The 67,086-nt window shown below is 35.0% G+C and overlaps 3 protein-coding genes across 4 annotated transcripts; 2 read left to right on the forward strand and 1 right to left on the reverse strand.

Moving 5' to 3' along the window:
- Positions 1–248: 248 nt before the first annotated feature.
- LOC121410614 (4-galactosyl-N-acetylglucosaminide 3-alpha-L-fucosyltransferase FUT6-like) lies at positions 249–21,296 on the forward strand. Its single transcript, XM_041602828.1, has 2 exons — positions 249–421; positions 18,333–21,296. Exon 2 carries the CDS (start codon positions 18,500–18,502, stop codon positions 19,874–19,876), a length of 1,377 nt encoding a protein of 458 aa, XP_041458762.1. The 5' UTR covers positions 249–421; positions 18,333–18,499; the 3' UTR covers positions 19,877–21,296.
- Positions 21,297–35,832: 14,536 nt separating this feature from the next.
- LOC121410615 (serine/threonine-protein phosphatase 4 regulatory subunit 2-A-like) lies at positions 35,833–66,324 on the reverse strand. 2 transcript variants are annotated; one of them, XR_005969359.1, is made up of 8 exons: positions 66,130–66,324; positions 65,958–66,039; positions 45,746–45,916; positions 45,387–45,480; positions 43,664–44,414; positions 41,584–41,877; positions 37,475–40,367; positions 35,833–37,216 (listed from the first exon to the last, which is right to left on the reverse strand). XR_005969359.1 is itself a non-coding variant. In XM_041602829.1 (7 exons), exons 1-7 carry the CDS (start codon positions 66,182–66,184, stop codon positions 40,066–40,068), a joined length of 1,749 nt encoding a protein of 582 aa, XP_041458763.1. In that variant the 5' UTR covers positions 66,185–66,324; the 3' UTR covers positions 35,833–40,065. The 2 variants fall into 2 exon arrangements, 1 of the variants encoding a protein (XP_041458763.1); XM_041602829.1 differs by having other exon boundaries at positions 35,833–40,367.
- LOC121410616 lies at positions 45,932–49,024 on the forward strand. Its single transcript, XM_041602830.1, has 4 exons — positions 45,932–46,977; positions 47,106–47,248; positions 48,312–48,354; positions 48,623–49,024. The coding sequence occupies exons 1-3, from the start codon at positions 46,740–46,742 to the stop codon at positions 48,330–48,332; spliced, it is 402 nt and encodes a 133-aa protein (XP_041458764.1). The 5' UTR covers positions 45,932–46,739; the 3' UTR covers positions 48,333–48,354; positions 48,623–49,024.
- Positions 66,325–67,086: the final 762 nt, after the last annotated feature.

Here is a 67,086-nt window from a genome sequence, read left to right on the forward strand (position 1 = left end):
TATTAGTCCATATACTATTTTGTCTATGGACTATAAGCTGTTAAATTGTGCAAACTAAATGAAAATGAAATGGATATTAGACCAACTGGTTATGAGACGAAATGGGCATGGAGGAAATGGTATTAGACGAAGTGATGATTGGACCAAATATTTAATGGACCAAATGGTTGTTAGACGAAATGATGATGGACGGAAAGTCATTAGACTAAATGAAAGTACCGTAGACCATGTGGTGATCGTGAGTAGACGAGTTGGCAGTAGACCAATTGGCAATTTACGGTCCCGAGAGTCTTCTACTTCTCCACTCCTTGTAAACCGACCTAAAGTCGTAAAGAGATGATTTACTTTTCTCATCGAACTCGACTCTTGTCGAAGGCGAAGCTACCACCTTACCTCCGGCTTTCTAAAGGAATAATTCTTGGTAAATATGTCATGTTTGAAACGTATCGTAAAGAATCTAACGTTAGAGGCGGGAGGTATTTAGCTAAGACAAGTCTAACGCTAATTTTAAGACTCCGCACGACGCAAACCATAGCCATTGCATTACATTTTGAGGCGCATGCAATTCGTATGCACACATGTCCAATCGGGTTTTCACGGTTCCGTGACTTATTAATTCGAATTGCATGGGAGCTAAATCCCTGATCCTGGTATGGTAGTGGATCGTATTACCGAACATTTGATCATATGAATTTTATCATATCAAACACATAATTCCAATAAAATTCACCAAACTTTCACCATAAATGCCCAAATACCTAATATATAAGGTCGCATTTCATAAGTTGGGTATGCAAAAAGGGTGGCGTATGAACAATTTTCCACACAGTGCCATGGATAATCGATAAATTGTTGCTACATCACACTTTCACAGCATCTTGACCAAATTTATTCAGTATACCCAGTTGTTGTGTATCCGGACGGGTTGTGTGTCCGGACGATCAATTTTAGAAAGTCATTTGGAAAAATTTACCAGCGAAGTTTCATCAATTTTTAGTACAAAGTGTTAGGAAATATTACAAAGAACAAAATAGAAAATGATTACAAGAAATGAATTTATATTTTTAGTGTAATCCACAGACAAAAAAGAAGGCTTCAAAAAGATAAAGTGTCCGGACACCCGACCCCCCATCCTAATATCTCATTTTGAAGCTAGAACTATAGGCTAAATATATTACTATATTACTATCAGGAACAAAAACTATAGCACATTAAGTTTGAAGTAACAGGGGTGGCGGAGCCGGTGGATGTGGTAAATGATAAAATATTAATTAAACCTAATTAACAACTTACTATAATATGTAATATGACTGTTATCCTCATATTTCTGGGTGTTTTACAGCAGGGAACAACTAAATGTCATAAAAATCTAACAATTTTGAAAATATGCAGCAATGGAATACATGTGTATGTCAGCTCTGATCTGCAACCTAATCAATTAGTAAACCGGAGAGAATTGGTTAATCATCTAATTTGTAATCTTAGTTTTTAGTACAAATGTTGTGTATCATTGCAACAAACATTTCTACCCATGATATTGTCATTTTGCCAAGCATATAAATACGGTGACAGGTATTTTTAGGGCAAAAATGTGAAAGTAAATACTGTTAATTAATTAGTATAATTAATATGCATACAATAATAGATAATTATTTAATTTTTGGTACAGATTTAATTATTGATGTTTAAAGATTATAACTGCAAAATACTAGGGTGATCCAACGTTGCATTAACTTTTGACACCTTTTTATGTGCAGCAGGTCCAATTTGAGAAAAACAAATTTCAAAATTCACATTTACATTGACGTCTATGTAATAATTAGCTGTTAATTAGTCATTTTAAGGAAAAATAAAGGTATTCGAGACTTAAAACTTTTTCATTATTTAGAGATTGGTAATAGCTATAACATATCAAAAAATAATCTTTTTGACAATTTTTACCATGTTCTCGAAATTGGACCACCTTGTGACATGCGACCATAAATGTGTAGAAATTTTGCCGAAATTGTTTTTCATTTTTACGACATCAGCTTCCAATTGGACCTCTCTTCGGAAGTGAAATATTTTTGGTCACTTGAAAAAGGTAGGCCTATGGCAGTGTATCCTATTGTGGGACGCCATTATTTCAGTGCTTTAAAAATGACAACTAGAGGAAATACAATGAAGAAAAATTATAACTTGCTATTCCAAATATTCTGAAAATAATGAATATGATGAAATTATTTTACATTTTCCAACCGTTTTCTTTGCACCGCACTTGCCGCGTACCCCTCCGCGAAAAACAATTATATTCGTGCGTGACAAATTACATCATAATTCCGGAAGCGCGCCGCACGGGTAAAAATATTCTTGATTATAATGATGTAAGAAAGAGTTGATGTGATTTTTTCATGATATATCATCTCATGAGTAAATTCTAAGTTTTTGTTTGCTTTCTTATATCGATTTTGAGCAGATCTTTGTAATAAATTGGTGTTTGCTAACTAATTTCATTTAAAATTATTATTTTTTTGATTGCGTGTTCGATATGGCACTTTCCAATTCCAGTATTAATGCTCGTTCATATCGTGACTCTCAGTCAAGTTTTATCGATGCGCAGACGATCGTTGACGGCTCTCTACCTCGCGCACGGACGGCCGGGGTACATACCTTGAGAACTAGCCGTCTACAATCTGATCGATGGAGCGGACGAGATTGAAATTCGGCGAATCAGGCCCGAAATTAGGTCCGTATCACTCTAGGCGACACCCCAATACTTACCCGTGTTAAAAAACTGAGACTCCACTCACGCGCGTTTGGGCCGCCCTAGCTTAGAAATAAGTGATTTTTGCGATTTTTTTTTAATGGTACACATTTGAGAGATAGGTATGAATAGTATAATAATGTTTAATCGGTACTCACCGGTTCTTTTGTTGCATTTCCAGACCACTTCTCACAATTCTTGGCAAATAGTAGCGGTAAATTCTGTCGCCATAGACATGCTAGTCATCCATCTTTATTTATAAATGGAGCGCCCTTTACGATAGTTGTTAATGCCGCGGAGAAATCGTTAGGCATTTTGGCCTGTGTTCAAGGCGTACTTTCTGTTCTATTTTTTATATTGGAGATTGTGCATTTGTTGAATAGCGCCGTCTACGTCAGGTATGAGATCGAGCGTATACATCTCTATGAGTGTATTACACTCTTCCAAAATAATTATGATTCCGACCTAGAATCACGGCCGTCACTAAAATGAAGGGAGGTACAAGTAATCCCCCCGTAGCGGACCGTGACCCGGACGAGACAAAGCGTTGGGGGAGGGGGACTGCAATGTCTGTGAAATGCTGTGCCCCCCCATGCTTTCTCTCCTCCGGGTCACGGTTCGCCACTGAATCCCCCCTCCATGGCCTAAATGCCCAAGGAGATGCGTCTCTTTATAAAAATTGTAGGGGGTACAATATGAAATATCCCCTACTATTTTTGGTATTTTATTATTGAAAGAAATACATAAATCTAAATTTGAATGAAACATGTATTTTGCACCAGACGACCTGACTATGGGGTGATAAACCTTTTTCTAGCCTCTGGCCCCCCTTTGGGCAGAGTTTTCTGCCCTTTCGCCCTTTTTCTCCCACTATTCTGGATTTTGTCGGTTAATTTGCGCGGCCGTCGGGGGCTGGGGATTAGGAAAAGCGATGAGACGAGAAAAAAAATCGAAGAGAAAATAGGACAGAAAGGAGGTAGAGAAAGAAGAAAAGAGAGTAAAGAGAGCAAGCAAATAAAAAATTGAATGAAAATTTAAGGGAGGAGAAAATAGTGAGAAAAGTATTGGGGTTGGTGAGATTGTATGTATCCGTGTAAAAGAAATACTGAGTTTGAGATGTTGTCCGTTTCAGCAAATTAATGTCTGCCTGTTTTACAAGAGCGGGGTTTGTTGGACTGTTTGCAAAAAATGACAAGCTGATGGAATCGGAAAATGTTCCAATTGCTTCATGTTACCGATAGTGATAGCGGTTGAAGGTAAGTCGCACTCTGACGCTCTAAAACCAGCGGGGGTGGGGTGGGGGACCTGCCCCCTAAATTTGATTGGGGACGATCGCGCTAATTTTTTTTATTGATAACATTTTGTTGTTGCTTGTCAAAAATTATCGGTCCCAACCCCCTGTAAAGCCTTCTTTTGCTTGTACAAAATTTTTGGTGGTCCCCTAATTTTGCTGGCTTCGTCCGAAAATAAATTGTGTTCTTTATTGTCTTTTATATTCATTTTAGGAAAAGAATCCCAAATTTTCAATTAATAAATTGTCTATGTAGTTATCCTGTTTATAAAAAAATACTTAGAATCTGCGTTTCTCTTTATATGACTTAAGACATTGTATATTATAAAGGTTATAGGATAGACCCTGTCTAAATTGTATGCTCGCATAAGTCGGTTAATTTCATATCCATTTTGTTATTGATATAAAAAAAAGTCGGAAAACGTAATTTTTTTAGCTCGCGCGTCGAGCTGGTATAATTTTATCTGTGATATATATTTTAAATGATATTCATTCTATTTTACGCTTCACAGCAATATATTAAACGTTGCAGCACGCGCTGCGCGCCCGCATGAATTAATGATACTTATCTTGTTTATTGGATAGTTCTGGTTATCAGGTGAATGATTTAAATTACCGTTACACACTGAAACTGTTTTACAAGTGAAAGGGGATTTTTTACCCTGATAATTTTTTTTTTTACTAAGAAAAATCATTAAAAAATCAGAGGTTTTATTTGAACAAAATTAGAGTTAATAAATTTTCGTATGCTTGATTTCTGTCGTCATAAACGAGCTAATGCTCTATATTTTCCAATTTTAATGATCTCTAATGACTCACCTTTTTCTTTTTGGAACGGATATGAAGTTCTATTGATATATTGAAGGTACAGTGAATGTCATTAGCATGTATTTATAGAAAATGACATTTCCTTTATTTTTTTAAACATTAATTGTTTCCGATTTGAAGGAAAAGTGCTCGCATATATAGGCCTACGTCATCACTCAATTATCACTTTTTTTATTTTCTTTTGGTCAGGAATGGATTTTCCTTAATGCATACCAATTTCTTATACCATTGTTTATGCTATTTTCATAATAAAGTTTTAATGAATTCCAATTTACACTACTTATTTTATTAAAAGACAAAATAACAAAACAACATCTAGTCATCATCATCATCAACGTCATTATCATGGCCATTACAACCATCATTATCCCGCCACCATCACCATCATCACCATAACCACCATCATCATCATTGTAATCAATCAACTTAATACAAACAATAAAAACACGTTAGTCAATTTCATGTGCTTCTTTCGTTGCAGTGGTCTGCTGTTATGGCTTGCGTTCGAGCAACAATGCTTTTCTGCAATTCACTATTTTTAATCCAATTTTATTTATGAAAACAAAGTTTTCAATTCAAATTGTGCTCTCTTTAATGATTTGCAAAAATAATACAGACCTTTAAACTATTACTCAGCATTTTTAAAAGTATTTTGTACATTAGAAATACATGGAAAAAAATCGCAGACATAACAACGAACGACACAGTGTTGCTTGGATCAAAAAATAATATGCATCAACATGATTACACACTTTTTTTTCCTCATTATGCAAATAAAACACCTTTTCTTTAAATTGGGTTGAGAAGAATAATTGCTCTTTTAATATGAGTACATTAGGCAAAATTTCATAACATAAGATCCTCTTGAAAACTAATCTGAACCCTTACAAAAATATAATTTTTATTTAGACTTTTCATCCAGTGTCGATGATATACGTGCTAGGTAATCCAAATTGTGACAGTAACAACACATTGTACGAAATTGAAAGAAATACGGGGAGGCAAAATAATTATGTGCATAAAAAAATGATTAACCCAAATGACGCATGAATATAAAATTCAAAAGAGAAATCACAGCACAAAATATATTTACTTCATAATTATGTCCACATCAGAGTTCATTTAAATCTTTGTGTTCGTGTCAATGTACTCTAAAATATAATTCACCTACATATGCTTTAATATTAATCTGTTAGGGCCTATATGAAGTAGGAAATAAATGTGAATAGAATAACAGCATATCCACGAAATTGGAATTAATTATTAAAAACATTTTTATTTCAGAAACACCATAGAATAATGTTTTATTATTAAAAGGTCAAGTCCACCTCAGAAAAATGTTGATTTTAATCAAATAGAGAAAGTCAGTCAGGCAAAATGCTGAAAATTTCATCAATATCGGATTTGAAATAAAAAGTTATGACATTTCAAAGTTTCCCTTATTTTTAACAAAATAGTTATATAAACATGCTAAATGAGAGAGTCGATGATGTCACTCTCTCACTATCTCTGTACTTTTTTATTGTTGGAATTATACAATATTTCAATTAACGATTAGGACCTCCTTGCCTGAACCACAAAATGTTAAAATAATGGAATTTCACGTGTTCAGGGATAAATGAAACTTCATTTCACATGACAATGTCGAGAAAACAAAAATATTTCATCTTTTATAAAATTAGATACAAAAGAAATAGTGAGTGAGTGATGTCATCAGTTCCTCATTTGCACACCGACCGAGATGTTCATATAACTGTTTTGTGAAATGAAACGAACTGTTAAAATGCCATAACTTTCTTATTTTACATTCGATGTTGATGAAATTTTAAGTGTTATGCTTGTTGAATTTTTCTCTTTTTATTCTTTTATACTTGTCCTTTAAGGGGGATACTCTAATCGAAACTCTTAACACTTTATCTTAAAATCGCATTTTTTGTAAACTTTGTGAACAACGCAAAATTCATAATTATCTCACTTTATAAAGACAAAATGTAACAGCCCATGCAATTTTAAGCATATACATAAGGCATTTTTATATACATGAAGCATAAAAGTAGCACCCATAAAATGTTTCACCGTATTATGCACAATGAAAAATTGTGGGCTAATCATATTCCAGGTGCTAAGGCAGTGCTTCACACAAAAGAAAAGTCTGCGTTCACCATTTTCAATCCTTAAAGGGGTAGTACGTTTCACATACTCTAGCAGGGACGATATAACACAAACTTTCCTATCATGTGGATATGAATTAAATTCAACAGTCTGGTTAATTAAACTGTTTTTGGTAGAAGTTGTCCTTTGTAACTCTGTCAAGTAGAATACCGCATGATTATTTGATATAGAAGAGGAAATATCTAAACATAATAACGTCTGAACCCGCTGGGCGGAAACAAGGGCCATCAAGGCCAGAAGTTTTTTACTTAACAGTGTTAGGGTTAATTGTTCATTATCGGGTAAAGACTTAATGTAGTTCAAAACAATTGACACATCCCACATACTACTGTACCTAGGCTTAGGGGGATTTTCATTGAATATCCCTTCCATTAAACGTACGACTAAAGGGTGTTGACCCACTGAATGCATCCCAATGGGTGGAATGGCAGAAGATAAAGCAGATCTGTAAGAATTAATTGTGGAATAAGCTTTGCCTGAAGAATGTTCATGGGCAAGGAAGTTAAGTGAACAGGGATCAATTTGTTGTTTACAACACCAATCACACCATTGATTCCATGCAGATTGATATTGTTTAGACGTTCCTTGTCTCCAAGATCGGGCGAGTAAGTTGGCAGCTGATTTGGAAATGCCTGCTGCATTCCATTGTCTGCCGAGAGTATCCAAGCGGCTAGGTGCAGACTTACTGGATAGTTGTTGGGGCGACGTAGTTTATTGGGAGAAGAAGGGGTGGGGCAACCAGCATGTGGAGAAGAGAAGGGAACCAGGGTTGTGCTCTCCACATCGGGGCTATGACGAGGGCCAGTCTTGTTTGGTCTGCTCGAAGTTTGAGAAGGATTCTAGGGATAAGGCAAAAGGATGGAAAAATGTAAGGAGAAAAGAATTCCCACGAAATGGAAAAAGCATCAATAATATATGCAAATGGGTCGTACTTCCAAGAAGCATATTTTGGAAGTTGTTTATTTTCAGATGATGCAAACAAAGCAATGTCAGGGGCAAACGTGGTATTGATAATGCTATTAAAAATACAGGGGAGTAGGCTTAATTCCTTGTTCATGTCCCTCCTTGAAAGGACATCAGCAAATGAATTATCTTTCCCTGCCACGTGAGAGGCGGAAATCCAAATTCCTTATTTAATGCACCAAAACCAAATGCGTAACGCTATGTCATTTAAAAAGGGTACATTACCTCCCATCTTATTAACATAAGCGACCGAAGTGCTATTGTCAGAGAAAATACGAATATGGATATCCTGACATTGGCTACATAAGGTATGTAGTGCTTGTTCTATTGCTAGCAATTCAAGAGCATTGATATGCAAATCTTGTAACCCAGAAGACCAAAAACCTTGAGAGAAAGAATTATCTGAATGACGCACAGCTCCCCAACCTGATGTGCTTGCATCAGTGGATATTGTTATGGAAATCATAAGTCTCACGGGCCGGATTGAAAAGCTCCAAGGGCCGGATCCGGCCCGCGGGCCGTAGTTTGAGAACTCCTGTCCTATACACAGTCGAGCACTATTAGATATTGCAGTATATCACTACCTACTTGCTTACCTATATATATATATATATATATATATATTCATATATGGTCGCATTTCATAAGTTGGGTATGCAAAAAGGGTGGCGTATGAACAATTTTCCACATGGTGCCATGGATAAATTGTTGCTACATCACAGCATCTTGACCAAATTTATTGAGTAAGATCTCATTTTGAAGCTAGAACTATAGGCTAAATATATTACTATGAATTAGATCAATACAATATCAGGAACAAAAACTATAGCACATTAAGTTCGAAGTAACAGGGGTGGCGGAGCCGGTGGATGCGGAGCCGGTGGATGTGGTGAATGATAGAATATTAATTAAACTTAATTAACTTACTATAATATGTAATATGACTGTTATCCTCATATTTCTGGGTGTTTTAAAGCAGGGAACAACTAAATGTCATAAAAATTTGACAATTTTGAAAATATGCAGCAATGAAATACATGTGTATGTCAGCTCTGATCTGCAACCTAATCAATTAGTAAACTGAAGAAATTTGGTTAATCATCTAATTTGTAATCTTAATTTTTAGTAAAACTGTTGTGTATCATTGCAACAAACATTCCTACCCATGATGTTGTCATTTTGCCAAGCATATAAATACAGTGACAGGTATTTTGGGGGCAAAAATGTGAAATGAAATACTGTTAATCAATTAGTTTAATTAATATGCATACAATAAAAGATAACTATTCGATTTTCAGTACAGATTTAATTATTGACGTTTCAAGATTATAACTGCAAAATAATAGGGTAATCCAATGTTGCATTAACTTTTGACACCATTTTATGTGCAACAGGTTCAATTTTAGAAATACACATTTCAAAATTCACATTTACATTGACGTCTATGTAATAATTAGCTGTTAATTAGTAATTTTAAGGAAAAGTAAAGGTATTTGAGACTTCAAACTTTTTAATTTTTTAGAGAATGGTAATAGCTATAACATATCAAAAAATAAAATTTTTGACAATTTTTACCCTGTTCGCGAAATTGGACCACCTTATGACATGCGACCACATATTCTATTTCAATCTGATAAGCGGATATTTTGAGCAGGATTAAAGAACGAGTTATGTATCGCTATCATGCTTGCTGATTTTTGTGTGTCATTGCAATCATATTTTATTTTTGCACATGCTGAATTATGGGGGGGGGGGGCAAAAGATATCCCCCCAATATTGCTAGGGCGATCGCCCCTGCCGCCCCCATGATCGACACCTCTGAATATTCTATTGTATATCACCATGAATGACGAACACATAGACCCCAACCAAATTATGTTTGATAAACATTCAACCTCTAACCTTAAATTAGTAATCCCTGTCAGCAGGTTCAAAGTTATATAGCAGGGTGAAAACATTTAGTGCGAGATGCCATGGTGAAGTAATTTAAGATTTCATATATATAAGTGGGTGGGCACCATGCAAGTAAAAAGTAAAGTTTCATAAATTATGACAAATATTTTCTTATGTAATAATTATGTGACACAAATTTTTCTTATCCCAATATGTTTCTCTCCCTCTTTTTCTCATTTCCCCTGGTGTTTTTTTGACACCCAATTCTTTCTAATTTTTTAATAAAAAGGGTGAAAAAAAAACACGAGCAAGACGAAATTTGGGGGAATTGGCGAGGACAAGTAGCTGAGGGACCCCCCTCTCTCCCTCTCTGTAGTATGACACTCGCATACACAATGTTTCCACTCTTCCCGAAATTCAGAAAATTTCAAGTTCATGAAATTTTTGCTTTTTCCAGGAAAGGTTCGGGAAACGAAAAAATTCCAGGAAATTTCGGGAAATCAGAAAATTACAACCAAACAACAATTAAACGTAGAAACTATCAATTTCAGGTAACATTTACGTAGCTCAAAATTTTCCGCTCGCGCTCCGCGTTGGCATTTGTTATAGATGATTTTTAAAGAGGACGTGAACAAAAAATAATGCTAAATAACTTGATTTGGGCAACCTAGGCCGAAATTATTAGTACTGTATTATTGCCCGATTTTTGTTTAAAATCAAACTTGAAAATTCCAGGAAATATTTATGAACATGAGCAAATTTGGGCTTAAGTTTCGGGAAATTTATATTGGAGTTGTGGAAATACTGCATATACAAGAGAAGAATCTTACTCATCAAAATATTGCGTGCTCAAAGCGCAAGCTGACATTGTTTAATAAAAAAAGAGACACGAATTAATTAATCTTATTAATCATTCATGACCTTACCAATCAAATCATAGTGGGAATTCATTAACAGCATAAAATGCTATCTCAGCATTATAAAATAAGGCGAGCGCAGCGCACCGAGCTAAAACTTTGTTTATCCCGATAAAAAACTTGAACATTTTAAACCATTTTCGGTAATCATGAAAAACATTGAAATTTCATGGGAGTTCAACCGGGGAGCTAAAATCCAGACAATGAATATTTTTTTATTAATAGACTTTAAAAAAATGTAAACCCCATTTGATATTCGATTGAAATTCGCGTTAAACAGCTAGTAAAAGCGGGAAAATAAAGTACTTTATTTTCTCTACCATCATAATTCTCTTTCTCTTTAGATCTTCCTTTTTGGGGAGAGTATTTTGGTAAAAGAAAAAGATAATTGCTGGCTAGTGGGTGGCGAAATTTGAAACGTTGTTAGTCGAAAAATTCAAGCTGGCGCTGTTTAACTTCAATTTCTTTCACCTAAATTCGCGATGAATACTAGCACTATCAAATATATAATTATTAACGTCTGGCGAAAAGAATAACAAACCGATCAGGTGACGAGAACGCGTAGCACTTGATCTATATTCAGCTGCGATCGTGCGTCAGAAGTGAAGAGCACCTGCCAAGAAAATCAGGAAAAAGTCGTCAAAATGTAAGTTTCCCTTAATATCTTTAATTTCATTGTTGTTGGGAACAAAGTATTAACGATCCTTAATTATAATTTCAAAGAAAATTATATAAAGAGCGCGTACTTGTCAAATAATATCGAAATATCCTGTGAGTCAAAGATTTCTAACCCCGCATTTCCACTGATGTCGCCTATGAGGTCCATACATGTAATGTTGGACCTCATTGGTACTAGGAGTGGTCCGTATTGCCATCAGAAAATAGATCAATTGGGATCGATTGTTAATGCAGAACTATGTTATATGATATGTTAAGCATTTTCTGTCATTTTAGAGAAAAATAAGGTAAAAGTTGGATTTTTTCGCCTTGTTTTTGCAAACTTGTTCTTTGAATTGATCTGTGAAATTGAACTGCGGAAGTCTTACAGTACGAAATTGATTTTGTACGCTGTAATATGCGCGTCCGGAAATATGATAGTGTCCGGTAATACAATACGTGACTATATCGTATTACCGAACGTGTGTTTTCTATGGGAAAAGTTGGGAAAACAAAGTCACCGATGAGCTATTTTGACCATATTTTATTGTTTTGAGGATATAAAGACTTCGAAATTGTGTTTTCGATCATTTTTCATCATTTTTCTATTCAAGTTCCCTTTGGAAGGATGTTGCAAAGGTTTGAGCGTATTTCATTATTTTCTGACGCATATGATGCGCGCGTTCGGTAATACAAGGCCGGTCGGTAATACAATCACTCACTATACGTATAGCTCATTAGTTATGGCAGTTAGTCCAAACTTCGCTCATGTCATTGTCCATACATCGCGGACGGTCATCTAGAAAACTGGCCAATATCCTTAAAATCTGACATCATCAACGTGAAAAGCGACCTAAAATTACCCATTGGTGTAAGTATCTTCAGGATGAGTTCAGTATTCATGAAAATATTCCCGGGGGGGGGGCACTTCTTGACGAGTGGATACCTAGCGTCAGAGATGCCAAGTTCAAAGACCAGCTACGCGTGAGATTTTCTGTGAATCTGATCACAGACATTGTGTATGGTAGTGGATCGTATTACCGAACACTTTTCATGAATTTGATCATATCAAACACATTATTCCAATAAAATTCACCAAACTTTCACCATAAATACACAAATACCTACAAAATATAAATATGCAGAAATTCTGCAGAAATTGTTTTTCATTTTTACGACATCAGCTTCCAATCGGACCCCTCTTCGCAAGTGAAATATTTCGGTCACTTGAAAAAGGTATTGTATTACGGAACGTGTGTTTTCTATGGGAAAAGTTGGGAAAATAAAAAAGTGACTGATGAGCTATTTTGACCATACACTGTATTTGTTTGTTTTGAGGATATAAAGACTTCAAAATTGTGTTTTTGATCATTTCTCTCTTCAAGTTCCATTTGGAAGGATGTTGCAAAGGTTTGAGCTTATTAGATTATTTTTTGACGCATAATGATGCGCACGTTCGGTAATACAAAGCCGGTCGGTAATACGATCACTCACTATACAATGTATATGGGGAAAGGCTGTTATAGTTGTGTGAGACAGAGATTTGAGGGGATGAACAAAAGTCCAAAATGCTTGAGTCTCACTCATAATGCGTGAGACTTGGTAGCTCTGCTAGACTGGAGGCCTCTGGGGAGTAAAAGTCATCTGCTCTACGTAGGCTTACTCTAGCCTAGAGGACTCAGTGATCATATTTTTTAAGATTTTGATATTGTCATGTCATGTGATCACTGAGCCTAGACAAAGCAGGCTAAGCCAGTGTGGGAAGATGGTAGTCCATATTATGGGAATTCCTTTCATATTTAACATTAGAACTAGACTAGTGGTCCATAGGACCATACATAGACCAAAATTTTATTAATTTGCATACCTTTATACACCTAATGCGTATAAAGGTATGATAGTTTCCCCGAAATAATAAGAAAAATTAGACATTTCTTACCAGACCGATGTCATGTATCCATATTGTAAACACTGCAAGTCAATAGGCTTGACCCTTGAACCCACTCCGATATGACATACACGTACGTAGCTGGTATGTAGCTTCGATCAGCTGGATTTCCAAGAGCCAAAATCAAAAAGTAATTTCCCATAGAGATTGCACACAAAATGAGCGAAAATGACATAACTCTTTAACTTGGATTTTTTTAGGATGATCCATTCCTTTAAATGTTAATATAGCCATCACAATAGAAAGATTATGTCCTCAGCTACAACATATTGAAAACTGAGCAAAAATTGACCAATATTAACAGAGTTAAAGTCAAATTGGAATAATTATGATGACATCATAAGTAGCAAAATGGAAATTTGAGTTCAGACGTCATTTTCATGACGTTATGATATAATTTCGGGTCAAATGTGACATGAAATCATATCCCCCATCCATACTCTATTCGAATATGAAAAAAAAATTGGGGGTCAACGGACTACCTGAAGAGCTATAATGAATTTTGTATAGGCATGTTTTTGCACATATATTGCCTATGGTTAGTGTGCGCGCGCGTACTGTAAACTTTGATGGCTAATTACGTTATTACTTGTTGTAGAAAATTGATCAAGGTATCAAATTACTCAGAATTATATTACGGATGCATTGATATGAAAAAATGGTGATCCTATGTTGTATAGTGCCGTTACGCGCGGAAACGCGTGCGCAAATTTTTGAAATGCTTAAAATGAACTGATTTATACTTTACTTTGGTCAAAAAGTGATTTTGAGCATTTTAAAATTTTGACGCGCGTGTACGCGCACGTCGTGATCTTTACATGACCTTTGATGACATGGACAGTTTAACCTTGACCTGAAGTTAATGTGATGTAAATATTGTTAATTTTGATAATTGATAATGAAGATATGATTGATAATGTGATTTTACGTCTAGATGACGTCATGATGACCTTTTGACCTTGAACTTGCTTTATACACATCACATGATAAGTCCCCATATCTGATGATATTTTGAAGATAATTGATGATGTAGATTTGGAGATTTTATGGTAACAAGAAAAGGGTGGAAAAATAAAAATTAAGAAATAAATAAATAAATAAAAAAGAAAATTCTTACGAAATTAATAGTTGATATGTCGATTGACAGATCACCTAATAAAACATTCTTAGCAGTTTTTGCAATCATTAAGATGTGCATCTAAATGTAGAATTAACACGAGTGGAAGTGCGAACTGAAAATAATATACTGACCAGATAAGGAACCTGTTAAGGACTGCATTTAGTGACTCGTGAATAGGATACATTGAATAATGTGAGTGCGAAGCTAGCTCATCATGCTCATGTTTATCTCTCATTGCCCTAGACCTGCAAATATTTAATTTATTATTTATTTTATTTATCCGGTTACACGTATATAAATGTACACATGATACAAAGGTACAGGACCAAACTCAAAATGTTTACAATAATTACAATGCATTCAAAAAGAAAAGTACTATTTACAAAATATAAGGGCAGAATTATTATCATAGAAATTATCAAATCAAATATTGCTAGGTGCGTGTTGATGCTTTTTAAAATTGTTTTGTTGATTAAATGTTTACCACTTTTAAACCTTAAAAAATGCTCAGCTCGGGGGTGGGGGGTGGGTTGGGGTGATTGTTTGGACCTCAAGCACACCTTTTTTGGCTAGGGTGGGGCCAAAATGTCATCTGCAGCCATCTTAGTCAGCTTTTCAGAAAGGGGGGGGGCACACTTATTTCTCATTAAGGTTATGTGGGTATACATATAATATACACATTTAATTATACAGATGTGGATCAAGCTTTCGCCAATGGGGGGGGGTCATTCACAGTTCCCCCTATCAGCTGCACAAAGCTGTATTTTTTTTCTATTTGAAAGGGTTGTCCGAACAGTGACTTCTTACCTTTTTTCTTATAAACAAGACAAATGTATCTCATAATCCTGATTGAATAATGCGAACGCAAGGAGAGAGCTAAAAGTTCTAGAAATATCAGGAATTTTGTCCTGAAACTTTAACATTCTGAGCAATGTTTGTGATTAATTATGAACAACACGCATATGGTACTGACTAGTTAGTTCGAGTGGGAAGTGCAAGCTGAAATTTTTGATAAACTGTCATAAAGAGAAATTTTAAGATTGTTATAAATATAGAAATAGGCCTATACATACTAATGAAAATGCAAGCATACAGCGCCAGCTGATAAGTTTTGTCGATCTGACCTGAAAATGAATATTTTGAGAACTTCATTGAGTGCATAAAAAGAACAAGTTCTTCAACAAACCATTTTTCATTTTTGGATTAACAAACCTTATTTTATTTTCGGATTAACGAACCTAATTTCATTTTCAGACTAACGAACTTTCGGATAAACAAACCTTATTTCGTTTTCATATATATTTATATATTATTTAGATAAAAATATTTTCAGCCAGGAGTATCCCTTTTAATAATCAACACTCCCACAAAGTTAGGATATTAAATCAGTAAGAATAAAGGAAATTTTATGAGTAATATAAATAGGTCCAGGCAATTAGATTGAGGTTAGTAAAGAGTTAATTAAAGGCCAGCTGAAAGAATGATTACGATTTCTGGTCTAGTGCATCCCATCAAGTGCCCCATCTGTTCCTATAAAACCTGAGTGTGATGAAGCATAAAGTGTGTGTGTTTTGCTTAGAGATACTGTATATACATGTAGGAATAAGATAGAATATATACTTGATTATGGTATTGAGTGAAATAAGCTCAACTGGATATGTGCTTCATATCAACTTTTGAGAGTTTCCTGTGGTTAGCAGCTCCCTGTCTCTCTTTGTAATTAAGCGCATCAATATTCGCGTAGTTGCACGATGCCAGCAAGTGTATTGTGGAAACGCCCTATATACATGTATATATACCTATCACGGGGCCTTCCTATTGGCTAGAAGGACTCCCACTGGGAACTAACAATGATTATGATTGGTTTGCTTCCGAAAAGATGGGCGGGAACTTTGAGAGATATGACAGGGAAAAGACAACGTTCAGAATACCGATTTGTGACAATCGTAGTGGTGTCACATCTCAGAGAAAAATTATGAAATTTATGACAAAAATTATGACGGTGTTCCAGAATACCACCCCTGCACACTAAACCTACAAAACGGCACATAAACTCATACACCCACAAGCACTCATTGCAATGCAAGAATACATGTAGTGGTGAAGAAAGTGTGAATGAAAGAGAGAGAGAGAAGGGGGGGGGGAATAAGAGTATATACTGAATAAATTGATTTAACAACATACTAGTTGGTAGTGGCAAACTAAACTGGTTGAATGGCACTAGGAAATACCCAAAAGTAAAATTACTTGTAGTGTAAATTGTGTAATGCAAATCAGCAAATTAAAAAAAAAACAACTGTAAACACTGTCTTGATGGTTACTTACATGTAGGATAGATAATGTGCATTGTTGAGGGTTGTTCTTATATGGAAGCTAGTGAAGCTTTTTTTTTCCAGTATACAGTTCGTCAAGATGTACATGTAGTTTTAAGGTAAGGTTTGTCTCAGTTAACCCTAAAAAGACTGGGGGGGCTGATTCAGCCCCCCCTCGACATTTTTCGCGATAAATCCGCCGTGCGAAATTTTTTGACCGCGTCGCTCGCTGACCTTTTACTTTCAAGTCTCGCGCAACTTTTGAGACCAAAATTGTGACCCCCGGGTACGCGGTTCCAAAATTACGCAACGTTTCGTAAGTGCGTGCAGACCCAAAATTACTCAAAAACGTGAATTTGTGTACAAATCCAATGCAAATAGTGGTCTTAGCCAAAATTCATAAATGTATCATTATTTTTCTTTTTACTGCTTAAAATCAATTAATTTTATCTTTTTTATGGTAGAAATAAAGTCCCCAACAATTTCCATTGAAAAAACAATAAAAAACAAAAAGTCGAAAAACAAAGAAATACATAAGAAATTTAGAAAACAATAGAATACATAAGAAAATAAATGTGATTTTGAAATTTTTTAAAGATCAATTCGATCAGATGCCTATCTAGAGTATGTGAAACAAAAGTTAGCATTTCAGGGGCATTATTTCATTAATTAGAGCAAACTTATGATTTTACGCATAAATTAACATAATTATTGAGACATGAGATTTTTTGCAGAATTTGATGTTATAGTTTTGTAGATAATGCCATGGGTAACGCATGAGCCAATTTTCGTCGCGATCGCGCAATCTATGGCCGAGATCATAAGGGGGGACTGAATCAGCCCCCCCCCCCCCCGTCTTCTTAGGCGTCGAAATAGCCCAGTCTATTTAGGGTTAACCTGTGTTTGAACTTACAACATATTTTTAAGTAAGTAATCTGAAATAGTTAAAACATGGTAGTTTTTAGAATGTCAGAATTGTGATCATATGTGATTGTGATTTGATGTCTGCTTATGAGAACAAATAATCTTGCAGGTTCCAGATATACATGTATTTGTGTCCTGTGTTGGAGAGGGTCAAGTGCTCTCAAAGTTGATTGAAGTTGCTGGCATTAAGCTCATTTCATGACTGAGGTTGAACTTCTATTCTGATAGGCCTTTCTTGTGTGATTCAGATTGGAAGTTAAGGCTTTGCTCTGAAATGAGCTCATTTCTTGAAGTAAGAATGTGTACTTATACTATGTAAATTTACTTCTTGAGCTTATAATTCAAATGACATTGATGAGTCAAATGAAATTGTTACCACAATGCAGTGAATACAAAAATGTAACTGCCCATTTGTAGAATGTTTTTATTAATTGATTATAAGGGGAAATCTGATACAGGATTTTTGTTTTATCTTAAATAACTATAAGGAAAATATGTGATTCTTTATAATAATGATGATACAAACATCTAATTTTCACTCTTTTTTCATTTTGATATGTACAGGTCTACAGGAGATTAACTGTTCAAGGTGATCATGCATATGGCCCAGAAAAGATTTTCACCCCAAACTACCTCCTACCTAGGACAAAGGGGGTAGTAGTATAATGCTATAACAACTAGACACTCCATTGGCTTCTATTGGCTAAATTGGTTCCGTTGTGAGATAGAGCATGACTGGTCATTTGTTTTCCAAAATGGGACGGAAATATCAGGGTGGTTTTTTTTCCGTACTCGTTCCTCTAGCATTGATGAGTTTGATAGTCTTCAATGCACATGAATTCAAAAGAGCAGGAAGAAATATTTACGTGTATATTCATCCTCGCAGTAGATCAGCGGTGAACTCAAATACTGTGTATGGAGGTAATGATCAACCACCTGTGCATGTGAAGAGGCTTCTAGCAAATGAAGAGATTACAGTCTCTTTAAATTATACCCCACAGGACATGAACACGGCCATAAATGGGGTCACTTACCACGAGAACCGTGTGCTTTATAAGTTTTATAAAGCTACGCAAGAACCGTCATATGACTGTGTAATCAGAATCCTCAAGTATCGCAGACCAAAAGCTGAAGAAGTGTACATGAATAATAAAAAATGGATGAGGACCAAATGTGAAGGTATGCCTTGCAGTGTAGAAACAAGATATAGTCTGAATTTAGAGGATTTCTTGGATGCAGATGTTGTGGTTATAATGCCCGGACCATTTGCCAAATTTGAGTGGAGGTCTCTCCTAAAAGCAAGGCCCCCAGGCCAATTATGGGCACTATATTCCAGAGAAAGTCCTGTGCATGAGCCTCAGTTCACTCCCCCATCCGCGCTTTTCACAGGTAACCCGTACAACCTCAGTATGACATTTAGATCAGGGTCTGACATTGATTTGTCTTATGGGCATTTTGTGAGGAATGTTCCCAGCAATGTGAAAGGAGGAACAAAATCCAGGCTAATGATGTGGATGGCTTCAAGATGCGAACCGTTAGGATGGGAGAGAACCAAGTTTGTCCATGCTCTGCAGAAGCATCTTCAAGTAGATATTTATGGAAAGTGTGGCACATTTGAGTGTCCAAAGGATGACTGGGACAGCTGCTTGGCAGTGATGCAGAAATACAAGTTCTACCTGTCTTTTGAGAACAGTGAATGTGTGGAGTACATCACTGAGAAGTTCTGGAGCAATGCTTTTGCTACAGGCATGGTTCCCATTGTATATGGTGCAAGGAAAGAGGACTATGTAAGAACAGCACCACCTAATTCCTTCATTCATCTCAATGACTTTGCTACAATGGAAGAGTTTGTGGGATACATTAATTTATTAGATAGGAATGAAACACTTTATAATAAGTATTTTGAATGGAGGAAGTTGGGGAGAACTTATATGGGAACAGGGTTCAGAACTGCATTGAGTCCTCCAAACCTCTGTAACTTGACCAAAAAGCTAGTGGAGATTACTTTGTATCCAGAAAATTCATGGAGAGGGAGAGTTCCTGATTTTGCAAAGTGGTGGAATCCTACATGTAAGCACCAGACTGAATTATTGGGTGTGAGTATATAGATTGGGATAAAGGTGCAGAGTTTATAGACAGTATTATGAGAAGTCAATGAAATCGGAGTTTAACCCTATCTATTCACGCAATATTTTTGCAGCGTGAATTTTTTTTACTGCGCCACTCGCCGACTTTTGACTTTCAAGTCTTGCGCATCCTTTGATACCAAAGTTGCGACGCCCGGGTACATGATTTAATGATTTCGAAATTATGCAACATTTTGTAAGTGCATGTCAGTCCAAAAATTACTCAAAAGGTGATTTTATGTTCAAAGTCTACGCAAATTGTGTTTTCAACCAAAAATAAAAACTGTATGATTATTTTAAGTTTTTCTGGTCTAAATGAATTTATTTTATGCTGTTCATGATTATAAAATAGTCCCCAACAAAGTTCATCGAAAAACAATGAAAAACAAAAGGTAAAAAAACAACAATGTAATACGTAAGAAATTGATCTGATTTTTTTACATTCATTTGCCAAGAACACCCCAAAGAGTTTCTAAGCCAAGTTGGATCATTTGTAGCTCTGGTATGATTTTGCATTATTTATGCATAATTTAGCATCATTCGTGATTTGCATGAAATAAATTGATACAGAATTTTGTAGATTATGTCCCAGGCAACCTGCATGCCAATTTTTGGTGTGATCAACGGCCAAGATTCAGATTCAAGTTTACAGACAGTATTATGAGAAGTCAATGAAATGGGAGTTAAGATGAAACTGGTGCACTGTTCATACTTTAAAACCATTATAAAAAAAAGTTGTCAATTTCTTTGATGGGTATTTTTGAGTTTGAATGAGAGGTAAATTGATGCGAATCAGTAAAACATGAATTATATTTGTAAGTCTAAGAATTTATAAATGCCCATGCCTACAAGTAATATTGTGCCAAATGCTCAAAGTAGGAAATGAAAAGAATTACTGATTTATTGGTTACTATCGCAAAAAATAGATACAAATGCAACTCTGAACTGAACTCTGTATAGAATGTTTGTTAGCTGCCATTGTACGAATACTAACCAAAATTTGCAAATGACTGCCAGTGAACATCTCATCAGTAGAAAAATCTAGTGTAGAATCTGTGACTGCAATATCATTTTGTGTTTTGATATTGGAAATCATAATCAAGGATTATGAATTATTTAAAGGGTACCTCAGGCAGAATATCTTAATTTGAAATTTTGAATAAATAAAGTAAAATTTGACAAGCATAATTATGAAAATTTTATGAATATATAAATAGAAATGATTGATTCAAACAAACATCTTTCGATTTTGATAGAAATTATTGTTTGCTTTTTGTCGTAAATTATGATTGAGCATCCTAAAAAAATCCAACCTGTGGAATGTTGAATTAAATGGAAAAAAAATAGAGAAACAGATACATGTACATTATAGTTTGAACAAAATTGAATTAAAAAAAATTGTGAATTTAAAAAATTGTAACAATTACATGTATGTGTATGTACATGTAGATCTCAATCACTCTGATGATAATAATTTCTTTTCCATTCCTTTCTGTTCAGTCATGAGGATTTTATTTTCCATACTATTTTCAATACCAAATCACTTGTACATGTAGCATTAACAATACTCTCCTTACCGTACATGTATTTGAGTGTGCAAAGTAAATGCATGTGTATCAAACAGTCAATCCATACCCATTCAAACTACTTGATATCCTCAATGAAATAAACAATACAAAATTGAACAACAACATTGTGTGTTTCAATCTTCTTTGTGATAGAAGAAATCATTAATTTGATAAATGTTTGCCCCCTCCCTTTCACCAATACATGTTATTTTCTTGATAATGTAGATATAACTGCCAAGAAAACAAATGCTCTTACCGGTACTTTGAAGTTTTGAAGCAAACACTTCTGTACATATTGTATGTATACCAGATGAATTGGCCCCTTTGGATCAGCCCCTGTCTTGGGCATTTGAATTCAAATTAAATGTTCTTATAGTATAAAGAATGAATTCAGATTTTTTTAAAGCTACATGTAGCATTTATGGCAATGTTTGTCAAATGGACCATTAATTTATTTTCTTATAATTTGATATATTCAATAATTGTATAATGATATAATCCAGTATGATGCCTCATAATCCTTGGTTAAATGACAAGTCCACCCCAACCGAAAGTTGATTTGAATAAAAAGAGGAAAATCCAACAAGCATAACACTGAAAATTTCATCAAAATCGGATGTAAAAAAATAAAGTTATGACAATTCAAAATTTCGCTTAATTTCATAAAACAGTTATATGCACATTATGGTCAGTATGCAAATGAGGAGACTGATGACATCATCCACTTAATTTTTTTTTCGTATTTCATTACATGAAATATGAAATGCATGTATATCAACTATTCCAATTTTCTCCTCATTGTCAAGTGAAACAACGATTAATTCCTCCCTGAACATGTGGAATTAGCATTGTTTTATACTATGTGGTTCAGTCAAGTTGGTCCTTATTGTCAAATCTGTATAAATTGAAATATTGTATAATTCAAACAATAAAAACCAAAAATAGTGAGAGAGGGGCATCATCGACTGTCTCATAATTTGCATGTCACTGAGATGTGCATATCCCTTTTTTATGAAAAATAAGCGAAATTTTAAAATGCCATAACTTTCTTATTTTACATCTGATTTTGATGGAATTTTCATTGTGATGCTAGTTTGATTTTTCTCTATTTATTCAAATCAACATTTTTCTGAGGTGGAATTGGCCTTTGCCTGTAAGTATAGAGTATATTTATTGCTAACACAGTATTTAAATTCTTTGCTGTCCAATGTAACCATGTTTAAGTTATGTACATGTAATTGTATTGATATTCAGCTCAAACTAGCAGTATTAAAATGATGTGTATTATTTTGAAGTTACAGCTTTTGTAACAGTAAAGAAGATCTGTGTATCTCTGTTGCACTATAAAGATTCAATTAGTATATCTATCAACCAAGAAAACAAATTTGGAAGGTGATCTAGTGATTACTGATGCTGATTGCTACTCCCTCTCCCTGAATCAGGTACAAACTATTGTATTTGTATATTTCATGTTGTTATCAAGAAAACTTGTATGTAAATGTGTTTCTGATTGTGATTTTTAAATCTTATTCCTTGCTGTTCCTTTTCAATAAAATGTATTTTTAAGATTGATCTAATAGAGGATACATTTATAAATGCGGGTATGTAAATGTAGTGTTTCATATTTCTAGAAGTAGACTGAGATCACTGTTCAGATTTTTTAATCACTAAACTTTGAGTAAAAGGGTTTCTAATTCAACGATCATAGTTTTGTTTTACTTCTCTAGAAATATTCTTTTCTTAATCTGTGATTGATTATCAGACTTATGCTACATTTATGGAAACTATTTTCATCAATATCAAGAGATTAGTCATGATAAATATCTTTTTTAACTCATAACCAGTCACTCTTTATTTGATAACAAAGAAAGAAAGTATGTACAGTATGTGTGCTAGCTGTTTGTTGTATATGGAAGACAGTTTAACTGCAATTTATCTTTGTGTTCACTGCTAGCCAAATCCCCCAAAGAAAAAGAGAAAACATTGTAAGTTGGGCAAAAATACTATTGAAAGAAGCATATTTCATTAGTGCATTTGAAGATAGACTGGCACCTGTAATATATATTACACACACTTGCCATCAAAATCTTGTAGTTGTGTATTCAAATTATTTATGAATAAGATTCTTTTAATTATGACTTTGAATGTTGCTATACTTCAGCAGTATTATTTATATCTTAAAAAAACAGATGTATTTACAGTCATAGGTGGTGGCAACACTGTTACTAGTTCAAGGGAAATTCAAGATGGATACCATACTTGATAAAAAGATTTGTTTCAAATAAACTTGTTTTGAAAAAGAATGGGGTTCACTTGTAGAGTGAAAAGGGTATTGCAAAATACATCAATCTGGAAAAAAAAGAATATCCTGGATACATGTTAAGGGTAGTCCTTTATGAAATCTATTATGTTTCACTATCATGAAAAATAATATTTGTGGCATTATCTATCTCCGGTAGGGTACTAACACAATGGATACAGCATGACTTGAAATGGAGCATTATACATGGTTATTAATTGAAATGCAATACAAATTTAACTCTAGATGTAGAAAAAAGATCATGCCTTTCATTTATCAGCAGCCAGTGGCCATGAAAATGTAACTAAACCATGTATTGACATTAAAGCCTCTAGCTTTACTTGGGTAGTAGTAACTTTTCACATTTTCGTTTGCAGCACTGTTATTTTGATGATTCCAGCAAATGCATTGTTAAAGGATAGTATAAGTATATTGCCAAGAAGTATGTTGCCACAATATGTTATAGAAACAAAAGGCCTACAGATATTATTTAACATTTGATTTGTACATGTTTCAGGTGATAATATGACAAAATGCAGGTATTCTTAGATTAAAGGATGGTTACATCTTTCTGGACTATATTTAAAATCCATGTTAATCCATGAGTACCAGTGCAGCCCTACAACCTGGAAATGTTAGGATACACTGTAATTATAACTATAAGGGTTCATTTTTTCAATGTTTGCACTTCATACATGTGGGTTTGAGATGCCAAGTAAAAAAAAGTGTTAAACGTTTGTTGAAAATTGATTTGAAATGATTCAGTGTTATGTTGTGTATGCCCGTTATTTTGACCTGGTATTCAAGAATATCAACTAATCAAATATTTAATAGTACATCGTTTAGTCTGTATTTACACTTTAATATTGTGGGTGTGGTGTTGTCATCTGATGACATTTGACACAAAACATGACATTACCTGATTCTTCCACCATCATAGTGGTATGAGGAGATGTTGCCCTCCATCTGACGATGTAAATTGAACCTCACCAAATATCCTACATTGTGTAAAATCCTTACACCGAACATGAAAATTTGGCACTCACACAAATTGAAATTGCTGATTAATGATGAGTGAATTCAATCCTGGCATCTGATGATACTGGCTTTATTTATTAAACAGTTTGTTTCAATACATTTTTCTGGATTAATGAAGCAAACATTATATTTACTTATATCTTTTTAATGGAAAATTTTTTTTGCAAAAGCCAGATATATTAATTGAAATAATGCAGTACTTCCATCAATAGAGTGTAATGCTTCTCATGGATAATTTGATATGCCAATGTTTGATTTGTCTTGCTGAAATGTCTTAATATTTTTGTACCAAAGCACGATCATATGGGGTTGAGATATAGTCGCTAACAAAATAAACTCTTCAGTCGATTGAAAGCTTTGATGTGATTTTGTACACGTACCTTTAGTGTTTTATGGTATTACATGTGATACAGGGATGACACTTGTCTAATGTGCTTTTCACTCTACATTTCCTTTACCCCATATTATCTTTTTTATCCACACTGTCTTTCTTAACCCCATACTATCTGCTCAACCCTGGTTAATGCCTTAACCCCGGACTATCCCTCAGCTCATGAATATTAATGATTTTACCATTCAGAGTGCGATTAACGTGCAATTTCAACTTCTGTGATTAGCTAATGCTTAGCCCCACTTTTCCTTAGCCCAGTTTTGTTGTCTCACCTGCGAAGCAAAGTGAGACTATAGGCGCCGCTTTTCCGACGGCGGCGGCGGCGTCAACATCAAATCTTAACCTGAGGTTAAGTTTTTGAAATGACGTCATAACTAAGAAAGTATATGGACCTAGTTAATAAAACTTGGCCATAAGGTTAATCAAGTATTACTGAACATCCTATTAGAGTTTCATGTCACATGACCAAGGTCAAAGGTCATTTAGGGTAAATGAACTTAGACCATGTTGGAGGATTCAACATCGAAATCTTAACCTGAGGTTAAGTTTTTGAAATGTCATCATAACTTAGAAAATATATGGACCTAGTTCATGAAACTTAGACATAAGGTTAATCAAGTATCACTGAACATCCTGCATGAGTTTCACGTCACATGACCAAGGTCAAAGGTCATTTAGGGTCAATGAACTTTGGCCGAATTGGGGATATCTGTTGAATTCCCATCATAACTTTGAAAGTTTATGGATCTGATTCATGAAATTTGAACATAATAGTAATCAAGCATCACTGAAAATTTTGTGCAAGTTTCAGGTCTCATGATTAAGGTCAAAGGTCATTTAGGGTCAATGAACTTTGGCCGAATCGGGGTATCTGTTGAATTACCATCATAACTTTGAAAGTTTATTGGTCTAGTTCATTAAACTTGGACATTAGAGTAATCAAGTATCACTGAACATCCTGTTTGAGTTTCAGGTCACATGACCAAGGTCAAAGGTCAATGAATTTTGGCCGAATTGGGTGTATCTGTTGAATTACCATCATAACTTTGAAAGTTTATGGATCTGATTCATGAAACTTGTACATAAGAGTAATCAAGTATCACTGAACATCCTGTGCGAGTTTCAGGTCACATCATCATCATCATCATCATATCAGCCATGTTCAGCCCACTGCAGGGCGAAGGCCTCCTCAAGTTGGTGCCAAAGGTGCTTGTCTTGTGCTGACGCAATCCAATTTATACCAATGAATTTTGTGAGCTCGTCACTCCATCTCAATTTCTGTCTACCCCGATTTCGTGATCCTAGCCATGGTCTCCATTCTGTGATGCGTTTGGTCCACCTATTATCATGTGATCTTGCAAGGTGGCCAGCCCATCTCCATTTCATTGATTTAATTGCTTTGATTATGTCTATTACTTTAGTCTGGTTCCTAATCCATTGTATGGTTTTCCTATTGCGTTTTGATATCCCTAGCATTATACGTTCCATACTGTGTTGAGTGGTTTTTAATTTCTGTTCCATTTTCTTTGTTACAGACCAGGTTTCGGAACCATAGGTCATTGCCGGTATAACACATTGATTAAAGACTTTTCTTTTAAGGCAAATTGGCATATTGCTCTTCATAATGTCATTGAAATTCCCAAAAGCGATCCATCCAGCTCTTGTCCTCCTTTTAACTTCTTCCAGTTGTTCATGATCCATTCTGACATGTTGCCCAAGGTAGATATAATGATCTACTCTCTCGATTTCAGAATTATCCATTATGATTCTTTGCTCCATAGCAAATTTGTTGAACATTACTTTTGTCTTTTTCATGTTGATCTTCAGCCCTACTTTGTTACTTTCAGTGTTGAGATCGTTAAGCATATTTTCCAGCTTGAGGCCATCATCAGTGATTAGAATGATATCATCGGCAAACCTTAGGTGATGGAGACACTTGCCATCAATGTTTAGCCCTGTACTTTCCCAGTCTATTTTACGTATTATTTCCTCCAGTGCAGCGTTGAACAGTTTGGGTGAAATGGTATCTCCCTGTCGCACTCCTCTGTTAATGGGGAATTCATCACTGTCTTTGTGCAGGTGAATGGTTGCAGTTGCTTGGCTATACATTTCCTGAATTAGTTTAATGTAGCTATGGTGCACACCTTGTACCTGTAAGGCTGTTATTACTGCCTGAAATTCTACACTATCAAAAGCTTGTGCAAAGTCTACAAATGCCACACACAAGGGTTGTCTGTATTCACAAGTCTTCTCTAATAATTGGTTTAGTGTGTGGAGATGGTCTGTAGTAGAGAAACCACTTCTGAATCCGGCTTGTTCCCTCGGTTGATTAAAATCTAGAGTTCCAGTGATTCTGTTTGTTAGAACTTTTGTAAATAATTTGTAGGTGTTTGAAAGTAAGCTAATTGGCCTATAGTTTTTGTCTCACCTGCGAAGCAAAGTGAGACTATAGGCGCCGCTTTTCCGACGGCGGCGGCGGCGACGGCGGCGGCGACGGCGGCGGCGTCAACATCAAATCTTAACCTGAGGTTAAGTTTTTGAAATGACATCATAACTTAGAAAGTATATGGACCTAGTTCATGAAACTTGGCCATAAGGTTAATCAAGTATTACTGAACATCCTATTAGAGTTTCATGTCACATGACCAAGGTCAAAGGTCATTTAGGGTCAATGAACTTAGACCATGTTGGAGGAATCAACATCGAAATCTTAACCTGTGGTTAAGTTTTTGAAATGTCATCATAACTTAGAAAATATATGGACCTAGTTCATGAAACTTGGACATAAGGTTAATCAAGTATCACTGAACATCCTGCATGAGTCTCACGTCACATGACCAAGGTCAAAGGTCATTTAGGGTCAATGAACTTTGGCCGAATTGGGGATATCTGTTGAATTCCCATCATAACTTTGAAAGTTTATGGATCTGATTCATGAAACTTGGACATAATAGTAATCAAGCATCACTGAAAATTTTGTGCAAGTTTCAGGTCTCATGATTAAGGTCAAAGGTCATTAGGGTCAATGAACTTTGGCCGAATCGGGGGTATCTGTTGAATTACCATCATAACTTTGGAAGTTTATTGGGCTAGTTCATTAAACTTGGACATTAGAGTAATCAAGTATCACTGAACATCCTGTGCACGTTTCAGGTCACATGACCAAGGTCAAAGGTCAATGAACTTTGGCCGAATTGGGTGTATCTGTTGAATTACCATCATAACTTTGAAAGTTTATGGATCTGATTCATGAAACTTGTACATAAGAGTAATCAAGTATCACTGAATATCCTGTTTGAGTTTCAGGTCACATGATCATGGTCAAAGGTCATGTAAGGTCAATGAACTTTGGCCATGTTGGGGTTTTTTGGTGAATAACCATCATATCTCTGTAAGTTTATTGGTCTAGTTCATAAAAAGTGGACATAAGAGTAACCATGTATCACTGAACATCTTGTGCGAGTTAGAGTAGTATTCAAAGTCAGCATTGCTGCTATATTGAACCGCGTGATGCAGGTGAGACGGCCAGAGGCATTCCACTTGTTAATATCCTTTATGTCCCCTTTCTTATGGATGAGGATTATGCATTGTTCCAGCTGTCTGGTGTTTGTGTTTTTACTAAACAGAGTGTAAACAGCTTGGCCAGCTGTTCTAAGATGACATCGCCTCCATCTTTAAGGACATCCACCAGCACCTCATCGCTGCCTGGTGCTTTACCACGCTTCATTTCTTGTAAGGCTTTAGCAACCTCATCTACTCCTACTGGAGTTATGTCCTCATCTGCATCTCGAGCAATGATTGGTGCATCAACATGGACCTTGCTGGAGTACAAGTGTTGAAAGAAAATCTTCACATGATTAATTATCTGGTCTCTGTCATGAATAACACTTCCATCCTCCCCTTTAATAGCTATCAGTTGTGATTTCCCACTGGAGAGTTTACGTTTGGTTGCTTTATAGCTGCTATTATTTGTTATGGTCTCTTGGACTTTCTTTATGTTGAAGCTGCGAATTTCACTTTTCATACGTTTTCTTATTGTTTTACACAATTCTGTATACTCTATGCTATCCTTCTGTGTTGATACCTTCATCTGTCTCCTTTTTCCCATCAGATCGAGTGTCTCCTTTGTGATCTTGTCAGTTGTTTGATTTTTCCTTTTACCTGCTATCTCAAGAGCACAAGTTTGGACAGTGTGAGAAAATTCATTGTAGATATCATTTATATCTTCCTGGTTTACTTCATCCTGAAGCACTTGGAATCTGTTCCTTAGCTGTAGTTGAAACTCATCCTTACGTTGTTTAAGTTTGTCCACATTTAGGCTGGCATTCTTCTTCCTTATTAGTTTACTTCTTTCTAGCTTGAAATTGACATGCATTTTAGCTCTCACAAGCCTGTGGTCACTTCCAGTATTGAAACGATTTAGCACGGAAACGTCTGTGATGATGTCCGGTCTGTTTGTTAGAATAAAATCGATTTCGTTCCTGGTAGTGCCATTTGGGCTTTGCCAAGTCCATTTTCGATGTTCCTTTTTCTTGAAGAAAGAGTTCATTACCTTAAGACCTCTGCTTGAAGCAAATTCCAGTAGACGATCTCCCCTATCATTTCTAGTGCCTATTCCAAATTTACCTAGCATCATCTCACTATTATCTTCCCTTTTACCAACTTTAGCATTGAAATCTCCCATAACTATAGTAAAATTTGCTTTGTCTTCATCAAGTAGTTTAGCAATTTCCTCATACACCATATCAACCTCTTCGTCCGCATGGCTAGAAGTTGGAAGGTATACTTGGATGATTTTCATGGTTTGTTTCTTGGAGATTTTTAGGATAATCTGGGATACTCTGTCTGAAGTGCTCTTGTAGCTAATGACATTGGATGCTATGGTCTTGTGAATAAGGAAACCCACCCCTCCTATGCTACTTTCCTCCTTTCCCCTTGTGTACAGCAAATGTCCACTTTTTAGTTGTTGTAGATGTTCCCCACGGCGTCTAACCTCACAGAATCCAACTATGTCTCATGTGATGTTGCCTAGTTCTTTTTCCAGATCATATAGCCTATCCTCTCCTAAAAGGGAACGTACATTATATGTACAGATGGTCACATCCTTTAAGGAGCCTGTCCTAGCCCAGAGATTCTTAGCACCCTCTGCTCCTTACCACAGCCGCTCCCGTAGCTGGGCAATCCAGAGCTGCTGGGGACTGAGGGCCATTTCTTTCTTTGTGCTGCCATAGTCTTGAGGGGGTGTGGCCTTGACTAACCATGCTGGCCATAGTTGCATGTTGGTGAGTTGCGGATGCCGTTGATCAATTATGATTCCTCCACCTCAGGTCACATGATCAAGGTCAAAGGTCATGTAAGGTCAATGAACTTTGGCCATGTTGGGGTTTTTTGTTGAATAACCATCATATCTCTGTAAGTTTATTGGTCTAGTTCATAAAAAGTGGACATAGAGTAACCATGTATCACTGAACATCTTGTGCAAGTTAGAGTAGTATTCAAAGTCAGCACTGCTGCTATATTGAACCACGTGATGCAGGTGAGATGGCCAGAGGCATTCCACTTGTTTCACACTGCATCTCTTAGCACCACAATAAGCCTGCTAATCCTGCTTTTTTGCAGGGCCAGATAGTACCATACTATTTACCCCCACTTTGCTAAAATGTAGTGTGAAAATGAAGTGGGCTAAGCTTAACCCCTGGAAATTGATGGGGCTATTAAGACCCCTCCTCCCCTTAGCCCCACCAATTTCCTGGGGTTAAGGAAAAAAAGTGCAGTGTGAAAAGCATATAAGTGAATTCAACTCGAATGATTCCTTAAATTCACACACAAAAAATATTGTATTAAAAGTAGTACTCGATTTAGGCAGTCTCATGAAATCGCTATTTTGATGAGATGTAGTGAATTGGAAATCTGTGAAGCTCTCTTTATTATTATTATGTACTGCACTTTTCCCAAAATGGCCCAAAGCACTTGCAACAACAAAAAGAACACGAAGTATAAATGAAATTTGCTATCCTAAAGCTCTGAACTGGAAAAAAAAGAAGAGAGGTGGTGAAAGGTAAGTTATTCCCATATTTGGAAGCAGTTTCGCTTAAAGTCTTATCCCCAGCCAGTTTCTGTGTAATTTTGTATGTTAGCCGAAATGGGTCACTGGAGGTTTGTATATTCTTGTGAGGGGTGTACAAGGTCAAACAATCATCTAGATATTGAGGTGACTGTTTATTAACAGATTTGGAAATTAACAAATTTAACTTAAAAAGTATTTGATGTCTAAGAGCAAGCCAATGTAATAAGTCATGGAGTGGTTTGGGGGAGTGGGATCTTGTTACCTGATAAATTAGGCAAGCAGCCCAATTCTGAAGACGAATACAATAATTAACAGGTATGTTGTAGAGAAGGCCCGTAATCTGAATTCTGGTTTAATATAAACTCTAGCCTTAAGTTGTGGTTTAACTATGGATAGCCAATTGTCACATAAATCTCAAACAGTACAGGTTCAATCTACTACTGCATTTGACTCTTTAATTTGATTAACTGTCTGGGGAGGATAATTAAGATAGTTGTTTTCACCATTAAAGCATTGGGAAAGAGCACAGTAAACATTGAACAAATATAATATGACAATATTTTGAAATTTTGGCTTCTCATAATTTTAGCACAGGGTTAGACCATGGTCTAAGTTTAATCCAAATTCAGAATGTGGGCCATAGAGTGTGGGAAGAGGCTGCTATAAAGAATTCTGTTTTGGGGTCATTCAATTTCAATTTATTGACTGTTGTCCAATTTCTAATATCTGAAATGCATTTGTGGATTCTAAACAAAGCAACAGCTAAATTCGGTATTAAAGGGTTGAATTAAAAAGTTTCCAAATGATCTTGAAAATTCTATATATTGAGCTGTATAAGCTTTGTTATGTTGACACCATAATCATGGTCAAAGAACTTTGACTATGTTTTTCTGATGGCCTTTTCCACTGCTTTTCTGACTTTGTTGTCATCAACGTCAAATATTAACCAAAGTTAAGTTTTTGAAATCATTACTTGGAAAGTATTATGACTCATTTCATGGAACTTGAATTTAAGGGTAATCAAGTATCTCTGATCTTTTGGTATGAATTTCAGGTCACATGATTAAGGTCAAAGGTCATTTAGGGTCAATGAACTTTCACTATGTAACTTATGTGGTGCTTATTGGCTATCACAGATGATTGAAAATTAAAAAGTCCATGTCAAGGTGAAAGGTCATTCAAGATCAACAAAGTTGGGATTTTGTCATCAAATTGACAGATCTTTCCCCTCCCTTTTTGAAAAATTATTCATCTTGTGTTTTCAAAGTCAACAACGCTGCTATATCAATAGTGTGATGCAGGATAGATTGCCAAAGGCATTCCACTTGTTTAACATTTTGTTTGTTCAAATTAAATTGGTCTGAATTCATAAGAGGTACAAAATTTAGACATTACTATACAAGCTGCACACTGCATCTACACCTGACCATCGACCCATTGTTCTGAATATACAGTGCATCCAAGAAAAAATAAAACCCAGAATCATCAATGATTTGTGATCAAATATAATAAAAAAATGACCTATCATTAAAAAAGTCTTTTTGTTAGTCTTGAAAAACTTACACGATTCTTCATTTATGAATGGGTGAAAACTATGGATACCCCAAAATCATTTGGCAGATGGCATCTTGGCCTAGCAAAGAAAATCCTCTTTCAAAAGTTCCATATCTGCTCTCAAACAAAATGATCAAGGAGTAACACAGTTCTATTGCGTTTTTTTTTTATAATGCATGAATTTCAATAAGTTCATCAAATTAAATTCATTTTAACTGGCACTCACGTTTTGTTGATCATCCATACTAAAAATCTTTCGTTAAGCAAACAGACCTTTCTTATTCCTTGGTTATTTTTGATATGAGGTATCAAATGAAGAGCAGATGTGGAACATATTAGAAATTTGATTTTTTTTTAACCTAGCACAAATACAGTGCACAGCCTGGTTTATCCAAGGATGTCAGACTAAATTAAAAAAACATACATACCGGTAGACAATAAAATGTGAAAGTTTTCTGAGAACCCATCTGCTGCTTCAAGTACTCCATACACTAACTATAAAACAACAGTGCAAACACAAACTTCACATTTGTCAAATGTTTCTTTATTATTGTATTTTCTCAGTTTGTTTATCACAAACATTTGAAATCAAAATAAAGACATTCGTTAATATATATTGTGTCTTTATCAAGGAGAGACTTGTCATTAACATGTACTTGTATTACACACACAGATAAGACAAAATGAATATCAGATATGTACAATTGTTTTTCAATCTTCTGTTTAATATGAACAAGTCCTGACATTTAAAAGTCTCTTCTATTCTGTTAAGAGTCACATTTCATATATTATACACACATTCTTTACAAATAGTAATGCAGGGAAAACAGATCCGAATTGAAATAACAAAACAGAGATTTTTCACAATCTTTAAAAAAGCACTGGAAATGAAATGAAAAATTGAAGAAAATTTGTTGTATCAGTTCATTACCAAAGGTTCAAGTCAGCAAGATAAATACCACATATTGGAAATCAAAGTTCACAAGGTTTAACAATTTTGCCAAATGCCCCATTTTAATGTGGAAAGAAATTACAAATAGAATAGTTGTAATGTATTGAACATTTGAAATAAGATTAATGAATGTCATGATTTGCATAGATACCTGCAATTTCCTTCAGTAATTAAAAATAATATAAATAGGTGAAAAGATTGTGTAACTAGACTTTAGGGTCACGAGGGCGGCAAAGCTACAAGACAGACAAAATTACTAAGAACAAGAGCAAACTATGATATCAAAACGATACCACATTATTCATTGACCCTTTTGGAAATTGTTTCAAGATGTCATTTATTTACTCATGTTACATTAATCATAAAAGTCATTGAAAGTAACAAGTCCAAAAATATACATATGTACACTTACAACATACAACGAATCTGTGAATCCATACAGTGTATCTTTGAAGAATCCAGTACAATTTCATGCTTTCATATGTTTGTGTATATATGCAACATGTACATTAAGATTTAGATCCATTTTGATCAGTTATTCAATAGAGAAAAGTATTTCAGAAAAATCAGAAGTCATTTTATGAATGAAAAATTTACTAGTGACAGAATTAAACAAGAATTTTCAGATTAAAAAAAAAAAAGATTCACATACTGAGATCAATAAAAATATATATGAAAGAAACAAATTGAATCATTTAGAGCCAAGTTCATAAAAAAACAATTTAATTTGAATAGAGAAAATTTAAACAAGCAAAACATTGAAAAAAATGTAAATACAAATGTTTTAGAGTTTTGCTATTCTCACAAAAGTTATCACATCCTTGCTTGTATGCAAATGAAGGAGCTGATGTTACAATAAAAGATCTTATAACTACTCAAAGTTTGTTGCATAGAGCTACTGTATATTCATCCTTACTTGGATTGTATTTTGTAATAACTTTTATGTTTACCTACATGACCTTTGTTCCAAATGACCAATGTATCAGACTGTGCCTTGCCACATACATGTACTATTACTACAATGTACAGTTGAGGCCAAAAGTTTACACACACCCAGGAAATTCAAAGAAAATTTGACACTTGCTTAAGCCCCTTTTACACCTTCACGGAAGCAACACGGATCATCCCGGATTGTCAATCCGGGGTCATCCGTGTACAGTCCGGGACTACCGTGTACACTCCGGCTACTCATCCGGCGCCATCCTTGATGTACCGGCATGTCCGGGAGAAAAATTGAACATGTTCAATTTTTCATCCCGGAGTACACGGACTGATAATCATCCGTGTTCATCCTTGTACATCCGTGTAGCTACCGAATGCATCCGGGAGGCTCCTTGTAAGAACCGGGTGATCCTTGTTGATACTGGCTTTATCCGAGGTCAAATGTTTGTATTGTTTGCGTACATGAACAATAGTCCGTATTCATAACCAAGCACAAGCATGCTCAAGATGCTGCAAAAAGGGACGAAACTTCATTCTAGCAAGATGCCGGCGACAAGAAGTGGTAAGGTAAAGACCCAGTAACATCCGTGATCATCTGGGTATTCCGTGTTGGCTCCGGGAGCATATCAAACAGGATCCCTATTGCTACCTTGCCTATCCCTGTAGACTCCGTACTTTTCCGTACATATCCGTGTTAATAACCAGTTAAATCCGTACTCACTCCGGGAATGCTAGGAAAATACAAATTCGGCACCCCGGATCATCATGGACTGAGATCCGTGATGATCCGTGTTGCATCCGTGAAGGTGTAAAAGGGGCTTTAACATCATAAAATTTGCTGTATCTTTAATATTTGTGCTATCATGACAAATTTGATATCAAACAAATGAATATGTTATACCCCTTCATCACATTGTTTTGTCATCAGGAGCAGAGAAATATTTAGGTGTCATTTTCCCTCCCAAATCTTCATATTTTAGAAAAATAAAAAATAAAGACTGTTTGTTCCTTCTCAACACAAACATTTCAGATTACACTTTTTTGTTCAGTGGTGACATATCACAATAGAAAATGTGATATGAATCACAGATTTGATATTTATATATTTCTATGAAGCGATTTTTGAAAATATAATAAACAATAGAATACAATAGGCACAAATATTACTTTTTTTCTTCAAAGAAAATTCCACCTGAAATATACTTTAATCCTAATGGCATCCCAATAAAGTGAAAGAGAATAATGCACTTTTTCATTTGATACCAAATTCGCCATGGTAGTATTTATATTTCTGAAGATATAGTAAGTTTTACAATAGAATACAATAGGCACAAATATTACTTTTTTTCTTCAAAGAAAATTCCACCTGAAATATACTTTAATCCTAATGGCATCCCAATCAAGTGAAAGAGAATAATGCACTTTTTCATTTGATACCAAATTCGCCATGGTAGTATTTATATTTCTGAAGATATAGTAAGTTTTACAATAGAATACAATAGGCACAAATATTACTTTTTTTCTTCAAAGAAAATTCCACCTGAAATATACTTTAATCCTAATGGCATTCAAATCAAGTGAAAGAGAATAATGCACTTTTTCAATTGATACCAAATTCGCCATGGTAGTATTTATATTTCTGAAGATATAGTAAGTTTTACAATGTTTGGTAAGTGAAAAAAACTTCACTGAATTCCGTGGGTGTATGTAAACTTTTGGCCTCAATTGTAGCTCATTCAAAAAGGGTAGAGATAATAAGCACAGAAGTATAAGGAGCAGGGTATGCATGCATCTTCTTTAGTGTCTGGCACAGAGAACGTTGAATATCCTCTTTACTGGTTCAGAAAGGATTATTAGATTACGCACAACCTTTCAAATCTATATAATACTATTCAATCTGCTTTGTCATAAAGTTTGACATTCTAAAGGCATCTTTTGTCATTCACCAGCAATTCTTCACAATCAATAAAGCCAGTAAGGCATATGCAACTGCAAGGGAAATCATAGGTCATGAAGTCACTGATCACATCTAATTGCCATTTTGCATGACATATCAATATCATTAACTATTCTTTTTTCTGTGAATGTGAAAAGAAAACTTCTGGACATTTAGGTAATCAGTACCATAGCAGAGAAAGCAAAGATTTCATAGAATTTTATCAAATGGCACTTCCTACATTAGCTGGAAGGCTAATGATTGGTGTTTGTGTAATTAGCTTTTCTCAATTCACATACAGGTAATATTCATATGGAGAGGCAATAATAGAATAATAGGCTAGCCGATATATGTATTATATATAAAATATTAGTCCTTTCAGCTCTTTACAACAAGAAAGGCCCATATTCTGAAGTCCAATTTAACTTAGGCCATGGTTTTACTCTGCGCTAAAATGATGGCAAGCCAAAGCCAAAGATTTTGACATTTTGTTTACAATGTATGCTTCATATGTTCACTGTACTCAAATATCAATGCTTTATGGTGAAGAAAAATGTTTTATTTTTCCAAGACAGCTATAAATTATTTGAGGGTCAATGAGCTGATAGATTGAACATGTACTGTAGGAATGAGTGTGAAAATTTGGTATCTGTAGTTAAACCAGAACTTAGATCAGAGTTTGAATTAAAAATGAATGTCGAATAGGCCCCATACTAGTGTTTACTTTATATAGTAGAGTGGGAAAAAATTGCTTGGAGTACCTACATGTTAATATACTAAAATATTAATTAAAAATCATTGTTATATTTGCTGTATACTAATATTCACTGTACATGTACAGCAATTTTCAGATTCTGTGTTATTTTGTACAAGTACAAAACTTGCTATGACATTGGCAGTTATCTTGATGTACACAAATACTTGTATAAAAATGGTCATGCATGAAAATATCAGCATTGCAACCAGCAATTCAAAGGAGTACTCCGGGATGAAAATATTTATATCTAAATAAAAAGAGTAAAATTCACAGAGCCAAATGCTGAAAATTTCATCATAAAATCTTCACTTTAAAATGAATTAAACCAATTCTAACAATTGTGTCAGGATTATGAGTGTCTCAGGACTTCCTAAAAAAAACTTTTGCTATGCAAGCAAGTATTTTCTGGAACTCATTTCATGACATGGCCATACATCTATTTGGAAAATTTGCAATAGACAGACATGCGTTTCAATATGAAATGATATAAAGTATTGATGTCCCGGTAAGAGGGGGATAATCTGAAGATGGTGTTTATCTGTGTGTGGCTGAAAGAAATACAGACACACACCGTGTTCTGATTATCCCCTGCTTAACGTGACTTCACCAGCAGGTTTGTGTGTGGCTGTGTGATTGTTCCAAACATTCAAAATTTTGATGTTAATTTCCTGTAGCTTCTTTAAAATTGAGCAAATCACTAAAACATGCCCATGAAGGGCATGTTTTATAAACTTGGAAGTTTGTTTTATCTCATCTCATTTTCACTCGTCTTTCTTTTGCAATTTTGTGACTTTGGATTCAGAAGCCAATTGATGTGAGGAGCTGTAGCCTCTCTGTGATTGAATCAACCTCTCAATTATTGACATGTGATTTAATAGTAAAGATTATTGAAACTAGCATGTGTCAAAATATTGTTGATTTTGACTGAGTGGAATTTGTGCAGTGCCCTTAAAAATTTGATAAGTTTCTTTTGGAACCCAGTAGCTTTTTTGTATTCGATACTTAATGTGAAGTGGTTTAGTTAAGGGAGCTCAATTTAAATTCATTACATGATAAACAAAATACAAAGTTATGGCATAAACAATGGAACACTACACACAGCTAAACATGTATAGAAAAGATACATGCACACAACAAAGAAAACAGAAAACAAATTCATAGACTACATAAAAGAAAAACTACATTCATGTACATGGAATAACATAACAAAAAGATGAGGAAATTACAAGCTTGATGATCACCAGAGGAATGGAACTGGACTTCAATTAATTATGATGGCACAACGAAAATTCTCCATACCTCTTCATCAATTCACCCATAGAATTATGTAGCTATGTATGTAAAATATCTCAATACACAACCTTAGATTACTTTATCTAGAACCATACATGTCAAATTTTAAGATCCCTTTGGGAGAGACATTCATATTTCCTGTGTTTAGTCATATCAACTTTAAAGATAAAGACTATGCACTTTTGTCTAACTGTAAATTCCACAATGTAAGTCAAGCTTGAATATCATTTTTAATAGAGCATTTATGAAACTACTTCGGATGACATTTTTTTAACACACTAGTTTTATGATATCTTGTTGAGAATCATTACATGGATCAAATCTGTATTCTGTGAATGATGAAAAAACAACTCTCAAGTCAGAATATTCAAATGATCTTGAGGTCAAATAAATAATATGAAGTTAATGCTTACATGGAAAAGATCAGCTTCCCAGTCCCAGCCATGTCTATCAATGTGAGTCTGTCGTCGACAGATAACATTTTAAATTATATCCGAAGCATATGCCACAAGGAAGCAGCTTGTGACAACCAGAGGAAGCAAGTAGTTCTAGATTTGGGACAGTGTAAAATGACAGCTTTCATGTTCCAGAATCTGACAGTAGATAAGGGAGAGAGCATTGCCTCGAGATTAATTATTACGCAAGAGTCCACTTTGTCGATGTGCACACTTAAAACTCCCTAATTAAAAATTCACTTTGCTTCAGTGTCAAAAAAAAATGTTAAACAATTTGTTTTATCATAAAATCTGAAAGAAAGCTTTTTCAATTTATATTTAGAGACACTGTACACATGTTCATGAGATTGTCAACTTAACAAAATATGAGACAAAAAAGAACTAATAACAATACGTGAGTAATAAGAAGTCTATATATCAATAAAGATGGACGGTTTCCCCTTTATTTTGTTTTCTTGATACTGTCGTTGAAGGAAAATATGATGACTGTTATCACTTTTATCCATGAGTACAAAAACATATTTACTAAAAAGGTTACATGTTGGCAAGTCAACAAAACATTTAGGGACTTTTGGAATTCATAAATTTGCATCAATGACAGGTAATTGTACACATTTGAATTATAGTTACAAACAAAATTCAAACTAAAGAAATAATTCAGTAGAGATGTAACTACATAATACATATAATGGCTCCAAATAATTTAAAATTCACAAATTTGTTATTCAATAACTGCTGATATTGCATTTACAATTTCCTCAACAGCATGGAATTTTTTCTGCAGTAAAGGGCTTTTTATGCTTATCATCAGACAAAAAAACCCCTTAACGACGCGTAAACCTTGGTCTCAGTCAAGTCATACGAATTCTGTTCTACGTCATAATCTCAAATAAAAGTGAGGTAAAATTAAATGATTTCATCAACTTTGTGTTGACTCGCTTTCTGCACTTTGGGGTTGCTCTTCACACACTTCACTATTTGCTACATCTCCACTACTAGCAGCATCACCATCGCCACTGGCAACAGGAGATCCTCTACTCTGATTGTCTGATGAAGATGTAGAGTCTGTAGGAGTAGAATCTGTGACATCGTCAGTTGAAGGTTCGTTTGATGGGGTCAAAGAGGCAGCATCTGCAGAAGATTCCACTGCTTCTACTGGATCAGAAGTAGGTAAAGTTTCTAAAGATGCAGGAGTTTCAGGTGAACTTGCCTTGGAGTCAGCTGAATATTGCATAAAATTGAAACAATTAGTGATCACAAATAGTGTTTGTTGAAGATGTATGTGAAGATTTTACTTTTGCCTTCTTTTATTAAAAAAAATCAAAATGAATGTAGAATTTTTATTCACCTCACAAAATTGTGGTTTTGTTAGTTTTTTTAAGTTCTATTCACTATACAGAAAAATGTCAGTTGTAAAAATTTCAAAACGACTACCCAAGTGTCTGTTTTCAAGTTCTATTCACTATACAGATAAATGCCAGTTGTAAAAATTTCAAAATGACTACCCAAGTGTCTGTATTTATTACTATAAAATATATGCCAAAGGATTCTGGAAGAAATTTGGTAATTGCTGAGAAAACAGAATACACAACATGCAACTCCATAATAATTGTATAGCATGTATTAAATATAAATAACTTTGGTATAGAAGGGGTAAGATATTTGATTCTGGTCTCAATTTACAGTTAAAAAACAATAAACTTATGTACAAATCATAGATTAATCAATTTTTTTATTTGTTATGAATATCAAATAAAATGATTTGAAAATTGTTGATTTTGGTTATAATTTTTTTTTATATTTGCACATCAAAATGTCATTGATGAAACCTACGTGACAAGCTATGCTTTTTAATAGGTTCCTCATATTTCACATTATTCTATTACTTTGTAAAAGAGTGAATGTAATTATTGTCATTATATTCACATTTGCTCAAGATATATGTTTTGTAGAATGTGAAATAATAAATAAAATAAAATAAAAATTAACAAAACCCTTCAAGTCATAACATACGGAAGGGAAACTGATGAGTAATACAATGGTAAACATTTTATGGTATGGGCATTTTTTTTATACAGAATTAAAAAATATAAAATTTTTGTTTGTATTAAGACTTTGTTCAAAACATTTTGGTTTTATAAGTTCCTATTCGGTACACTCCTGTACAGTTCCTGAGACTTATGGGGTGTTGCAAGAAACTTGCGATCAATTGCAAGTCTATTATTGGTCCCTAAATCAATCACATGTCTTATAGTTAATTGCAAATTAGTGATTGATTGCTAATCTGCTCCTTAAAAAAAGAAGTTTAATCAAATTTGCTACAGCTAACGTTGATCTATCAGTTATAAAATTGCAACAGAATATTTGCAATTGATGGCGAATATTTTCTTGCAACACCCCCTTAGACTTTTGGGAATTGATTTACATTAGAAGTTACCTTCTGATGATCCACTTGCATTCTCCGAGGCAGTTTCTAGAGGAGTGCTTTTTGCATCATTGCTTGAGTCAGCTGGTCCTGCATCACCAGGCAGAGAATCCCCTGGTCCTGCATCACCTGCTGCACCTATGTCTGCTTCAGGTTGACCCTGTTCTGGACTGGCTAATGAGGTATTAGTGTCCCTTACATCTGACCTATCTTCTGACTCTTGGTTACTCTGGTTTTCACTTGATGCAGCCTCAGAGTTACTGGAGAGTTCTTCCCCATACTCCATGGGTGTGCTTGCTGAAGTACCTAGTTGTATGAAGAAATAAGACATGGCAATAGCCTTTATGAGTATTGCTATGTCTTTATGCAATCACTGTAACAGGCAATAAATTCAACATTCAACATCCGAATTATTTAAGGTCAAGTCCATCCCAGAAAATTGTTGATTTGGATCGATAGAGAAAAATCAAACAAGCATAATGCTGCAAATTTCATCGAAATCGGATGTAAAATAAGAAAGTTATGACATTTTTAAGTTTCGCTTATTTTTCACAAAATGCATAACTCAGTGATATGAAAATGAGAGTCGTTGATGTCCATAACTATTTCTTTTTTATTGTTTGAATAATACAATATTTCAATTTGACAAGAAGGATCAACTTAACTTAACCATAAACTGTTAAGACAATGGTAATTCCACATGTTCAGGGAGAAATGAAACTTTGTTTCACTTGACAAGCAGGAGAAAATTGGAATATTTCATATAATAAAATACAAAAGAAATAGTGAGTTTGTGACGTCATGAGTCTGCCAATTTACATATCGACCGGGATGTGCATATAATTGTTTTGTGAAATTAGGCGAAATTTTTAGATGTCATAACTGTCTCATTTTACATCCGATTTTGATGAAATTTTCAGTGTTTTGCTTGCTGGATTTTTCTCCTTTTTTTTCAAATCTACTTTTTGTTGATTTAACTTAATCTATAATCATAAAATATCATGGGCTCCTATTAGGCATCTACATGCACCATACTTGCTTCGTTACAAAAGGGTTTATGTGGGGAAGTCCTTATTAAGTCTGGTCCTACTACTTATTGCTTTTCCAACAAACCTATTATACAAATAATCTGACAGGAAGGCTTGCTCAGTATGATGACTAACTGGACTCAGATGTGCATCGCTGTAATTAAGAACTTGATGAACTAAAAGTCTCCTCCAAGACATGAAAGCTCCATCATGAGAAAGCTTTGAGCAATTTCAGCATTGTGGGGCTTGACATACAAATTAACAAGTAGGGAATCTATGCAAGATTCCGTTCATTAAAATGAAAGGACGACAATGATCAGAATTCAGTTTATTTCATTTCCCTCATCCAAAGTTTTGATGTACTTGCAAAGACTAGAGGTTTGTAAATCTTCAATTGCCAACGATTGGCTTTGGTACTTCATAAACATAGATTCCTACAGGCTACATTTTTCAAACTAAATTGCTGAAAGATGATTAGTTTCGAGGACCAGAATAAATGCCATATCGCACAAAATAATTTCACATCACAGGTAAAACCTAGATGAATTGCATGTTGTCACTCCTATGTCATTACATTTTTACTATAATTTGTATCATTCTTTTCATGTGTCACTACTTTTTACTGGCTAAGAATGTGTTCTTTATCTGTCCTTGTCTATTGTGCATGGACAAAAAGTAAAATAAAATTTCAATAAGAGGTCTGACTGAAATTATATTTATATAGTCATAATCACATTAGCAGTAGATATATGCAACCAATCACGTTTACTGCTCTGGTCTCTGGATAATTCACTGTTCAATGTAAACAAAGTAAAGTAAGGAGACATTCCCTGCTTTTAAACTGTAAATTGTAACACATGCAAGAAAACTTACAAAATGTATGGAAAATGCATTGATCAAAATATTTCTTTTTAACAATTAAGGGGATCATACATGTTTCCATCAAAATAAATATAACATAATACTTCTATCTTTCAACTCTAATAAAATATATATATATCAAAAGAAATATTAATGTTTATAGTACTGAAGGTTTATGGAATTTTAAATCATTTTACATGTACCTTCACTGCTGTCTGCTTTTCCAGCTTCCTCAACATCTTTGGGTAACTCTCCTGAAGCCTGTCGAGATTCACTTGTTGAGACATCTCCATTTCCATCTTTTCCCTGCTCAGATTGAAGAGTTGGAACTCCTTCTGTTTCTCCATCTCGTACACATCCTGCATCACCTGAAGAAGCAACATCAACCTCCATTTCATCATCTCCTTCGTCTTTATGACCCTCCCCCACAAAGCTTTCTGCATCACTTGAGGATACTACGCTGGCTGTGTCATTATCTATGTTATCATCCCCTAACGTTCTTTCTTCACAGATTCTTGTGCTATCAGACTCTGCAGAGTCTTGCGAGACACCAGGCATTGCTTCAGAGGTCTCTTTAGCTTCAGCCTCGTGAGGTTCACTATGTGTGCCATTGAGTCTATTGAGGTCAGTCCTCACACCTGAATCTGAGCTTGGCATAGAGGTCATACTTTGACCAAGGGGGTATGCAAACTGGAGAGGTGCGTCCATGGTGTCGCTGTTGAAGTAGGGACGATTGACACCATTCATGGCATCCACCCTACTACTACTACTACTGCTACTGGGGCTGCTGGTAAATGCATCAGGGACTGGTCGTATGAATCCATTGTTGTCACTATTAGGTGAAGCCTCAGGGTCAGGCACTATGCCATTCATCATTGGTGGGCTCTTCTGCAGGTCAAACAGGGATGTAATGCGCTTCCCTGATGGTGTTATCGTACTGACCACTTGAACATTCTGAGAAGGCATATAAAAATTCAAAAACATAACTTAAATGAGAATAACTCATAGGACGGCATACAACCCCCCCCCCCAGATTATTACCTTAATAAGGCATTTTGAGACAAGATACATGAGTAAAAGCACATTTTGTCTGTCTAATTGATTAACTCCATAACACATAACAAAGATCAACCCAGGGTTAGCTGTATGACTAGGGACCATAATATTCATGCACACTTTCTTCGCGAATTATTCATTTTCTTCTTTTGGTTCTTGAACTTACATAATAAATTATTGGTCCGTAATATCCATATTTCCATTTCATCAAACCAAAGCGCAAGTCTTGTCAAATGCATATGTGTGCAATGCATGATTGCCTGGGCTGTATACACTTTACATGTATGTCACAATAACTTCGCCAGGATTACATGTATTTCACAAGTTCATGAATAAAATGTACCAACAGGAAAACAGACTTAAATGTAAATTGCTAAAAAATAACCGTTTTAATTACACATCATACAGCTTTAGGCCTACATACTGATTGGCTTTAATTTATTTCTCTAAGTACACCCATGTTGCTCTCGTCAACATTCGAGCAATATGAGACTACTTAGGGGAATATACATGACAGTATCTCCCTCAAAGCCAGTCAATACATACCATATAAACATTTCACAGGCAGAACTCAATATGGAGACTGGGACCCTCTAACACAGATGATACAATCAATTATTCAATCAATCTGAAATTCACAATATCAAAAGGGAAAATCCATCCCCCAGATCTCATCATCTTTTTCAACTTCATATGATGAAATCCCTGCATACACATTTCCCAGTACATCAACATACTGTGGTTCAGTTGTGTTATAATAATCTTTAAATCTCGATTTGATTCTCGTTATATTGGCTTATCTTTATAAAACTGACTTCACATGTATAGAAGTGGCAAAACATATACAAATAGGAAACAAGGGATTTTTACCTTTTCAATGCCTCGCATGAATTTGTCACTCCGTCTGTAGTATCTCTTAGGTTCTGTTAACAGTTCACAAAGCCTCTGTATTGTGAATGGTGCACTAACATAGAAAAAGAAATTTTATTTCATTACGTTTACATCAATAATTACTTCTAGTAAATGTTAATTTGATAAATAAAATCACAAAATAAAGGTAACCAGATTGTCTTTCGTGGGGCTAAATAAATACTACATGTACATGTAACCAGACACAAGTGTAACTAGCAGTTGTTCTTGGCTAAACAAAAAATATTAATAAAAATAATAAATTTAAAAAAATTAGCTATTGTAAATCTGCAGCAAAAAAAAAAAAAGAGAAGACATACCTATTGAAAGACTCAAGAGCCTTCAGAAGACGCTCTCTCATGTCATCAAAACGTACATTTTCAACGTTTGGTAGTATAGGGACCTCCTCATGTGGATTATACTCTATGTATTCCTCTATCACATTCTCTAGCTTCATCACAATCAATGGCTTCAACTTGAACCATGGAAACCTTCAAGAATAATCAAAGATTGTAATATTAAATGGAGCTGTGTAGAAAGCTTTCTACACTGTTTTATGACTACAGTCATGTGTCATGTCTCCTACTGTAGAGTACCGGTACTGTACTTTTGCACTTAGAAATATGGTGATTTTTTTTTTTTTTAAATAGCCTTTGTACGTGCAATTACTATGGATGAAATAGAAATTAATTATAATAATCAACTACAAATTGCATACAATGATCACCTTTTCTATACTTATACTATTATATCATTTCTGAAAGCAGCTTATTATAATACAATAAGTTATATGACTTACTATTTTAAACCAGATTTGCTCCCATACTTGCCAACTGTCCCGTTTTTCCGAAGTATACCCCACTGACATATTTTGTTATTCCATGTATTTTACATGTAGGTGGCTCTCCCTTGGAATTGCTCCTGAGAGACTCCTTGAAAACTGGAAGCCCCTTACTGAATTCTTTCAGACTGAGGCAGGAACAGCAAAACCACCAGCAAAGGTCAACAAAAAAAGAGAATTGTCACCCTCACCCACTACTAGTGAAAATCCACAGAAGAAACTGAAAGTTAGTTGAGAAGTTAACTGAGAAGTGGGAAGGACACTTTCAGCTCTGACACTTCAACTGCAGTGAACACATCTACATGTATGGCTGTAAGTAAAACTGCCCAACCTGCAGCTTCTACATGTACAAGTGTACCAACTCTGCAGACCAAGACTAGTGGGAAGGATACTATCAGCTCTGACACTTCCACTCCAGTGAACTCACATGTCTGTACATCTGTAAGCAAAACTGCCCAACCTGCAGCTTCTACATGTACTCTGCAAAAAGTGTAACGACTGTACAGAACAAGACGTCTACTACATGCACAGGTAGCAAACCACTCCATCATGGTAGTACTTCTGGGAAAACAGATCCCTGTAGTAGTACACTTAGTGCAACTCACAGAGAATTAGACATTAGCAGATATTTCTTCAGTCAACAAAAACTTAGTAAGAAACACAAACTCACAGACAACGTAGTGAAAGTAAACCTACCAAGGGAAAGGACAGGTCTTCCTCAAGTTCTAGAATGCAAACCAAGGATGCTGCAAAGAAAATAAATGATTGGAAGAAAACGACAAAGGCTCCGAAGAAGTCCAAGGACGATCAAAAGAAATTGAAGGAAAATCCAAAGAAAGCGAAGAATGTTCCTAAGAAAGCACAAGTGGCTACAAGGAAATCCAAAGTTGTGCTGGTTTATGAACAGTTAGTTGACCCAAACTGCAAACTTGAAGCCCTATTCCTCAAGTCTGTCCTGCCAATCTTTGAAGAAACCAATGAAGTTGTTGTTCTTGTTCTTTATACATTTTTTCAGAGTTTATTTTCAGAATTGATATGTTCTGCATGATTATTGTCAAATTGAGACAGTTCATTTTCTCACCTGCATGAATTTATTTAAAATGTTCTCTTGATGATTCATTCCATGTTCATGTTTTAGATTTTTAAATACAAAATTAAAATTAAGAGAAAACAATTCCTGAAAATTTTTTGAGGTGTTAATATTAATAAGCTTACAAGTGGAAATGTGAACAAATTTGGGTCAAGAATCTTAAAACTAAATCTTAACGACACATAAGTGTATGCTTGTATATATGTAGTAAACCTTATATACAAAATCTACATTTTTCTCTCATTCTTTATTGGCCTGTTATTTTTATAGTCCAGCTTTAATGAATATATGATTCCAGGGTGTGTCTGTAAACAGTGTGTATTGATATCAGAGAGGTATGCTTTTGTAATAAGGAGAAAACCGGGGGGGGGGGGGGAACTAGTGACTTCATCTTCAGCTTTATTTTTCCAGAGGTCCAATTCTGTTCAGAGTTTCACTTATCAATGTTTAACATGAAAGTTATTTCACACATGGATTTTTGTTTCCTGTATTACCCATAGAGGTACATGGCTTTACATGAGTTTAAATTAATCAGCTTTCACTCGTCAAAATGGCAACAATTATTTATTTTATAACCTCATACATGGTCTGAAAAAATAAATTTTGGATATAACACTAGTCAAAACAAATTATTCTTATGAAATTTTTAGAAAAAGTTGCCAACTTGTATTTATAATAGTGATTACATGTTTTCATTGATGTTGCCAATTTAGAGAGCGTGATGAAAGAGCTCAACATCTGGTATTGAAAGTGGTATCAAATTGTTCAGTATATTTTTCTCTTTCTGATCATATATCATGTGTACTAGCTAATAGTCAGGATTAAAAGAAACTGCAAAAGTTTCTCCTTTAGGAGAGACTGTACCTCTATGGGTTAACTTGTTGATGAAAAATTTCAAATATTAAACTAATATGTTCTGTACTAACTTTGCATTTATTTGACATTCACTCTCCAGATTCATCATGTTCCTAGGTGAAGCAGGAGTTCCATTTTGTTAAGTAATTATTGTTTCATTCATTTTATAGAAACAGTAAGAGTTCAGACACTTTCTTTTATTTTTGTGTGTTTTTGGTCATGATACATGTAGTATAAGCCAGTACTCCAGAGGAGTCCTACTAAGTAACCCCATAGTATTGATACAAGAAACATTCATATGAAAAATTAATTTCAAATTATATTCTGCTGTTCATTTCATGACAGATATTATTCGCTAGTCTACATGAAATTGAAATGCTGTATTATCTTCTCTTTACATTATTCCCACAGCTATTCCAGAGAGATGAACCCCTTATTCACAGAATGCATGGGATCCTTGTGAATCAGCTATCTAGGCTTCTCTGCAGATTCATCAAACCTGATGTCATTCACCAAGCTGAGAACATTACCAAACTAGATCTGTCTAATGAAAAGTTCCACAAGAACAACAGTGAAATTCAGATTGGCTTTGAGTGCAAGCAATACCTGGAAGCAAATGAGGAATCCTTGCAAGTGAAGCAATTTTTCCAGTCTGTGAAGAAGTTTTACATTGATTCTGCAACATACATGGTACAACACTATCCATTCAATGAGGATCTTCTCTTAAATGCTGAGGTGGTAGACATTACCAAGAGATGTTCATCAAAGTTCAGCTCTCTTGAATATTTTGTATCAAGGTTCAAATTGCTGTCATCTGAGCAAATGGATCAGCTTCAAGAGGAATTCAATTTGTTCCAAATAGATGACTCAGTGGAAGAGTGCACAAAAGACGTACAGAGAATAGACCAGAAATGGCACACCATCAGCAAGATAGTTGACATGTCTCGCAACAAGAAGAAATATGAGCTGCTTTCTCATGTCATGAAGTGTATCATGGTTATCTTCCATAGCAACTCTGATGCTGAAAGAGTGTTCTCAATGGTGGACAAAATCAAAACAAAGCAACGAGGAAAAATGAGCACAAAAACAATGAGTGCACTTTTGATACATAAGCTGAGCATGCTCAACAGAAACCTAAAATGCAGCACTACTCAATATAGTAATGCTGTACTGAAAGCTGCAAAGAGTATATTTAGCACTTAATGCAGAATCTCCTGCATGCCCTTCCAAAGGGTCACCATAACTATTCAGTAACCAAGGAGTTCTCAGGGTTACCCCAACAAGGCTTACAAGCAGCCCATGTTATGAAGAAGTTCATTTACATGTAATTTGGTATGTTTAAGGGCATGGTTGTGGTGATATCACTGAAATGTCTTTATTAATATTTCAATTTATTTGTTTTCACTGAAAATAAAGACAACTGAAAGAAAGCATATTTTGAAACTGTTCAATTTTGCAAAGTGATTTTATCAATTTTCATACATTGTATTTGTTATTAGATTAAACAAAAAAAAAGTACAAATCAAATCCAAAATCTAAAGCAGTTTCTCAACACCAGTCAGGTGTAGGAGGTGATGCAATATTGCTGACACTTGTATAATTTTTCTTCTACAGGTATTATGTTGTTGGAAATCAACTTTGGAGATGCTGGAAGATTTCAGGTCTCCAGTGGTCTTTGATAAGTTGTTTCTCCATGTGTGTAGAGTGTCTATTAATTTATATATTATGTGATTCTGGTATCATTTTAAGCATCTAATGGCCCTCCATAGTGCTATTTTTCTTTCAGCTTCAAGGGGGCAACGCCCCCTTGAGACCCCAATTGGGGCGCTGCCCCTGAACCAAGTCGGGAGCCTAAGCGGCCCCCTGGACCCCCGGCCAAATTTGTCCCTCTTTTTAGATTTCAAATGTTGGCAAGTATGTGCTCCTACCGAATGTCTTTGATCTTCTTACGCTTCTATCTTCGTACTAGGACAAGTCCACCCCAACAAAAAGATGATTTGAATAAAAAGAAAAAAAATCCAACAAGCATAACACTGAAATTTTCATCAAACTCGGATGTAAAATAAGAAAGTTAAGACATTTTAAAATTTCGCTTAATAATATCACAAAACAGTTATATGCACATCCCGATCGGTATGCACATGAGGAACTGATGACACCACTCATTCACTATTTCCTTTGTATTTTATTACATGAAATATTAAATATTCTAATTTTCTCCTCATTATCCTGTGAAAAAAAAAAATTCTCCCTGAACATGTGGAATTACCATTGTTTAACATTTTATGTTTCAGTCAAGTTGGTCCTTATTGTCAAATCTGTAAAAATTGAAATATCATATAATTCAAATAATAAAAAACAAAAGAAATAGTAAGTGATGTCATCGATTCTCGCATTTGCACGTGCCTGAATTGTGCATGTAACTATTTCTTGAAAAATAAGCGAAACTTAAAAATGTCCTAACTTTCTTATTTTTCATCCTATTTTGATAAAATTTTCATCATTATGCATGTCTGATTTTTTTCTATTGATTCAAATCAACACTTTTCTTAGGTGGACTTGACCTTAAATGAACTGTTATGTGTATTATATTTTTGTTGATCATAATTTAATTAAAGATGGACATGTATTGATATCATAAATTATGTTGTAAATATTTTTCTGTTATTGCTTGTTGACAAGTAGCATCCAACATCATTTTGTACTGATCTTTCATACCACCATTGGATGTTTTTCATGTATATTTATGTATTCTAGATTTTTATGTTATGCAGGGCGTCCTAGTATAACAGTATTGTAACTACTGATGGGGCTACCTTGTTAAATAAAGCGAAATATAAAAATGAAACTAGAATTTAATTCGTCATGCGGACGAATTAGGTGGTCTGTCATGATTTTTCATTCAGAGTTGGCTAATGTATAAAATGAATAATTTAGATATGATTGATAATCTTGATTTTAGACATCCTAAGAATAAATTTTGACCATTGCTCAATGTGATTATTAATGTTTCCCATAGACTTTACACGTAAGCAATTTTGAGAATTACAATTCCAATATTGCAAGTGAAAAACGGGCATGATCCCGGCATCTGATCAAAAAGTGGAGGGCACATTCCAAAAGCTTAGAATCTCAGCTACAACATACTAAAAGCTCAGGGAAAACTGACAAGAAACAATGGAGATATGGCTCACGAAATAGAGGAATGTCGAATCTAGTTTTGAGAAAAAGTCATGTCCCATAGAGATTACACGCAAAACACATGTGATATGAAAAAAACAATTATAATCTGTTTTATCTTGCTAAATTTTAACTTTCATACCTTTTAATTATCATAAAGGATCATGTAAGAGGTGGCAAAAAGAAAAAAAAAATGAAAAAAAAAATCATCTTTTCTACCCCAGGAATCGAACCTCCGCCCTCGAGAAAGCAAGTCAAATGCGTTATCCATTGAGCCACGATATTCCCCATAGAGATTACACGTAAGCAATTTTGAAAATTACAATTCCAATTTTGCAAGTGAAATACGGGCATGATCCCGGCATCTGATCAAAAAATGAAGGGCACACTTGCGATAGCCCAGAATCTCAGCTACAACATGTTAAAAGCTCAAGGAAAGTTGACAAGAAAAAATGGAGATATGGCTCACGAAATAGAGGAATGTCGAATCTAGTTTTGGGAAAAAGTCATGTCCCATAGAGATTACACGCAAAATGAGGAAAAATGACATGCCTCTTTTCATCACTGTTTTACGCAATGATGCGTTTCTCAAAACGAATATTCATCTTAACTGAGGAGAAAGAGTACATTATAAACTACAACATATTGAAATCTGGGCGAAAAATGATCTATATTCGAGAAGTTACAGTCAAATTTGCATAAATTTGATGACGTCATTTTTGGAAAAAATGAAATTTTTAGTTTGGGCGCCTATTTGATGACGTCACGATATAATTTAGGGACAATGGTGACATGAAATCAAATCTTCAACTAATACTCTATCGATATATTAAAAAAAAATTGGGGGTCAACGGATTTTTTAAAGAGCTACAGTGAATTTACAATAGGCATGTTTTTGCCCATATATGGCCTATAGTGAGAGCTCGCGCGCACACGTGCTGCAAAGTTTAACGGGTGTTAATTTCGTTATTAATGGTTGTAGAAGGTTGATCAAGGTATCAAATTGCTCAGAATTTTATTAGCAATGCAATGATATTAAAGAAACAATTTTTTTGCGTTGCGTTAAGGTGTAACGCGCGGAAACGCGCGCGCACATATGCGCGCCTGTTTTTTTTTGTTTTTTTTTGAAATGCCTAAAATGACCTGAAACGTACCCAAAAAAATTTATAGGTCATTTGGACGATTTTTTTACCTTTGACGCGCGCGTACGCGCGCGTCATGACCTCTACATGACCTTTGATGACATTGACATTTGACCCTTGACATGAAGTTAATGTCATGTAAATATTGTTAATTTTTGACTATTGATAATGAAGATATGATCAAATGAAGAATTTTACAAAATGGCGCGTAGATGACGTCATCATGACCATATGACCTTGAAAAGCTTATTTTGCCGTCCCTATGATAGATTCTATATATGACGAAAAAATCAGCAAAATTGATTCAGCCAATTTCGAGAAAAGTTGGCGACAAAAAATAGGTACAATGAATAAAGAAATAAAGAAAGAAAGAAAGAAATAAAGAAAATTCTGACGAAATCAATAGGTGATCTGTCGTAGACAGACCACCTAATAAGCCTTTTGAAATTTATAAGTCTTACAGAGTACAAAGTATGTTAGTTTTCTGAAACGAAATGGCTCAAGCAATGTAGTACAGTGACATGTACACACTCAGAAATTACAAGAAATGTAAGGCAACAGTAGGGGAAGGCGGGGTAAGTTGTGACACTTTTTGCATTTTGCATGTTAGAATTGATATGACTAGTACTATTGTAGAAATAAGTAACTTGCCTTTAAATTTGATTCTTGGTAAATGTTTTTCACCTACATATAACTTTCTACCCCCACACTGAAAGTCATCATGACCTTTGAAAAAACCGATGTCAAATGGCTCAACTTGCCCCATATATGGGGTAAGTTGTGCCACCGTCTGGGGGTAAGTTGAGCCACAAAAACTACGTACAAAATGTATGGGGGAGAACCAGCGTGTCAATTTTTTGTTTAAAGTCTTTTCACTTGCTAATTCTCTATAAATAATAACATCATTTAAAAGGAAAAGAGCAGTCATGTAAATTTGCTCCTTTCAACCTGCATTTCAATCATTTTTTATGGTTTTTTTTTTTAAGATACATTAACATAAGAATTACCATGGCTCAACTTGCCCCATGCTGTTTGGCTCAACTTACCCCAGTCCGAACTTAGTGCGATAATTTTGTATCCACACATTTATTATTCATCTATAATATAAAAGACTATGACAAGAATGAAGATCCATACCTGGACTAACAATGTTGTTATCATGTCTTTACTATATTTAAAGACGTGTGTGTGAATAAAGTACTTATCTATTTCACACTCTTTTTTACTTTTTTGGCTGAAATTCATACTTTTCCCTCTAAAAAACTACTTTTTGTTTCAAAGTGGAAAACAATGTGGTGGGGTTAGGGGTTATGCTATGGGTCATCAATACATGACACCACCACAATGTCTGACTCATTCATTATTGGCCTGGGGCTGGTGGCTCAACTTGCCCCTATGCTCAACTTACCCCGCCTTCCCCTACATATTGCACTATTTCACATAAAATAGAAAAAATGTAGAAATTTCGTTAAACTTGCATTTTTTTATCATATTTTGCAGAGCCCCTACATGTATGACAACAATACTTATATTTTCTTACAGAACACACCTGACCAGAAATGGATGTGCAATAATAAGTTGACATTAAACTTTGATAAAACTGTATCTTTACTTATAGGATTGAGACATATGTTAAGTAAATGTAATGTTTTAAATGTAAATATCAATGACATTGCAATCCAACAGGCTGCTAATGTTAAATATCTCGGATTTGTAAATGACAATAAACTGAAGTGGGATGTCCTTATTGAAAACCTATGTAGAAAGGTCAGCAAGTTAGTCAAATATTCGGGTAGACTCTGCTATTTTATTAATGAGACAAATTGTCTAATTGATTCCTCTAATAAAAAACTTACCAAATTGCAACCCCTCCAGAATAGTGCAAGCAGAATAATAATGAAAGTCAGCCCATATGATCATATCTATAATGTACAAATTCATTCAGTTTTAAATTGGTCTTCTCTTGAATCTAGACATAATAAAAATCTTAACATATTTGTTTATTAATCAGTCCATGACATGTTGTCTCCAATCATATCCGATATAAGTTTCAACCATCTTCTCATCATTATTCACTACATACATGTAATTCTCATAACTTTGCTTTACCCAAACCCAAATCAGAATACTCTTGTTGCACTATCCAGTACAGAGGTGCATCTTATTATTATACTCTTCCCCATCCCATGAAATTATTAGAAAAATATCGATACCTTCAAAAAAGGCCTAAAAAACATTTTTCTAGACTTCTTGTAATTTTTAGTTCAGATCCCTCATTCTTTCTTACTTTGTTATCTTCTATATGCATTGTAAATATGTTTTTTCTTATTTTTTCACTTTTGTCAGTCTTTATTGTAAGTCAACTAAGTTTTTCTTTTCCTGTGTTATATTTACATGTACATGTATATCTATGTAACGGACCCCCTGTAAAACAGCGTTGTTATCAATGCTGAGTAGGGCAATCCCTCGTCGTTTTAATTATCACTTCTTTGTAATTGTAAATATATCTAACGTTGTTGTCATTTTTAGTTGACGGAAAATAAATACAATACAATACCTGAACACACCAGTTGTTGGCTCGTAGGTATAGACAAACTATACTGAACTAATGTTTTATACATGTACATGTAGGTTGTGATAAAAACTGTTTTTTTTTAAGGGAAATTTACAGTTTCATGGTTTCCATTGCCAGGGAAATATAAATAAATTGGGTACCTGTACCTTAGACCGGAGTTATTGAAACAAAATCCTCTGGATGATTGAGAAATCTTTCATCTAAAACATTTTCATCAAAGCCAACGATTTTTCTTGCAAGTTGCCATCTTGAATGACGTCATTACCCTTAAGCTTTTTCGATATACCGGTATTAGTAATACCGTTCGGTATGAAAGTCATACCGGTATGGATACCGCCGTTGAAATTTCAATACCGAAATACCGTCATACCAAAAGTTGAAAATATCATACCGGTATTTTCTTCTGTATTGTCGTTTATGGGTATTTTTACAGTAAAATTGAGCCAAAACAATAAGTTCTTTGGCTCTCTCAATGTATTTAATGAAATCAGAATCCAATAATCTAACCTCGAAATGAATACATCGCCCCTTAACTACTGTCTGAGCTCCGTTAGCCGCTGCATGAGGCCTCGGCCCCACCGCTACTGATACTGGGGTGCATGTCGGCTCAGCTCCATGCACTCGTGTACACAGCTACAGTAAACAACGAAGTCGACCGAGACGGAGAGCATTTCATGAAGAGTTTTTTTCAGTGGTTTCAACAACAGATTTCCGCCAATCACATGCGAGGGTTTCCTAGCTTGTAACATCCCTCTACACAAACAAAATCACTGACAAAACTCTTTTTGAAACACTCCCTAGCCTGCCTATTGACCACGTGGTGTATTGCGGGCTTCAACAAAGTATCAACCTTGGCTTGGGGCGTTGACAGACAAACCACAGAGATTAACACTTGTTTTTTCTTTATGCAAGTTTTTTTTTCTCGGACTGCTCTTAACTTGTATCAATGGGAATGCCCACTGAGTTTTTTTTTTTTTTTTTTTTTTTGGGGGGGGTGCTGTGCATTGACAGACAAACCACAGGGATTAACACTTTTTTTCTTTATGCAATGTTTTTTTTCTGGACTGCTCTTGACTTGTTTCAATTATGACAAGTTTACTTTTATACTATAAGCCTGCTACAAAAATCGTCTGACCCCCCCCCCCCCCAGAAAAAAATAATAATAAATAATTAAATACATTAAAAAAAATAATACATTAATGAATAAATAAATTAAATATGAAAATAAAAAAAGACAGAAAATGTTGATAACATTAACAGGAAAAAAATGTTACGCCATCCCTCTTTGTTTATTTCGATCTGTGAAGTGGTCGTAAATGGAAAAAAGTGGCTGAGAATATATTTGTGTGATTTGTGATGGGTGTTGTATCCGTGTTGTGCATGTGCGGTCATGAATAAAATGAAATAAACTATTGGATTGATCGTAATTTAAATTTATGATGGTCTCGTGGCGTGATAAGATGTTGATCAACTAAAATTTGGCATGTGTGAAAGATGAAATTGACAAAAAAGAGGGGAAGATCGAGATTCGGAGAAGAGGAGGATGTTGATTGTTCGTGGTAAGAGAGGGGTGGTGACGGGGAGAGAATGGTCCGATGGGAAAGAGAGAGTGAAGAATTAAGGGACTGGGGAGATAAAGAAAAACAAAAGCAAGAAAAATGAGTGAGAAAGAGGCAGCCAGGGGATAAGAAGTTTAGGGGGAGGGTTTTACTTTTAGACAACGTGGAGATTCACAAGGGGGGGTTCAACACAATGGACATTTATAAGAAGTTATTTACGAGACGTCAAAATTTGAGGTCAACAAACTTTGAACCTTCGACGAACCATGGACCTATAGGTCCATGGACGAACACGTGTTGATGTGAGTGGTAAACAAAAGGGGCGAATCTGAATGTGAATGAGTGGGGCCAGATCGGTGAAGGGAAAATCACGCATATATCCTTGACAGTTTTAGCAGGGAATTTTGGTGCTTGGAAGTTAGGGCAGTACACACGTTTAGCAAAGTAAGTAGCAGTGAGTTTGTGCGGTGTAGCATTTGGCAACTTGACTTATTGATTTCGTACCATCTGCTTGCTGAGATAATTTTGCACACATGCACAGGTAATTCACAGCTCTTGTTGGGGAGAGAGCATGATCGTATAACTTTTGGTAAAGAAAGAGAAAGTTTTTGTCAATGAGAATGGACCATGCTGAGCATTCCTCAGCTGACCACAAGCATCCCCTCTTTATCCGAGGCCATATCAGGGCTAAACAAACATTGGTCACTGTTTGCACAATAAATTGGGAATTTAGTCGGTATTAGTCGGTATACCGGTATTGAAGCTATTAGTAATACCGGTATTGAAAATATCAATACCGAAAAAGCTTAAATGACGTCATTACCCTTATTAACTTTTCAATGTCTCGATATATCAAATGTTTGCTACCTATGATCGTAGTGGTTTAGCTTGCATATGGAGCAGATTGTATATCGAAAGCAATATCGATATCACATTCGTAAATTGTTGACGCCCTCTCCTTTCGTTGGTAAATATCTCATATTTTGGCTGCCATTTTGGGGGTGATTCTCAAGACCAAGACAAGTAAACATTAGTAAAGGCCATGCGTTTTGAGTTGGGCCCATTTCCGTTACAATTTTCCTCCAAAATCGCACCATTTCATACTATTGTATTTTTTTCTTTATATCCTATACCCATAAAAGTATATTCATTCAGAAAGGAAATTTTCTGAGGAATTCAAAAATGCAATCAGAAAAGGCATAGGGTAATGTCATAAAAAGTTAAAGGTAAAAATATGTGGAAAACTGTGAAAAAATATACTTCCCAATAAATCTAAGAATCAGATAAACTTTACACCCTATAGGGAAATAACATGCATATTTAAACTCTTTAGATTGAGACCTTTCCAGTGATATATAACATGTTATATAAAAAATAAAATAAAATAATTGGGCGCGATCATCTTTTAAGACAAAATTTCACATCACATTTTTTCGGGTAAATATGTATCAATGCTTGATTTACCCCTAAAATATTGTGTAGTCTTGCCTTTAGTTGCATAAATACTCTTGCAAACACTAACCAGTATATTATATTTACTGTGGTTATTATGAATAAAAAATGATTTCATTTGACTCAAATCTTGGGATTTGTCACCTCTTGGCTCAAAGACCGGTGGACCACAGGTTGACAACTGAGAGTCAGGTTTAACATATAGGAAAAATGTGAATGCACAATGAAAAGTTCTCATTACTGCTTTAGGTTATTTAAACTTTGGGTGAACAAAAATAACTAACATGTTATGAATAAATTGATTATGGTATTTTATAGTGTTATATTTTAAATATATCACCTTGCTCAACATTCTGCAGGACATGGTCTCTTGGTACTGAGTCAACTGAATGTCAATACACAAAACACATTCTATGGGTACAATTGCCTCTGTTAAGTGTAATCTTTGTACCAGTTTCATTCTCAAGTAGTTTTTTTATAATTTGGAAAAATATTCTCTGAACACTTTTGTGCCAGTCAAATATGTGTCATCTACTGATTCATAGATGCAGTGTGATATAACATTTAAAAAAAAAGTAAATAGCATCAGATGAGGGCTTTGTTGCTACAAACAATTTTCTTTAATTAAAATTGCATAAAACTTCGGTGTATTTGCTATCTGTTATGTTAACAGAATAATCTGAAGATTTGGACACATCAAAGTCATCACTGTCAGTCTACGCTGTCAAAATTGAAACCATTAGGTCATAATTAACAATAGATTGATTTATCTCTGAAATCTTTAATTAGTTTGTGCTTTTTTTTTTGAAATTTTTGCTGCTTCTAAATTTCACTGAAGGTGTAACCCACAACTATATTTTCTCTCCTCATTTCCTATACATCAGACAGCCACAATTTCAATCATGTTAATTTCATGATTTACATCAATTAATTATACTAATTAGCTTTAATTAGGTATCCTTTAAACTTAAAAGTTCAAATTTGACTCACTTATGATTGAAGAATAAGCCAGTGAGCCCCAAATCTATTACATATGTAGGTACATGTAATGTGATGTTACACATTTAGTTTCTTAATGCAATTAAAATTTATGCTCCCCTCGTCTACCACCATGCAAAAATGGCCAATTGATGTTACATAACTTATTACTGGTAAATGAAGTAATCTCAAGTATTTCTTTTTTTTCAAGTAATTAGTATAAAGATTCCCTTTAATATGATACCAAATATACCAATGTAGCACATGTATTTCAAGTTTCTTACCATTAATTATTTCTGTGCTTGTCATGCAAATGTAATGATACCACCCATTTGCGGGCCCAACATAAAATGCATGGCTTAAAGTACTATTTTCACACCTTTTTATATCTTTTTTTCAACTTTCCTTATTTTTTTTATATATTCAAGACATTATTTAGGTACAAAGTTTCTAAATCCTTTGACTGTAAATTCGATTTAAAAAAAATATTGAAGTCTGGACAGTACTACTAGTACTAGTCGGCCGAATTGGTGGACGTGATAACACATGTGAGCTCACAATAACGAACTACCATCGGTGAATGGGGATTATAATGAAATGTCAGAAATTGTTAAGGAAACCCCCAGAAACAACGGTTATTCCTGTCTAACCGGATGTATCAAGAAAAAGAGAGCGATAGAGGCTAGAGCTTTTTAGAAGGGGGTTTTGCACTTTTGTTTTTTTTGGAGAAGTATTTTTTTAATTAGTGGAAGGGACATAATTCAAAAGGAAGTATTTCCTTTTTTTTGGGGGGGGGGGTTACTCTCGACTCTGCTCCGAATCCTGGGACCTGTTGCATGAAATGGTCTTTCGTAGAACCATTCTACGTAAGAACAAGATATCGCTCAACTGTTTCACAAAGCCGATTTGGGCGATACGAAGAATGGTCCTTGGAAAGACACCTCCAGACACGTCCTACGTCGGCATGATCTTCTTTGCACACTGCGCCCGCCACCGTCGGCATTGAGAGAAAACGTCTTTACGAGAAGCCACACTGACATATCACCTTTAAACATTTTTTAGGGGGTTGATGATGCATTTTATCTGGAATGGCGCCAAGTTATTCTTTGTGTGGGGGCTAGTTGTCATCAATTTCAGGTCGACAAGACGACCAAAAACGGATGTAATTTTAATTTCTCCGGGGGTAATGTAGGCCCAAATATATATTTTTTAAATATATTTTCTTTTATTCTCCCTCCGTCCTATCCCCACCCCTTTTCCATTAAAAAAAGAAAATAAACTTGAACTATCGAAATGGGCGGCATTGCACTATCTCTCTGACCACTCATGCTTTCTCATTGCAGACAATTAAACATGAAAACAAATTTATTTAAAAGAAATTATGTAAGGAAAAAAAACGTATTTATAACGTTCAGCAAAAAACGAACAATACAGAACTAAGATGTTAAACGTATGCTAAATCATTTATTCATTTTTATTTCATTTTCATTATGATTATTATTTTTTGATGAGATTAATTTTAATCAATGAAAATTAATTCTTGGATTTGGGATACAGTGAAAAAATAAAATTGGCAGTAACAAAAAAAAATGAATTTAAAAGACAAGTCCACCCCAACAAAAACTTGATTTGAATAAAAAGAGAAAAATTCAACAAGCATAACACTGAAAATTTCATCAAAATCGGATGTAAAATAAGAGTTATGGCATTTTAAAATTTCGTTTATTTTCAACAAAATAGTTATATGAACGAGCCAGTTACATCCAAATGAGAGAGTTGATGACATCACTCACTCACTATTTCTTTTTGTATTTTATTATATGAAATATGAAATGTTTTTATTTTCTCCTTTTAATTTATGTCATGTGAAATGAAGTTTCATTCCTCCCTGAACACGTGGAATTCCATTATTTTAACATTTTGTGCTTCAGGCAAGGAGGTCCTAATCGTCAAATTCGTAAAAATTTAAATATTGTATAATTCAAACAATAAAAAACAAAAGAAATAGTGAGTGAGTGACATCATTGACTCTCTCATTTGGATGTAAACTGGCTTGTTCATATAACTATTTTGTTGAAAATAAGCGAAACTTTGAAATGTCATAAAATTATTTTACATGCGATTTTGATGAAATTTTCAGCATTGTGCTTGTCTGATTTTTCTCTATTGATTCAAATCAACATTTTTTTGAGGTGGACTTGACCTTTAAGATATAGATTAGACCTATAGCTTACGAATCCATCACAATAATTACAAATGAAGTTCATCAAAGAAAAGATTATGGAAAGTCCATGCAAATAGGTGCATTTCAAATCGTAGGGTAAGCCCCTTTCGGCTCCTATGTCATGTTAAAAGAATTGAAATGTTGAACATATATATTTTGTATATTCTTAAATCTTATACTAGTAAACTTCCATAAATTAAGTGATCAACTTTAAATATGACCAATGTTTATGATCGTTGTAATTTCTAGCATAGTATTTTTGCGGATTGCACAACTTTTTCTATGTTTTAATCAGGCCTCTACAAAAATTTTTTTCGTCACTTGCCCTGTTGGGCAAGTGATGAAAAAATTTGCTTGCCCGATAGAAAAAACTGCTTGCCCAATTTTTTAAATTATTTTTTCATTATGATGGCACTACTCTTATTTTTATTAAGGTATACAAAATAACAATTGAGAATCATGTCCAGTATAAAAGAACACACATTGAAAAGGATATTTTCAGCAACGTAGGCCTGAGTCTTTACGTTTTTTTGGAGAAAAAAAAATCGATATTTTATGGGTATTTAAGGTTTTAAAAAACCCTTCAACAAAAGTTGCTAAAATTTCATATTTTGCATCTTTAAATCCATGAAATGGCTACCTGCATACCATATTTCCTTAGAATTGCTTTCCACTCGATCAATAATTTTATCTACATGTTTTCACATGCTACTTTTTTTTGTTCACTTATTAATGAATTATTACTAACATTGTTTAATATTGTATGATTTTTAAGTAATTTTTTTTACTATGCTTAGAATCGTGGGTGTGTGTGTGTGCGTGTGTTTGTGTGGGTGTGACTGTGAGTTGAACTTGAGTTGATATAAATGAATTCAATATCTAATTTCTACTTCGCCTATTCCATCCAGTACAATAACCTGTACTCGGCCATGTAATAAAGGCCCACATACCCTAACTTTTCATGAAGTTCTTTGAAAACGCAGACTTCTACGAAAATTGCATTTCTCTATGGGGGAGTCTAAATTTGGTGAGAATGTATTCATTAATAACTTAAATATACATGACAATGAAGAAATCATCAAACTTTATAGGAAATTTTGAATAATATACCCGAAATGTAAACTCTGTCTGAAACAGAAAATCACCATCATTGAGGCCTTTACTGAGCGAATTGTCCCCCAGAGCTCTGGCAGAGAGACAGAGCTCAGACTGGCTAGCTAGTATGCGCACATGTGTGAGCCTCCCGCCGGTCTTGTAAAATAGATGGTGCTTTGTTTGGTGATTTATTGTCTGATATTTACCTCATCCCCTCAAAAAGGGAAACGAATGAATTTTAAGTTATAATTAACAGATACGGCAAGTTATTTTGGATGTTAATACTAAATAGGCCGTTTTGAAAAGCAAAGCCGAATGACAACTCACCAATGCGAGGTTACTAGACTCTGTGATTTATTTCCTGTGTAATTCTAATTATTTTATCACAGAATCGTGATATCGGAAGGAGGGAAAATGTGCATTAGAAATTGCACATGGTGGTAGTCATAATGGACCCCTATACTACATTCAACTGTTTCCCGGCCATTGCGTTGATTTTTTTCATACCTGCTGGTACCATGTATGGAAATACGTGGTACAGAAAAAATAACGCAATATCGGAATTTGAAACTGCGCTACTCGCTATTTTTTAGGCTTATTCATGATTTTGAGTGTGGATTTTGGATGATTTATGGAAAAACGAGGTACGGTACAAAAAAAAGACGCAACAACCACTTGCCCGATCGGGCAATTGACTTTGAGGAGTGCTTGCCCGCACGTCATTTTCACTTGCCCCGGGCAAGCGGGCAAGCGGGTTTGTCGCGCCCTGGTTTTAATTATTATTGCAAAGCACGACTTTATTCACTTTGACATGTTTGCAGCAATGTTCATGTTCCTTGTCTTCGGTTACTTATCATGCAACTGAGGTATGTTTATACTCTAAACACTCACATTTGTATATCTGACAAAGTAAATAAATTTGATTTTTCACACGCAGCCTCTCATATTTTCCTTTTTAGTCTCATACAATCAGACACTGTTGATTTTGTTTACTCCATTCAAACACTATTTCTACCTCAACAAATAACATATTACAGGGACTCAGTTTTATAATTATGAGGGGAGCAATAAATAGCTCTCCTAGATCTTTTAAGGAGAGCGGTAGAGGAGCACTGCAAAAAGCTCTTCTTCAACATACAAGGGGAGCTTTTTGTCCAATTAACAAAACAGATGGAGGAAATGTATGTACTATAAAGTTACAATCAACAACCAAAGGAAGTATTTGTAATTGTATAATGTTTTGTAATTAGATTGTGTGTTATCAAAACCTGTTTGAGTTAGGTTTGACTTTGGCTTAAAGTTAAGTAACTAACAATTTTTTTTTTCAGGGGCTCCATTTTAAATTTTTTGGCAAATTTCGGGGGCTACTTTTGCATTTCAGGGGCTCTTTTTAAATGCTACTTTTTTGTATTTTGAGGAATACCTGTTCACTTATTAATGAATTATTACTTTTTGTTCAATATTGTATGATTTTTAAAGTTATTTTTCATGCTTAGAATCTTGGATGTGGGTGTGTGTGGGTGAGTGCGTGTGTGACTGTGAGTTGGACTTGGATATACCTGTTCACTTATTAATGAATTATTACTTTTTGTTCAATATTGTATGATTTTTAAAGTTATTTTTCATGCTTAGAATCTTGGATGTGGGTGTGTGTGGGTGGATGTGGGTGTGTGTGGGTGAGTGCGTGTGTGTGTGTGACTTGGATATACCTGTTCACTTGTTAATGAATTATTACTTTTTGTTCAATATTGTATGATTTTTAAAGTTATTTTTCATGCTTAGAATCTTGGATGTGGGTGTGTGTGGGTGGATGTGGGTGAGTGCGTGTGTGTGTGACTGTGAGTTGGACTTGGATATAAATGAATTCAATATCTAATTTCTACTCCATCTATTCCAGTACAATACCTTGTACTCAGCCATGTACATGTAATAAAGGCCCACATCCCCTAAATTTTCCTGAAGTTCTTTGAAAACGCAGATCTCCATGAAAATTTCATTTCTCTATTGGGGAGTCTAAATTCGGTGAGAATGTATTCATTAAGAACTTAAATATACATGACAATGAAGAAATCATCAAACTTTATTGGCAGTTTTGAATAATATTCATGAAATGTAAACTCTGTCTGAAACAGAAAATCACCATCATTGAGGCCTTTACTGAGTGAATTGTCCCCCAGAGCTCTGGCAGAGACAGAGCTCTAACTGGCTAGCTAGTAAAAGCGCCAATGCGTGAGCCTGCCGCCAGCCTTGTAAAATAGATGGAGCTTTGTTTGATGATTTATTGTCTGATATAATACCTCATCCCCTAGAAAAGAAAATAAATGATTTTTTAGTCATAATTAATAAATAAGGTAACTTATTTTGAAAGTTAATAGGCCTAAGCCGTTTTGAAAAGCAAAGCCGAATGACAACTCACCAATGCTAGGTTACAAGTCTCAGGGATTTATTTCCTGTGTAATTCGAATTATTTAATCACAGAATCGTGATATCTGTAGGGGAAACATGTGCATTCGAAATTGCACATGGTGGTAGTCATAATGGACCCCTATACATGCAACTGTTTCCCGACCGTTGCATTGATTTTTTTTTCCGTAGTTGGTACCATGTGTATGGAAATACGTGGTACAGAAAAAATAACGCAACGTCGGCATTTGAAACTGCGCTATTTTTAAGGATTATTCATGACTTTGAGTGTTGGTTTTTGGATTATTTTTAAATGGTAAGCGGAGCTCGAGCATATTGAGTTGTTATTCACTCGGCAATAAGCATGATTTTGGGTGATTTCGAGGGCGACTTTAGGCATTTCCGCGCAGGTCAACGATCGCGAGGCGCGCTACCAAAAATGGATTAAGGCGCGCATGTAGCGCGCGATCGCTCTCGCGCGCCTTAAAATCGAATCCCTGATATTAACGCATAATTTGAAAAATTATCACTGTATATACCGTAAGTATTCTAAAAAATACAGAATATTGAACAATGAAATGTCAAAATTACTTAGTTAATCAATTTCTATATCGGACAAGGGTCTCTTTTGTTGAGATATAAATGAAAGGTGTCTCTAAAAGGACACCGTGTTATAAATAAGGGAAATAATGAAAATTTCGATTTTATTCAGTTATGTTTGTGAATCTTCAAAGTTTTTTCTCTGTTTACCTCATAAAGTAAGCTCCACACATCAATTCTACAATCACTGAATCAGTAATAAATAAAACATCATTTGATCTTTTATTGAAATAATAGGTTCAGGTGACGATGAAGACTAAATATTTTTTCCGGTACTATCGATATCAAACGATGTCGCGGACTTGAAAGACAAATTTGCCTTTGTGAAACAGAAAGCGCTGATTTGTCGCCAATGTTCCTATCACGGAAGAATGGTCCTAGGACGTTCCTACGTATCGCTCATCTCGTCATGCAACAGGCCCCTGATCTCGCCAAAGCCAAGCCAGGCGACTAGCCGCTAGTGCTGGGGCGCGCCACACTCATAACACTGCACTGAATGCGACTGCCTCGCAGTTTAGTAAACGCAAATCATACTCACAATGGTTCACCGTGGCGGGCTATCCTTTGAATCAACTGTTCCAGCACGGACGGGATACTTTTCGACGGCTTTTTCACGAAATCTGAAAAGATACAATGATTTGACACCATATTTAGAATGTTCCAAAATATATTTAGTTATAGTTTTGACTAATAACATTTCTGTAACTTACCGTTTAAAGCGTCTAAGTAGTTTTCAAGCTCGGCATCCCTTGACAAATCTTCCATTTTTACAGAATTCGAGTCAGAGTCTACCTGTGTAAGACGAATACAGCGCTGATCTTGTTGATTTGTACATTTTACGGTTAAAGTCGGGCGATTCGTAATTTTACAGGGTAGCAGCGAAAGATACAGTCATATTGCAGGCCGTGGTTCGTTCGACGACGACCAAGGATCTGTGCCAGCGCCACTCATGTGAAACTAAAATACATGTCATATATATATATATACATTGGCGGCGGAAGCCAAAAATTTTAGGGGGGACGTAGGAAAATAAAATGACAAGCAAAAAAAAAAAAAAAAAGGTCATCAACAACAAATTTAGGGGGGACCGTCCCCCCTCCTCAAATTTAGGGGGGACACGTCCCCCCCGCTTCCGCCGCCTATGTATATATATATATATATATATATATATATATATACATATATATATATATATATATATATATATATATAAAATAATAAAACTTACAAAAATAAATGGGCATAGGATTCGCAGGGTCATTTCAGGCCCGGATTTCAGGGTATGTTTTTCCAAATCTTTTTTTAAAGACTACATAGCCAAACGTATAGGGTACGTATCCCCCCATGCAGCCCCAAGCATGGGCAGAAATCTCACGGTGGACGGGGGGGTATGTTCCCCTACTCAAAATAGTAGGGAAGACACAATATGAAATGTCCCCCCACTATTTTTGGTCTTTTATGATGGTAAGAAATTCAAAATCGAAATAAAACATGTATTGTAGGACAAGATGACCTATAGCTTACTTTTGTGATAACCTTTTTTGTTTAGCTTCATCATAATTTAATAACAGTGTACTATCCAATAGTAAGAAGAAATTCGGGATGAGGATGTGAGAGCGGAGTTAAAGAGAGAAAAATGCGATGTAAGAACCCGTGCAAGAACTTGT

The sequence above is a fragment of the Lytechinus variegatus genome, chromosome 3, assembly GCF_018143015.1.
Source record: "Lytechinus variegatus isolate NC3 chromosome 3, Lvar_3.0, whole genome shotgun sequence".
NCBI classification, from domain to species: domain Eukaryota; kingdom Metazoa; phylum Echinodermata; class Echinoidea; order Temnopleuroida; family Toxopneustidae; genus Lytechinus; species Lytechinus variegatus.

Bases quoted from the DNA above. Each gene is read 5' to 3' on its own strand.
- LOC121410614 (XM_041602828.1), top strand. From the start codon at position 18,500: ATGACTGGTCATTTGTTTTCCAAAATGGGACGGAAATATCAGGGTGGT.
- LOC121410616 (XM_041602830.1), top strand. From the start codon at position 46,740: ATGTACTCTGCAAAAAGTGTAACGACTGTACAGAACAAGACGTCTACT. The intron at 46,978-47,105 runs GTCTTCCTCAAG...ATCCAAAGAAAG, and splicing joins CCTACCAAGGGAAAGGACAG to CGAAGAATGTTCCTAAGAAA. The intron at 47,249-48,311 runs GTTGTTGTTCTT...TTCACTCTCCAG, and splicing joins TCTTTGAAGAAACCAATGAA to ATTCATCATGTTCCTAGGTG.
- LOC121410615 (XM_041602829.1), bottom strand. From the start codon at position 66,184: ATGGAAGATTTGTCAAGGGATGCCGAGCTTGAAAACTACTTAGACGCT. The intron at 45,917-65,957 runs GTGAGTATGATT...TTATTCTTGAAG, and splicing joins GCCCGCCACGGTGAACCATT to GTTTCCATGGTTCAAGTTGA. The intron at 44,415-45,386 runs GTAAAAATCCCT...ATGCCTTCTCAG, and splicing joins TCATGCGAGGCATTGAAAAG to AATGTTCAAGTGGTCAGTAC.